At 46.7% G+C, this 72,089-nt stretch overlaps 2 protein-coding genes across 4 annotated transcripts in view; one reads left to right on the forward strand and one right to left on the reverse strand.

The window, feature by feature from the left end:
* Nucleotides 1-6,033: 6,033 nt before the first annotated feature.
* Nucleotides 6,034-15,414, reverse strand: LOC116593357 (cationic amino acid transporter 3-like). Its single transcript, XM_032347507.1, has 2 exons — nucleotides 15,307-15,414; nucleotides 6,034-8,083 (listed from the first exon to the last, which is right to left on the reverse strand). The coding sequence occupies exon 2, from the start codon at nucleotides 7,894-7,896 to the stop codon at nucleotides 6,100-6,102; it is 1,797 nt and encodes a 598-aa protein (XP_032203398.1). The 5' UTR covers nucleotides 7,897-8,083; nucleotides 15,307-15,414; the 3' UTR covers nucleotides 6,034-6,099.
* A 49,690-nt stretch (nucleotides 15,415-65,104) lies between these two features.
* The window catches only part of LOC116593358 (cationic amino acid transporter 3-like), a 20,546-nt gene continuing 13,561 nt past the window's right edge, over nucleotides 65,105-72,089 (forward strand). Inside the window, exons 1-2 of one of the 3 annotated variants that reach the window (XR_004286872.1) lie at nucleotides 65,105-65,232; nucleotides 66,771-66,877. The gene's annotated coding sequence lies outside the window, so the exon portion shown is untranslated. Of the gene's footprint in view, nucleotides 65,233-66,770; nucleotides 66,883-72,089 lie in introns of those variants that run through there. The other 2 variants (XM_032347509.1, XM_032347511.1) reach the window with 2 other exon arrangements.

Consider the following 72,089-nt stretch of genomic DNA (forward strand, 5'->3'; position numbering starts at 1 on the left):
CCATAGGCTCCTCAATTAGTATCAAGTTATCACACATTTTATTAAGGGACAGCCCAACCCTGAGCCTGTGCATGACTAATCTGACCTTCCCCCATTCCCTTTCAAGCCATCATATGAAAAGTGGTAAAATAATTGGCACCAGTCCTGACCCATGCAAAGCTGGCACCAGAGGAGCCTCTGAGTACCAGGCAGACACCAGAGTGGGCACAGTAGGAATTTTCCCCAAGTGGTCAGAGTGACAAAATCTGCCATAGTAGCTGGCATGAGAGGCCTGGAGACAGGAGGGCAGTCAGACCCCACACTTCTCCCTCTTCCCCAAATTCTACTTCCCCAGCCCAGTTCCAAAGTTTTTAGACCTTCCATAGTTCTCATCTGAGACTAGACACCTAGTGTGGATATCACTAAGGCCAGTGATTCTCAAAATTGAAAGACCATATAAATCACTTGGGAGCCATTTAAAAATGATGATTCTGATTCTTTAGGTCTGGGTTGGGGCCTGAGAATCTGCTTTTCTAACAGGCTCTCAGCTGACATCCTGGCTGCTGCTCCATAGACCACACCATGAGGAGCAGGATCTACATGGCTGTAGCAGATGCTACAGCTGTCTCCCAGGAAGAGTCTATGTGTCCACATCCTTCTATCTGTCTATCCTCCAGATGGTTGTTAATAATCATATCTCATCCCTCCTTAACTCAGGAATCTCACACAATGGCATAATATACAACACAAACCCAGCTCATAAATTCCCTTCAAATGTGCAAACACATCCCTCACAAGAGTCTCATCTTTCATGACTCTTAAAGGTCTTTCTCTTCCAAATACCTGTCCCTCTTTTATTTCTCAAATTGTTCCATAGCCACACCCCTTTAGGAATTGTCTCTTGACCAATACCTCTCTCTCAGATTCTACTCAGAGCTTCCCTTCCAGAATAATGATGTCTCAATCCCTATCCAGTTATTAAGTTCTTGTTCAGTCCATTTTTCCCCCATGTGGGATGTAAATTCTCTTTCCCCAAAGAATCTTAGATGCTCTCACAAGGTTATTGCATCAGTCCCTCAAAGAAGTAGCTAAAGGGGTAGCTAAGTATATGGGTGATCTTGCCTTTAGGTTTACCTGGATCCACCTACTTCCTGTTGGGAAGTTGAGAAATTCAGTAAGTAAGAAAGAATCATCCATCCCTCCTTCCCAGGGCATGCCCCATACATAAATAAAGTAGAAAAACCCTGGCCATTTTATGCAAGCATAAAATCCTGACATCTTCAAAGAGGTATCTGCTGTGCCCACACTGGAACCATTCTCCCTGGAATCAGGTACAGCTGGTTGGGTCTTCTATCAATTGCACTCCTTCTATTCCCTCACCACATTCCATGGGAAGAGATGGAGCATGACCGTCGGAGGACAGGTTGGACATTCTCTTGTTCCAGGGTTGTATCTTCTCTGTTGTTCTTAGAATGAACAACACTGTTCTTACTGTTGGATCTAGAGGAAATATAGAATCTACTCCTTGCCTTGAGCAAGATTCCACTGTGATAGAATGATAGGAGAGTCACTAGAACTCAGGCATAACCACACAAAGGCAAAACTACATGTGCCTGAGCACAGCTCTAGATGCAGGGTACAGACAGCTCTGGATGGAGAGAAATGCAGTTTGTCATGGAAGTTTCCCAGAAGATAGTTTTTAAGGAGTAGCAAGGTGCTAGCCTGAAGGGAAGCAGAATTTTCTATACAAAAAAAAAAAAAAAAAAAAAGTTTCAGACTCAATTCAATTTAACATGGGTTTATTTAATGCTCATTATGTGCCTGGCCTCCAGATGGATGCTCTGGGGGAGTGAACAAGATACACTCCTTACTTATGATTTATAATCAGGAAAACAACAACAACAACAAAGCAAGACAAATAGATAACTGTGGTATTCTATTTTTTTATTTCATCCTTATTGAGGTACAATTGATAAAAGAAATTGTCAGATATTTAAAGTGTACATTACGGTGATTCTATAATCATATACATTCTTAAATGATTCATTCTGATTTCCCCAGTGTACAAGGATAAATGATGGTATTTTTTAAAATCATTTTTAAATTTATTTTCAGCATAACAGTATTAATTGTTTTTGTACCACACCCAGTGCTCCATGCAATCCGTGCCCTCTCTAATACCCACCACCTGGTTCCTTCAACCTCCCACCCCCCAACCACTTCAAACCCCTCAGAATGTTTTTCAGAGTCCATAGTCTCTCATGGTTCACCTCCCCTTCCAATTTCCCCTGACTCCCTTCTCCTAACTACCCATGTCCTCCATGCTATTTGTTATGCTCCACAAATAAGTGAAACCATATGATAATTGACTCTCTCTGCTTGACTTATTTCACTCAGCATAATCTCTTCCAGTCCTGTCCATGTTGCTACAAAAGTTGGCTGTTCATCCTTTCTGATGGAGGCATAATACTCCATTGTGTATATGGACCACATCTTCCTTATCCATTCATCCGCTGAAGGGCATCTTGGTTCTTTCCAGTTTGGCAACCATGGCCATTGCTGCTATAAACATTGGGGTACAAATGGCCCTTCTTTTCACTACATCTGTATCTTTAGGGTAAATACCCAGTAGTGCAATTGCAGGGTCATAGGGAAGTTCTATTTTAATCCAAGCATTTCATTAAATGAAGGTAAGTGATCAAAGGTCACCTTTCTTTCCCTCCCTTTGTCTTTACCTGTGGGGAGCTTCCCGTGGAGCTTTGGTTTCCCAGGACCAGAAACATCAGCATCACCTGGGAACTTGTTAGAAGTTCAAGTTCTGGGCCCCACCCAGACTTCCTGAATTCCAAACACTGGGGATGAGAGCCCAGTAACCTGTGTTTTCATAAGCCCTCCAGGTGAGGTGACGCCAGCTGAAGGTTGAGCATCATCCAGCAAAGAACTATTCCTGGCCTCTATCCACCACTCCCTCTCTCACTTTCTCACTTTGACTTTGACTAATGGGTTGAAGAGATAGCACTGAACATTCCCAGTTCAGCCCCTTCCAGTTTTTGGTGATTTCCTTTTTTTTTTTTTTTTTAAATCCAGAACCAACCTGCTCATAGGACACATACAGTCCAACCTACTCTTACAGAAGAAAAGCTAATAAAAGCAGCTTTCTTTCCTGTGTTGTGAGGCAGGAGGTACTCAGCACTCCTTGTGATGAGGAAGAATTCTGTCTAATTTAGTGATGTGGGATTATCAAGACAATTGTGCTGCAGACATAAGGCTAAAGATTTAATCATCTCTCTCTATGTCATGATTATCAATTGGCCCCAAACACAGGAGGGGGAAATGGGGTGTTATTTATTGGACTTCTACAGATCCAGCAATGGGTTGTAGTGAAGGATGCAGGTTCAGATCGTGTGCACCAAAGAGACCTAGTTGAGAGAATAACAGGACAGAAAGACCAGAGGAAATCCTAGGATTTTTTTAAGGAAATGGAACTTGAGAAATGATCAGTTGTGACCTCTCCTGCTACATATAAATAATCAGAGCATAGAAGCAACTGAGTGACTTCCCCAAGGTCACACTGCTAATTAGTGGTAGAAACAAGACCAGAACCCAGGACACATGTCTCTTGTGGTATACTTTCTGAGCAGGTGGACCAGAACAGACAACAATACAGAAACATTAAAGTCCAAGAATGCAGATCTTGCCAATGCAAGAATGAACCCCAGGGATTTTCAGCATGGGCAATGGGTTCAAAGCCAAAGGGCTTTGTGCACAGGGGAAAACTCTGGCCCCAGTCCACCTGTGCATGCTCTGTTGTCCCCTTACACAGCCAAGGTTTAAGCTACATAGCCTGCTAAATATGCCCTGAAGATGGCTTCATTTTCTTGTGCTTTTCCTGGAGTTGTTCTCTCTGCCTGGACTCTCTCCCTGCTGCACATGTGTGGAAAATTCTATCCCTGAAGAGAGCCAACTCAAATGCTATTCCTACAAAGTCTTCTCTGATTTCACTAATCAACCCTTGCCTCTATGCCAGCCACAAATGATCATCCTCCACTCTGAAATCCCAAGACTCTTTATCTGTATATTAGTTATGACAACACTTTCTACTTTGTGTTACAGCTATGCTTTGCCCCTAGTATTAGAATATAAGTGTCCTTTTTTTTTTTATGTATTTGACAGACAGAGATCACAAGTAGGCAGAGAGGCAGGAAGAGAGAGAGAGGAGGAAGCAGGCTCCCTGCTGAGCAGAGAACCCGATGTGGGGTTCGATCCCAGGACCCTGAGATCATGACCTGAGTCAAAGGCAGAGTCCTAACCCACTGAGCCAGCCAGGCGCCCCTAGAATATAAGTGTCTTAAGGGCAGTGGCTATTTTTTTTTTATTTTCTTATGTTAGTTACCATACAATATATCATTAGTTTTTGTCTTAAAAAAAAAAAATTTTACTTATTCGTTAGAGAAAGGGAACACAAGGAGAAGGGAGGGTTAGAGGGAGAAGCAGACTCCCCCATGAACAGGGAGCATGATGCAGGGTTGGATCCTAGGACCCTGAGATCATGACCTGAACCAAAGGCAAATGTTTAACCAATGGAGCCACCCAGGCACCCTTTTATCTCTTTTTTTTTTTTTATCTTTTTTCTTGTTTCTTGTATTTATTTATTTTTTTCTGAAGTGTAATGAACATATCGTGCTGTTATGTTACTCTCAGGTGTACAATACAGTGTTTCAACCATTCCACACATTTCTTATCAAGATCATCAAGATCAGAGTACTTTTAATTCCTTTTCTTAAAATCATCTAGGGTCCTACCCATCTCCCCTTTGGTAACCACCAGTTTGTTCCTTATATTTAGGAGTCTGAGGCAGGTTCTTTGTTTGTCTACCTTTTTTTTTTTTTCTTTTTTTCCTTTGTTTTATTTCTTAAATTCTACATAAGAGTAAAAACATATGGCCTTTATTTTTCTCAGACTGACATATTTCTATCAGTATTATGCCCACCCCATCCATCAATGTTGTTACAAATGGCAAGATTCCATTCTTCTTTATGGCTGAGTTAATAGTCCATTGCATATACTTATAGACCACATCTTCTTTATCCATTCCTCTCCCCATGGATACTAAGGTTTCTTCCATATCTTGGCTATTGTAAATAATGCTGCAATAAACTAGGAATGCATATATCTTTTCAAATTCATGTAACTGAAATGCTTTTTCACACAAAAAAAGGAAACACAACAAAACATAAAGGCAACCTAATGAACAGGAGAAGATATTTGCAATGATATATCCAATCAGGGGTTGTTAGTACCCTAAATACATAAAGAACTTATATAACTCAACACCAGAAAAATAAATCATCAAATTAGAAGATGGGCAGAGATCTAAATAGATATTTTTACGAAGAAGACATATAGATGACCAAAAGACACATGGAAAGATAATAAGCATCACTAATCATCAAGAAAATACAAATTAAAACCACAATTAGATATCACTTTATACCTGTCAGGATGACTAAAATAAAAAAGTCAAGAAAAACAAGCGTTGGGGAATATATGGAGAAAAAGGAAGACTCATGCCTTGCTGGTGGGAATGTAAATTGGTACACACACTGTGGAAAATAGTATGGAGATTCCTCAAAAAACCTAAAATAGAACTAGCATATGATCCAGTAATTCTGTTACTGGATATTTTCACAACTAATCACTACAGCCAATGTGGAGCGCAAACTCAACAGCCTGAGATCAAGAGTCACTTGCTCCTGACTGAGCCAGGCAGGTACCCCTTTCACTAGTGGAGGTTTAACCAGATTAAAGGAAAATGATTTTTCAAGTTTCTTTTAATACTAATTTTTTTTAAGCCAGTAAGCAGCTATAGACACAATTGAAAAGTAGTCCTGTTAAAATGGGGGAGAGGGGAGCAAAGGTTCATCCTTTATCCACTCTAAGTACAAACTCAATTAGTGCTCCCCCACCAATACCTCATAGGAGTCCTAGATTGCCCTGTGCTCAGGAGTACTCCCCATTATTGTGCAGCAGAACCAGGCTGCTTCATGTGTGATGAAGTAAAATCAAATATGGACTGGCACTGCTGAATTCAAGGTCTAGAGTTTGGGCACTTAAGTGGGGTTAAGAAAACAGGCTTTTCAGGATGCCATAGCTGAAGTAGATAGTAAACCCAATCAGCATCCAGACACCAAGCCTAGCCCAGGTGATAGCTGACATCTGCATCATAAGGCAAACATTCAAAAAGATGCTCAGGAGTGGGAGAAGAGGCACAGCGGGGATCTTAAAGGGCAGGGGAGGGCAGCTCTGTGGCTGTCTCCAGATGACCCCAGTGATCCCAGTGATGACCACCAGAAGCAACACAACCACTGTGATAGAAACTGGGTCTCCAGAAAGCAGACCTGGCCAGTGGGCCAGCACCAGGCAGAGGAGAATCAGCAGAAGAGCAAGCAGTGAGGAGCAAACATGGACAATCCGGCCAGAGAGTGGAGTTGGGGTGGGGCTGCCTGGAAAAAATAGTCTCCTTAGAGTCAGCTTCTCTGCAGGTGCAGTCTCCTCCTGTACCTCTAGTTCTTTTCTCCCATTCTCTTCCTGAAGCTCTTCTTCATTTTCCTTTTTCCTCCTCTCAGGCTGATACCTGACAATAAGAACACAAAAAGCTACCAGGGAATAAGATGCCAGGGTCCCAACTGACCTCAGGTCCACAAGATCAGTGAGTTCAAAGAAGAATACCATGATTGCTAAAATAATGATAAAGATCACAGTGGACACAATGGAGATGTATGTGCCAATTTCCATCCTAGCAAGGACAGGGAACAGGAGGCCGTCCTCTGCCATCATGTATATCACCCAACGTATGGGGAACATAAAGCTCCAATAGGTGTTGACAAGAATACTAAAGAGTATTGCAAAAGTTACAACATAGTAGGCAGGGGCCCAGCCAATATGGAGAAATGCCACAGGCAAGGTGCTCCCAGGTTGAAGCTGGTAGTAAGGAACCATCAGTGTAAGCACCGCAGAGACACCAAAATATACCAAAACACAGATGAGCAGTGAAACCACAATGCCCATAGGGATAGAATGCTGGGGATTGTGTGATTCTTTGACTCTGGTAACAATAATGCTGAAACCTATAAAAGCATAGAAGCAGGTAGCTGATCCATGGAGAATCCCCTCAAGGCCAAAAGGGACAAATCCTCCAGAGCCCAGAGGGCCCAAGCGAGAGGTGTCATTGAGTCTGGCCTGTATGTAGTCTTCTTCTGTGAGTTTCCAGTTGTGTAGGTCCCCCTTCATGAAGCCAGAAATGATGACAAAACTGAGAACCAAAAGTTTTATCAATGTGACCACTTCAAAAACTCGGAAGAACCCATGAAACGCCACAAATTGAAATTCCGTTAACAGCAATAGAAAGACCACAACAAAGTAGCCTAGATTGTGTGCAAAGATTTGGGGAATATGTTGTGAGATGTTTTCTTGCAGGGTTTCAGAGATCCGGTTCCCAGTCAGGTTGTCAAAGGTTAAGGTCCAGGCCTGGATCACAATGAAGGCATCAGCAACAAGGGAGAGGATGAGGTTCCAGCCAGTGATAAAAGCCCAGAGTTCACCTACAGTGACATAGGTATAGAGATATGCCGAGCCAGAATGGGGAACCCGGGCACTAAACTCTGCATAGCACAGTCCAGCCAACAATGAAGTGAAGCCGGCCACCAAAAGGCAGATCACAATGGATGGTCCTGCCTGATTACCAGCCACCTCATTAGCCAGGAAGTACACACCTACACCCACTGTGCGGCCCACACCCAGGGCCACTAAATCCAGAGTGCTCAGTCTTCTGCCCAATTTAAACTCATATACTTCTTTCTCCAGTGGACGTCTGCTTACCAGCTTGTGACCAAATCTGTGAAGTGCCTGACACAGCATTCTAGCTGGAAGTGAGGAATATTCTAAAGATCAGAGAGCTGTAGAAACCCAGGGAGCCAGGAGTGTTGGATCTGGATCAGTGAGGCTGAGTTAAGCCAACCTGGATTGGAGCTGCCAGTGTCCTTTGCTCAGGCTTCAAAGCTGCTTCTTCATATTTCTTTGGGCACGTGCTATCCTTCCAGAATGCCTGGGAGATGATAAATATTTACTGAACAATGATGTTCAAGCAACCATCCAAAACTCAAAAGTCACATGTAACTCACTGCAGCCCAAGTATCACAGAAAGTGACACCAAAAGACATCAAAGAAAAACCAATCCTGCTTTCCCTACAGTAAAACTACCAATACCTCCCAACATTCTGCTTTTTTTTTTTTTTTTTTTTTTTCAGTAGGCTCAGTGCTCAGCATGGAGCCCTACATGGGGCCTAAACTCACAACCCTGAGATCAAGACCTCGGCTGATAAGCTGATATCAAGAGTTAGACTTCCAACTGACTGAGCCACCCAGGCAAACCAACATCCCTTTTTTTTACACATCACCTGAAACTCAAATCCCATTTGAGTTCATAAGTGATGTAGGTTCATGGACTAACTAGATAGAAGACACAACAGGACATGAAAGTATTGTGCAAGAATTCACACACGGGATGTGTGTGTGGTGCTTGAGCATGAGTTATGGCACATCGTTTTATTGACTAGAGGGACTCATTGCAACTACAGATCCATTTTGTTATATATCATCAGATATATACATCTGCTATATATGTATATATATCAGGGATATATATATAGCAAATATATATATCACCAGCCTTAAAATTCTTAGCCCCAATATCTGCTACCCAAGGTTAGAGGTCATTTGGGCCCCCTTTTTCCTCATTCTTCCTCATCCCTTTAGCTGGACAGCTGTAGAATGTATAGTCCATCCCTTCCTTTTCCCCACCTAGGCCCACAGGAGTAATGTGAAAAGAAAGGAAGAAGGAGAAAAGGGCAGGGCCTTCATACCTACCTGCAAGAAGGAGAGGACTAGGCTATCTGGGAAAGAAATACTAGAGAAATGGTGGCAGGGGCCAGGAATGCTGTTTTGTGAATTCTGACATTCATTAAACTCGTCCAAAGCAAGCAGATAAAAATTCACTTTTTTTGGTCCATAGTCATTACAGTGTGATGGGTAAGGAGAAAAGAAATAAGTCACATAGCTCAGGGGTTCACAACCTAAGCAATTCCTTCTGTCTCCTCCCTCTCTGGGATCCAGGAGAGAAGGTGAACACAATTCTGAAGACAGTCTCCTCACTGGCCACACTGTGCTTTATACACACCCTGCCCCATCTGTGATGTCAGCTTCCAGAAGCCTGGAGACTCTGCCCTGCTCTGTGAGTTTGTATCAAAACACTCGTATGTTTTAATAAGATGCTCTATATAAACCACTTGTAACTCCCTATGAATTTTTCACAAGGAGTTATTTGTAACTCACTTAAACTGTTATCTGAATGTTTTCTGAATTAAAGAATCCTGCTTGTGGTTCCTTCTTCCCCCCCCTCCCCTGCTGCTCTTCAAATGGCCCCCTCCTCAAGGGAACAAAGCTTTCAATGAGTAATTCACAGCAATGCCCAGAAGTGGATAACAAAAAAAAAAAAAAAAAAAAAAAAAATCAAAGTTTTGCAGTCCCTACTCTCTTCCCTATTCAGGCTTTGGTTTTGAGATAATTTTAGGAAATGTTGTCAGAGGTTTATAAAGACAAAAAGATCAAGTCAAAATTGAAAAGTCCTCTATATAGGTGATGGAAAAGAACCTTTGTGTTATGGGCCAGATCTTCTGTCTACAATTCCATCTAGACTCCTTATTTGCCACTCATCAGTTTCAATGCTATGATTTACCAACAAGTACAAGAGATAGATCAGGAGAGGCAATTCTTAACTCATAGAATCTGTCCACATTATTCGTGGAATCCCCAACCAACCAGGCTTCATACCCTTCTATGGTTCCTCACTGCCCTTCCTTCACAATCCTTCCTTCCTTCATAATATGACCTGTGCTTATTTGTCCAGCCTTATCCCCTGCCCAGTTCCTGCTTCAGCTACGAAATTTGACACTCACCCTGTTCCCTTGCCTTTACTGCCCCTTGAATCTTTCACTTAGCTACCCCCACTTCTCTTTCAGTTTCCAGGTTAGCATTTGCTTCCCCAGGTAGCCTCCCACAACCCTTATGCTGACCTTCCTATGTGCTCTCATAGTATCCAACGTCCGCCATGTGCCATTGATCCTAATGTGTCAGAATTCTAGGTCAGCTTCCTGTCTCCTCCATCAGACTGTGAGTTAGGTGCTCAATAAATATATTTTTAACAAATGGCCACACTGAGAAGAGAAACCTGAAAGAGGCCATGATCCAGAATTCCTATGTATTGGACATTGGGATACATCTACTGTAGCCAAACAACTTTTATAAACCTGGATCAGGTAAAGATAACACATGGTATTACCTTCCTTGTGGAAGGTGAGCAAAGTGGATACTGTGAAGGGGAAACCAACTGTGGTAAAACCTTTACTGCACATCATTCCTGGCAGGTACAACCACACATAAGTGTTAAAGAATTGTTTGCCTTTAAGGACACTTGTTTAAAAATAACAAGCAACAAACCACCCATGCCTATATAGAGAATCCCTACTTTTTTTGGAAGGCATCACGTTCAGGCCCTATATTCTAGATAGCATGTCCTGGTCAGAGGTTCTCCTTTGGGGGAGAGAAGGACGCATAATGAAGACACCTGGGGACATTTTCAAACTTCAGATCCTCTCCCTAGGAGAGTCTTGTCCACTAGCCCTGTATTTCCCAGGGCTGCTCTAAACCATACAAGTGACAAGAAATTGTCCTCAAGTTCAAGGGGAAGAGATTCTAGAAGTTTCCTTTACAGGAAGGCAACACAGTTGAGTCATTAGGAGTAAGGTTCTTCAGATAGACTGTTTAGGTTCAAATCGCACCTCAACCTCACCCAGTGATTCTGGACAAATTATCTCACCTCTTGAGGCTTTAGTTTCCACAACAGTCAAATGGGAGTAAAAGTAAGTCTCTCCTGGGGTAGTTGTGAGGAGTAAGTAAAATGATGTCTGTAAGTACATAGCTCAGTGCCTCACAAACAATATCGGCCTCATATCATCTATCTAGTACTTAATATTGAAAATGGCCCAAAGTAATCAAACACTGAAAATCAATTAGTCTTTATAAATATGCAGGCTGAAAATCATCCACTAAAACTCAAGCTTGTTAGCTAGCCTTCATGAGACAATGGAAACAGTTTTATTTCATGATTCACCATGGAATGTTAAGGACTCAAGTTGGACACCCTCATCCATGCTGCTGTTAACACATGGGGAGTCCTAGGCTTACTGAGTTGGACCAAGATCAAGAAATCCAAGGCTCGAGGGGTGCTCAGTCATTAAGGGTCTGCTTTCAGCTCTGGTCATGATACTGGAGTCCTGGGATGTAGCCCTGCATTGGGCTCCCTGCTCAGTGAGCCTGCTTCTCCTTCTCCCTCTGCTTGCTGCTACCCCTGCTTGTTCCCTCTCTCTGTCAAATGAACAAATGAAATCTTTTAAAAATGAAAGAAATACAAGGCTCAAATATAATAATAATTATTGTTATTACAATTAATAATAATCTCTGTCTACAGATGCCTCATCTGGAACAGGCAATGCTGAGTATTGTGGAGATAATAAACATATGTCAGAAATTTTGGATGTGAGCCCTGGCCCTTCAGAGTGACTTGTATGAACTCAGATAATTTGCTTAATCTCTTTATGGGTCCATCTCCTCATCCACTAGGAACATTACTCGATCTCTCTCACTGGATCAACATGAGAATTCCATAAGAAGATACAAACTAATACACACAGCTGGTGGGAGTGTCACTGGAACACCATCCTGAAGCACAATCTTAGTGGAATTCAGAATGCACAGTTAATTGGGCACTGCAGTTGTTGAACGGGTGAATGTATCTAAAACAAACATAGACCACAGACTGGAAGAGCATTTGTTAAATACACCAAAGCAACTGCCTCCAGTGAAGAGGGGGAATGAGAACAGAGATAAGGATGAAAGGCAATAATAAAATACATTGAAAAGGGGCCTAATAGGGAAAAATGGTGTGACAATGCCATGACTGAGGGAGGGACTGACTCCACTCTGTGCACTGCAGATTCAACATAGGAATTGCAGGAGATAATATTGTTAGAGGACCTGGTACAGAGCCTGATAAATGGCAGACATTCAGTTGATATAATCTGAAGGGGAACTGGAACCCTGTAATGGTCAGGATATGGAGAATACAGAGAAGGAGTACCTCCTAGAAAGAGGATGAAGAACAGGGATGATGGGACACCTGTCCTACTAGTTCCCTCTGAATGCATTTCCCTTTTCCCAATTTCTCTTTTTTCTTCAGCTCCATCAACTGTCAACTGTCAACTGTCCTGGAGGATCCTGTAGTTGGCGCTAAGGATATTTGTACCATGTTTCTCTGTCTGGGGAGCCATCTCTAACCACCCACCTCCTAACAAAGATGTAACAGTGGTCCTTACATTTGTTGAATCACACACCCCTCTGAGGTTGGTCACCTTAAAAAAATGTCATACACTTCTCTGAAGTCCATCCACGGACCCTGAGTAGGAATCTCAGAGGAGGACCATCTAATCAGAGACTAGTAATGCTTGATAATTTCTGTTTTGCTCAACTGTGTTGTGCAGGGTGGTCCATGTGCTCTTTCTGTTTTTACTGAAGACAAGGGATGGTGGGCCTACAGACAAAGTATGAAGATACCAGAGAAGTAACCCAAAGACCAAAACTCTGGAAAGTAAATAATCACATTTTACGACACAAATAAATGCAGACAGAAAAAACACATCAACAAGCAACCTTACAGAAGAGAAAGCAAACTCGTGATTGGGAACCTTGAAAAGGGCTACCACAAATCCACTGTATAAAAACATAGAAAAAAATTGGCCACTAATGCCACATTCAGAAAAGCCCCTTTTCTGTCCAATAATCTACAGTTATTTCAATGGTTTCTATTTAGTCCAGACTCTCTGCCCCAAGCAGCCATAGCCTTGTCCTAATTCTCCCCCTACACACAGGTCCATTACCTCCTTTCTTTTTTTTTTTTTTTTTTTTTCTAACTCAGCTCCTCACAGCCTGACTTACCCCTCCTGGGATGAGTCTTTGCCCTGTATAAGCACCCTTCCTGCCAGGAATGCACTTCTCACTCCTTCCTGTCCAGTCTTGACCCTCTAGCTCTTCTCAACCCTATTCTACAACCTTTACTCCCACCATGTCTAGGAAGCATTTCCTAAGCCATCCTGACTGATCCCCATCTCCAACCTTCCTCTCCTTCTTGCCAGCATTTATAGTGGCCCTATCACTTAGCTGAAATGAATTTTCCTTTTCTGTCTGCTGGAGCTCTGAGTGTGTCACTGAAATTATGTTACAGTCCAGAAGCATCCAGAGGGCAAGACCAAGATATATAATCCTCCTCCTCCTGATTTCTATACTGTCACCATCAACCCTCACTACACAGGACGAGGATCTGCTCATAATTGTAGAAAGCAACAATAGAGGCATTTAGGACAGAAAAAAAACGAATATATAAATGTACTGATTACTACATCTTGACATTCCTAGAAGTTGGTTTTTTGTTTGTTTGTTTCTTTCTTTGTTTGTTTTAAGAGAAAGGGCCAAACCTAGTTGGGAACAGGAAGCTAGAACATGTTCAGTCATCTATTTCAGGTGCATTTCCTAAGGGCATTTCCCAGTGAATTCAACCAAACATTAAGGAGAAATAATACCTATTATCCTGAAGCTTTTTCAAAAAGTAGAAACAGACGGAAAACTTCCAGACTCATTCTATGAGGCCAGCATCACCTTGATCCCCAAACCAGGCAAAGACCCAACCAAAAAGGAGAATTACTGACCAATATCCCTGAGGAATATGAATGCCAAAATTCTCCACAAGATCATCACTAATAGGATCCAGTAGTCCATTAAAAGGATTATCCATCATGACCAGGTGGGATTTATCTCTGGGATGCAAGAGTGGTTCAACATTCGGAAATCGATCAATGTGATAGGACACATAAATAAGAGAAGAGACAAGAGCCACATAGTCCTCTCAATTGATGCAGAAGAAACATTTGACAAAATACAGCATCCTTTCCTCATTAAAACTCTTCAGAGTATAAGGATAGAGGAAATATTCCTCAATTTCATTAAGAACCATCAATGAAAAGACCATAGCGAATATAATTCTTAATGGGGAAAGCTGACAGCCTTCCCATTGAGATCAGGAGCACAGCAAGGATGCTCGCTCTCACCACTATTGTTCAACATAGCACTGGAAGTCCTAGCAACAGAAGTGACTTTAAATTCAATGTCTCAAGAAATTATATCAATCCCTTTGTATCCAAGCACAGCTTCTCCAAAGTGTATAAAACTCTCTTCCTCCTTAAAATTTCCAGACAATGAAAACTGCAGAGCCAATCAAATCAGTGGTTCAAACAAGTATAATTTCTTCTTGGATACTTGAGCTTCCCCGGAGTTTCTGGATTTTTAACTTGAGCAGCCTTGCAACTCAGATAGTGGGCAGTCAGGAAGATAAGAGTAGAGGTTTTGAGTTTAGGCAAGAGCTTGAAAGAGTAGTAAGTGTGGTGCATGTGTAACCAACATGTCCATAGTAGAAATAGGTCAAATACATACGAAAAAGCAAACACAGCAAAAGCCACGATGAACAGAGGGCTCAGTCTCATGCCCAACAGTTGAAGAAATTAGTCAACAAAACAAAATGAAAAAGGGAATCTGTCCATTTTCTTTTTCTGTTTGTGCCTTCTCTAGAAGTCTGTGTCTAATCATGGTCCTTCATTTATTCATTCAATAAATACACTGGCCCCATTTATTCAGCACTGTGGATAAAGCAAAAAAAAAAAAAAAAAAACCCACAAACATGCCTCCACTCAAGTTGCTAACATTCCCACATTATGAAGCAAACAATAAACACATAAGGAATAAAAATATATATTGTGTTGGATTTGTAATCAGTGCAGCCGAGAAAAGGAAAGCAAGAAAAGGTCAGGAGGTACTCAGAGTGGGTGTCATGATTTTAACATGGGTGGTCCAAGACAGCTTCACCTTCACAGTGCTGTGCAGCGACCACCAACTATCTCCAGAACCTGTTCATCTTCCTCAGCTGAAACTCATACCCATTCTTCCCTCCTAGCAGCTCCTGTCAACCACCATTCTACGTTCTGTCTCCTAATTTGACTATTGACTATTCTAGGTCCCTCATATAACTTGCCTTCCCAGCCCGGCCATTTTCCTCTCTGGCTCTGTCTCAATTTCCTGCCAACTCTATAAACAGAAGAAATCACTTACCCATGGGCTTTTTCTGTCTCAAAGGAAAAACAATTAGGAAGAATGTGCAAGCCCAAACCAGGGACAAGGAAGGAGCTTGGCTAAGCAGAGTCAGGACTTGGAGTGGAGCTTAGCAGAGCCCTCAGGGAGTTCAGGCTCTCAGAGAGGCAGGGTGCTCAGGAGGCAGGGCCTGGGAAGGATGTGACAGTAGGACAGTAGGAAGGAGGTGGTTTAGTGGGAATGCTGGAGGAAAGCGGGAAGTGGGCAATGGAAGATAGTGGGGCCCTGCATGGGTGAGGAAGTGGACTGAGGGCTTAAATGGGGCTTTGCTGGGGACTTCTTTTTCCCAGCAAGGTGTGAACTTAGAATTAAACAAGTTCTTCAGGGTTCTGGGTATGGGGAAGGTCTAGCAGGTAGGAGGAGAGTGTGGGGAGCGTGGTAGAGCCCAGCCTGTGGTGATTTGGAGGCCAGTCCCAGATCCAGCTACGGAGCCCACTCAGCAGTCCTACAAACAATGAAAGAAGCACCTTCCCCGACCCAGCTGCCTCTCCCAGAATCTCCTAAAATTATCTCTACCACCACCATCCATCCCCATCCCCTCACCCCAGTTTCCTATCACTCCAGAAATAAAGGGATCTGGCTCAGGCTTCACCACAAGGGGTTTCCCAAGACAGACTCAGTGTTCACAGCATATTCTGACTGAATGAGCATCGAGCCTTGTGCTGGAGGAACTAAAGACATGGACCCTGCCTACAGAGCTCCCAGCTCTAGACAATCATAATGAAGGGACCCCAAGACCCTGAAACAGGAACCAAAGGAAGGTGCTTCCTTCTTCCCAGAACATTAACCTTCAAACAGGCAGGACTTCTCAGAGGTGGAGAAAGTGGGGCCTACTTAGAGACCCAGGGCTGAATGCACAGGTGATGGGCACAAGAATCTGTGCGTCTCAAGGTAAAGCAGCAGCACTGTCTCTACTTGATACTGCTGACGTGCACACCCGTCCCCTCGATTGTGCTGAAGCCCCCTGGACAGTGGGCCGGGGTGGCAGAGGACAGGAGCAGCCACTGCCTTCACCCCTCTCCTCTCTGTACCCCTGCCCTGCCCTTCCAGGTCTGTGAGCCTTCTCCAAGATGCTCCTTGCTCCCCTCCTTCCTCACCCCTCCCACTACTGTCTGCGGCTCCACCGCCCACCCCCCACCAACTACTGTTCTGGTTTCTTACCAGGTGGAGATTGGGGAGGAAGGAGGGGAATCAAAAATTCTACCCAAAGTGCGGAAGGGGTAAGATTGGAGAAGAGAGAAGCAGGAAAGACAAGGGTACAACCTTCAGAAGGTGGGGACGCTTGGGTTCAGGCTCTAAACATCATTCTACTTAAGATCCATCAGGGTAAAACAAGTCATGGGAGTAAAATAAGGAGCCACCAGAGCCAGAGGCAGGATAAGAGATGTCATTTTAAGGCACCAGGGTAACCAAGGGAACCAGTCAGGAAATCACTGGATTCCCTGGAAGTGGATGGACAAGACCCTCAGTGACCCCCATCCCTTGTTCCCCGAACTCCATCCCTGCCCCCTTCTTTTCATCCAGTTCTCACAGGAGACAAGCTGTGGCCCTGGCCATGTCCCCTTGTTCCCATGTCCCCTGCATGTTCCCTCTCTTCATCCCTCCAACTGCATGGACCTATTACAATAGCGGGTCCAGGGCTGGGGGAATGCAGAGGCTGCAGGGGTGAGGCCAGAGGCCTCTCCTGGGGGAGGGGGACAGAATGGGGGGACCTGGCCGGTGGAGCCCACCCAGGTGATGTCACAGAAGTGTCTGCACCTTGAGAAGGGGAGGAGGGAAGAGGAGAAGAGGCAGGGGTGTGAGGCAGAGACGGGGGAGAGGCTGAGAGACACAGAGATAGGAGAAGCAGGGAGAGAGATGGGAGGCCGAGCAGAGAGAGACCAGAGGTGGGGCGGGGGGCAGCACAGCACAGGACACAAACAGGAGATGCAGGGCAGACACTGATGGCTCACAGGGTGAGAATCAGACAGATGTGATGGGAAGAGAGACCCTCAGACTCTGGTGGAGGGATGCGGGGAGAGGGACAGCCAGAAGGGAGAGCTGAGGGCAGACCCAGTCCTGGGACATCTCAGACCACAGACTATCTGCAGTCAGACAGACCGACAAACAGGCCCAAAGACAGACAGATGTGCTGACAGGGGTGAAGGTGAAGGAGGCCAAGCTGGAAGGAAGCGGACAGGGCTGCAGGGAGGAGGAGGGAGGAGCAGACAGAGAGAGAGAAGGAGGCAGGGCGGGGGGGGGGCATCAGGAAGCAGGAGCCAGACAGGGAGGGGGCTGCATAGTTGCTCCAGGAGCCTCTTCCCTCTTCCCTCTCACCTGGTTCCTGATGAGCCTGGGCCCCTCTCAGGAGCTGCTCCTGATAGAAGGGTCCAGAAAGCTGAGAGGGTGGGGCTGCCTCCCAGGGTCCACCTGGGGTCTCAGAGGCCATGCATGGGTATGGACCCCGCCTAATCGCCCACCCAGTGCTGCCATGCTAAGAGGCCTGAGCTCAGCCCTCACTTCTCAGGGTTCATGCAGCCTGACACTTCTAGGGGAGTGGGGCTAAGGAGAAAGAGAAACTGAGGCAGGCAAGCAAGGGAGGCTGAGAAGCTCTGGAGAAGGTGCTGGGACAGTCTGGTTAGGGATCCCATGGAGGAGAGGGAGGAGGGTGGAGGTCTGGGACTGGGTCTGCATGGAGAGCTGAAGGACCACGCACAGTATGAGCAAATAACCTACTAGTGACTGTCCGTTAATTTGAGGTCAACAGTGTAGAAAACAGTGTAGACTGCCTTCTGAGCAGTCATCATCCATGACCTCAAGCAGCTCCTCACTAAAGGGCCCCCACAAATGCACATATGAAGTCCACAAAAGGATAAACTGAGGCAGAGTATAGTGACCTTGAGATCAGTGTATATGCTTAAGTCTAGGTTTTAAGGGACCAGTGATGGAGAAATCAGCCAAGTGCGAACACCTAAGGCTTTGCATGTGAAGCTGGACCTTGCCTTTTCCCCCAGACTTTCTTGATATTCTGCAGAGACCAGCTCCCCCAGCTCCTCTCAGGGCAGGAGAGACACTAAGAACAGTAACTCAAGCAATGTAAAAGGTATTGTTCGCCCACCTCTTCCCTGCAGCAATATTTGAAGGTCCCAGAGGCCAAATGTCTCGTGACACCTAGAGCCCAAGGAGTCTCTGTAGCAGCAGGAGGGAGGGTGCAGAGGGAACCTTCCAGAGAAGTCCTGCAGAGATGACCTGGGAGCCAATCCCACCAGTTCATCCCACTCCCACGGGCACAGAGAAGTGTAATAAAGTTCAGAATGTCCAGGGCTTCCATGTAATTAAATCCAGGAGCTGGTAATTACATTTCTTCTTCAAGTTCTACCAGTTACTCTCCTTGTCACCCATGGACACACATCTTTTATGAAACACATGGCACCAGACTCGGGACTTCAGAAACTGCCTCCACTAGGGAAATAGATTTAATTTTAGCAATAACATTTCGAACACACATTACAAAGGATTTCCTTAGAGCATGTTTGGTAAATGTTAGAACCAGAGAAATACACAGCCACACACTCTTATCACAACTGAACAGAAAAGGAAAGCCTTCACTTGACTGCTATTTCTTTGCCTGTGGGATGGGCGTCCGGATGACTTTTCCCACACCAGGAAATACTCATACAGTATCTATAACGTGGAGAAATAAATTCCCCTCTGACCCTGAGCTCTAGAGTGGAGATAACTGTTGCCCTCCCCCCGTCATGACAAACATTCTGAGGCAGCATGACACAGCCTGGAGGGAAGACCCCACATGCAAGTGTCCAGTTTGCTGTCCTGTCCCCCAAGGCCTCCCTCTCCTGGAGATCCTGCTGTATCTCCACCTCTTTGTGTCCCTCACGGTCCATCCTTGGGATCCACCTGTGAATCCAGCCCAGCAGAAGGAAAGCATCCTAAGGGAAGAGAAGACAGGGCCCTGTTCTACAGGAGGTGAGAAGAGAGAACACAAGAAACACGAAGTTAAAAAAAATAAAGGCATGCAAGTTAAGAGTTTTTAGCCAGATCCTCCAGTGCTGACTGTGGAAAGGAGGATGGGCGCAGAGATGGAGAACGTCAAGCAAGATCAGAGGGAAGGAGATGCAGATTGAGAGCCTGGGGTGCAAAGTTTGGAAGACAAGAGGCTGGTGTGCTCAGCAGGTCTGGAGAGAAGAAGCTGGGAAGACAACTGAGAGGATTAGGATGGTTAAAAATGCCCTACGCACTCCGATTTGTACATCTTTACAACTGTGCACAGTTCATTGGCATGAATCTCATTTTCTTCTCAATAACAGGCTGCAGATGCGGTATTAATGCTGCTATTTTACGGATAATGAAACTAAGGCACAGAGAGGCTAATTAACGCCCCTCAAGTCACAGAGCAGGTGAGAGGTAGAGCAGAGAACCACATGGCTGCATTGTGAGCCCTCTCTTGCAGACTCTGCCCTGGGAAGCAGCCAGGCTCAGGGCCCAGGTGGGGAAGGGAGAAGGGACTCCCCAGAGGACCAAAGACCTGCTTCTCGGGGCCCTTCTGAGCTTGTCCTGCCCAGGAGAGCTCTGCCATGTTTACACCTCAACTGGGTAGGGGGGAAAGAATATCTAACCCTCTGATATGAGAGCCTGAACCACACCATTTATGGAAGATCTTTGAGCTTTAAACACAGAATTCCGTCCATGGAAAAGATGGGGGGAGGGGAGAACATGGAGAAAGTTCTCAGAGCCCTTAGTCTACCTGCAACCCCTCCCAACCCCACTCCTATCCCCCTCTCCCTCTTCCTGTCTCCTGAACCCCAGGGCCTCCTCCCCACCTGTCCAGGCCCTGCTTGCTGACTCCCCTGGCCATGGCTCCCTAGCCTTGTGTGGTCCAGGCTTATCACCCTCACAGCCTAGCAGGAGACATCAAGACCAGCAGTCAGCCCTGTTCCCAGCGTTCTGCCCACCAGCCCAGACTCACCGTGGAGCTACAACCCTGGCACATTTTACACTGTGGCCCTGCATCCAGCAGACCCTGCCTCTCCCATTCCGTTGCCTCCCTCACATTCCCCACAAACACACACACACAGGTGTGCACGCACTCCCTCCTCACCTGTCTCCTGGGTTCACATTCCCTCCCTCAAGGTCATCTACTGTAAGAGCTCTGAATTCTCAGATTCTCTCCTCTCTCTTGCTCTCATTCTCCTTGTCTCCTAGGAAACCTTCTAGACTTCTGTGTCTTTCTCCACATTCGCGGCTGTGGTCATTGTCAGTCTCCCATCATCTGACTCATGGGGTCCGGTCCAGTTGCCATTGACACACTCAGGTCACACACATTTGCTGAGGGAGAGCCCAGAGCACTGTGTCTGTCTGTCCTGCAGTCAGCCTCCTCTTCTCCAATGTCAGGAAGCTCCCCTAGGCCAGGGCCTCTGGTCCTCCGTCTGGGTCTCCCGCGGGTGCCCAGCACACACAGAGAGGGTGCAGTGTGGGGCTCCCAGGGAGAAAGGAGGGACTTAGAAAGGAGCCCAAGCAGAGACAGCATGTGAGCCTGCACAGCCCTGGGAGCTCAGTGTCAGGGCAGCAGGGGCTGGAGGGAATCCATGTCTAGGAGGCACTGCTTTCCTTTAGAAACCACAGGGCACCTGCGTGTGTGTGTGTGTGTGTGTGTGTGTGTGTGTGTGTGTGTACCTGCCACACAGGGAGGGGAGAGGAGGCTGTGGGGCTGAGGCTCCAGGAGTGCAGGTCTTTCTGGAGGGGAGAGTCCTGGGGGACTGGGGAGTCCCAGACCCCCTGCTGCTACCAGCACACAGGGACCCATGACCACAGGGACAGAGGGCGGCCAGCGCGGATGCAGGTTGGACTTTGGGCAATGCCTCCTTCCGCTCTGGGTGTGTGTTTGCTCATTCACATGGTTTCCTGGGTCCTGCAGTTCAATCCAGGCTCATCTTCCCTTCTTGTCCACACGCACAGCATCTCCTGTGTTCAGAGCTTAGACCATAATTTAGGCTGAACTATATGGAATTCCTGATAGTTAATATTTTCTTACTCAGCCTGTTCCTTTAGTTATTGTCTTTTCTAAACATTTTATTTTACCTCCTGGCTAAGGGCCAGGGGAGCGGAGTGAGGAAGGGCAGACACGAAGAGCTCACAGTTACTGGCGCACACCGGGTGCCGTGGCTGTGGCCTTCCCACCGTAGTGCTGATGCCACCCCAGCCCCGTGAAGGATTTCCCGCAGCCCTGACAGGCATTCCCCACCTGGTACAGGTGAGTGGGTCCAGGTGAGGAGGCTACTCGGGGAGGAACAGGGCTGGGATCCAAGTCAGCCCAGACCTCCTGCTTCCCCACTACCCCCCTCCCCCCACCAGGGAAGTCCTGGCAGAGCCTGGGAACCAGAAGGCCCTGCCTACAGCTTCAGGATGGGGAGGGAGGGGAGGAAAAGGCTGCACTGGATCTCTGGGGAAGGGACAGAAGAGCCCCATGGCAGAGGTGAGCGCAAAGCCCAGGGAGCACACCTGTAACCCAGCTGGAGAAGGGCCAGTGCAAGAGAGAACCTGGACAGAAACACACAGAGGGCAGGGAGGAGGCTGAGAGGGGGCAGCAGACAAGGATAGAGCCTGGGAGAGTAGAAGGAGGATCTGCAGGGGGAGGCCAAGGCGGGTGTGGGCAGAGCAGAAGGGCAACGATGTGGAGGAACCAGGCCTGCTGCGGAGTGTCGGGTGCCAGGGAGGCAGAGATAGCAGGGGCATGGGGAGGAAAGATAAAGGCCAGGGGAAAGGATGGAAACAGGAGGGAGGGAGGGAGCCTGTGGAGGAGATGTGGGCCTGAGGCCAAAAGAGGAGCCCAGGGTCAGAGGCAGGTTACACTGAGAGGGGGAGATGGAGTCTGGCCCACAGGGGAGTGGGGTGGCAGGGCTGGGGAAGGAGTGAAGGTAGGGAGCACACACACAACAGACAAGCTCACATGCACACACACGCACACACACACACACATTCTACTCAAGTAAAAGGAGCAATTCTCCTGAGTCTCAGCCTCCCCAGCCCCATCACCACACACCCTGGCAGGCATGTGGAGGCCATGGAAGGCAGGGCCACAGGGATGAGAGGAGGGGAGGGGAGAGGGAGGTCACGAGCCAGGGAGCGTGTGTCCTTCTGTGCCTGTTAGGGCCTGTGAGGGCACCTGCTCTTCAGAGCAGCCTGTGCCTGCAGGACTCCACAGACCACTGGCCCTCAGGGCGTCCCGCTGCAGGCGTCTGCACACGGTTCACACTGATTCTGGTCTCTGTGGGGAGAGCAGATTCTCATGTTGCTGTTTGTCTCCTTGTCAGGACCTCAGCTGGGGCACAGGGAGCCAGAGCAGGGAGAGAGTCAGCGGGGGGTGCTTGGTCGGGCCCCACCCCTTCACATGGGCAAATGTGTGTACACACACACACACACACACACACACACACCTTCCACCCCATACAGCCAAATAAAATACACAAAAGCAGCCAAGACACCACTCACTCATGAGACACACAACTGCACACAGGCACTCAGACAGACCAACATGCCGTCACCCACACAGATGGACACACAACAGCCTGGGGCACAAAGCTCCCTGGGTGCGCAGCTCACTCAACTCAACACACAAACACACACACACACACACACACACACACACACACACACACACACACACACACACACACACACACACGGGACCTGCTCACTAGGGCACCCACTTCCCCAGAAGACTGTGCACACACACATCACTGCCTGACACATCTCAGGGCTCCCTCCAGTGGCCTCATTTCCAATCCCAGCAACTTCAGATCCCTCAGCCCTGCTGTGAGCATCTGCCTCCCTCCTCTCCCCTTCATGCTGGTGCCCCAGTCCAGCTGCTGATTCCCAACCAAGTCAGCTCTCTCCTGCCTGGCCTAGGGTTGGCTCATCCTGCTTCAGAAACAGCACAGAGAGCTTCTCCTCCTCTTCTCCTCCATCCCTGCCCTGCTGGGTTTCTCCTTCTACACCCCCTCCTGACTCCCCTCCTCCAGGCAGCCTTCCCTGGTGAACTCATTGGCTTTGATTCTGAAATTGTCCCGGTTCAAATGCACCTGTGGGTGTGTGCTGCGTAAGTGTCACCAGGTTACTCTGCATAGGAGTGGGCAGGGAGGGGACATCAGCTCCCCAAGGACAGGACCCCTGGACCCAGTATTTCAGGCAAATGCCAGGCGTCCCCCCCACCAGCACCAGGCTGGGGATGTTCCTGGACATTCTGCTACCTGGTTGTAACAAACCCACAGAAAAATGACACCAGGGCTTCAGCAGCCACCAGGAAGGTCCCCCTCTGTCGCAGGCTGCAAGTGTCACCTTCACAATGACCTTCAGAACCATGCAGGAGTAGGCAGGTCCTCCACTGTGCCTTCCCACACCCACCTGGTTTTCCCCTGGAAATAGTGTTTCCCAGCAGGGTCCTCACCACCTTCTCCAGCCTCTGGGCCTGCCCTAAAGGACACCCGTGTGCCCCTGGTGAGGAGGCTCAGAGCGGCCCTGCAGGCTGGGAGGGGATCCCCACAGAGGAAGCCAGCATGAGCCAGCCTCCTGCAGGGGACACTGTCAGCATCACTGGGAAGAAGGTGACAGGCAGGGGGACAGACTCACTGTACTGAACCCAGGAGAGAGGGACAAGGTCACCCGGAGAACCATGCATGACCAGCTCCCCACCTCACACCAAGGGTGTCAGCACAGCCCAGCCCTCTGGGGAGACAAGAGCCCTGCTGATCTGCTTCTCCACAGCCCTGCCACAGCCCTGCCTGCCCCCTGCCCCTGAGCTGCTTCTCCATAGTCCTGCCTCCCCCTACCCCCTCTCCCTCCTACAGTGAAAGGCACCCTCCCTCCCCCTTTCTCTCCTGCACCCCTGCCTCCAGCAGTGTCTTTCCCCACCTCTGTCCCTCTGTCCCTTTCTCTGCTCCCTTCCTCACTCTCAGCTTCTCTCCCTCTGATCTCAGTCTGGGCTCTGCCATTTCTTTCCCAGCTCAGTCTGTCTCTAACCTGCATCTTGTATCTGTCCCCAGGACCCCCTACTGCTCAGAGCAGGGCTGCAGATGCAGGAACGTGGGGGGTAGAGGACTCTGGCCTTGTGACTAGAGCTCTGAACTGCTGAGCTCCTCACATGTACACACACATACACACACACACAAAGAGCCTCTCCTCCTACCAGAGTCCCAGGTCTTGAAAGGTCAGCAGAGACCTTGACCCAGACCCTGCACCCCACCTCTGCCACCTCTGCCTGCCTAGTCTCCCTGCCACTTCTGCGGCCCCCACCTCCTCCTTTCCCTTCTCTGTCTCAGTCTCCCTCCCTCCCTGTGCACACTTCTCTGGCTGTCTGCTCACCCTGGCCCTGTGTCCACAAGCTGTCTTGGGCTCTGGGTCCATGGCTTTCTCACCACTGAGACTGGGTCACATCTCTGTCTCTGAGTCCCCGTCTGCCTCTGCTACCGTTAACCTTGCACATCTCTGCATCTGTCTTGGATCTTTTGCTCTGTTTTCTGGAGACTCCTCTCTTTCCCCTCTCCTATCTCTGTCTCTGTCTCCCAGTCTCTCCATTACAGTGGACACTGTGTCCCTCCTGGGAGCTCTGCCTCTTCATCCCACAGGAGAAGTGCCCAGACAGTCCTTGCAGCCCTCAGACAGGCACACGTGGGGCACCCAGGCCATGGAGGAGCTGTGACAGGTCTGCAGGTACAGAAAGGGGAACAGAAAGTATGTGCGTCCCTCCCATACCCTCTCACGGCACCTTGCACACAGGAAGTTCTCCATAAAGTCACTGGCTCCTATTTCTCCAGGTGTCCCAAAATAAGCCCCTAAATCAGTGGAACTCAATCCCTTTCAATATTCCTTCCCACCCCCACCCCCACCAACTCACCCTCAGCCCTTCAGTATCTGCCCCAGGACAGTGTCCCTTGCCAAGCCTTCCCAGCACCTCAGTGATCGTGGGGCCCCTGTTCAAATCCCAGTCATCCCTCCTCCCTTATTACCTGTTATCCCTCTCTCCTCCTTTCCCCACTCCTTGCCCACCCAATACAGCTGGGGCCCCCGGGGTTCTCCCCAAAGACAGGCAGTCACTAAGGAGCTCTGAGCACTAGAAAGGGGGGACCAAGTGCAGCCTTGTGGGGAGAGGGACTCCAGAGCTGGAGATAAGGAGTCTGGCCGCCCCTGTCACACAGGCCATCTCCCTCCAGCATCCCTGTCTCCTCCCCCGATGGCTCCTGCCAATCCATCTCCTCTGAGGCTAATGGACTGAGCTCAGGTACAAATTCACAGAAGCCGTGACTCATAATGCCCGGTCTGCTCCAGACCCATTCTCTCTAAGAATGGCATACCCCTGTCACTTTCCTTGAAAACTCCGGATGACCTTGTGAGCTGAGGTTGTAGATGGAGCCCAAGGGGAAGAGAAGTTGCTTTCTCTGTTCAATATCTTCATCTGAACCCACACTCCCCCAAATCACAACTTAACACTTCGGGCAATGCCAAAGAGGGTGAAATGTCAGGAAGATGTTCCCAGCCTTCAGGAGATGCTGATGCCTCCAGAAACCAGAGGAGATGGGGGTAAGATGGACTTTAGAGGCCAAAGATCTCTTTTCCTGATAAATGCAATTTCCACCAGGGGGCAAGGGACAAGGTCCTGGGGACTTGAGGGAAGCTTCTCAGCTGTGTCCTGCGAAGGGTTCAGCGGCCACAAGAGGGCGGCAGAGAACAGCACTCCGCGCAGAGCCAGCCTTGGGCCTTGAGACAGGGCTGGGCTGCCCAGGCTGGGAAGTCTGGGGCTCCTGCAAGATCCCAGGAATTTCTGAATGTGGGAATCCCCTCCTGCCACGCTTCCCACTGGCATCCCTTATTCCGTTCAGTCCCGAAAATGCCATCCCCTGCTCCAGCCCTTTTCCATTTTCTGGTCCCCAGCCCTAGGGCTGCTGGCACAGAAGGGCCACCTGGCTTTTCCTTTATGGTTGGACAGCAGGTGACATCCCACTCCCAGAGGTGATGCCTCACAGCTGCCCAGCTGAGAACTAGAGCCAGAGCTGGAGCTCACGTGTTCTTGATTCCCAGTCCAGGGTCTTCCCATGGGTGCTGACCTCGGCTCCTCAAAGAAAACATACTTTGTAGGCCCCAGTGGGAAACCAGCTCACAGCCCTGCGTTTACGCACCCATGTCAGAGCTCCCCTGTCCCCACGTGACATATGCTTACACCCAGAACTGGGACACAGAGGACTGTCAGCTACTGAGCAAACATGTAGGTCACACAATCCCTGCTCTGCATACCACCCCCCTCAGCACACCCCGCCTCTGTTCCTCAGAGCCCCACAGCCTTGCCCCTCTCCTCCGACTTCCTGAGCCGCTGGAGGAACTTGTCCTCATTGATCATCTGCTCTTTGCCCTCTGTTTCCAGAGGCTCCTTCCCTCTGCAGACCGGGAAGCCCTCTCCCCTTTCTCATCTGCTCCCTCCTACCACATCCCTGTTTCCAGTTCCCCTGGCACTGTCTGCGGTGTCAGGAGAACCAGAGGGAAAACGGGTGGTCTCTGAGCTCTCTTCTCTGAATCTGCCCTGCTGATCACCACCCTCCTGCCCAGGAAAGGTCTAACCATCTGTGACCCACCAGGCTTTACTCCACATCCTCTCAGAGTCCCTACACTCTGGCCCACTTCCCATCCAGAAGAAACCCCTTCCATGCTGGGGGTGCTGAATCAGCCTCAGCTGCTGTGACCTTCAGTGAGAATGCAAACATGGCCTCACCAGAAGCTTCCAGAAGACAAGGACTTGTTCTGCACATGTCTAGGTAGGACCGACAAGAGACAGAGGTTTTCAGTGTGACTCTGATCATTCCAGCCTCAGCAGGGGGCACACAGGGACACCTGGGGACTCTCAGTTCCTTAGGCAGAATGGCTGGGGCCTAGAGTTAGGAAAGCAGCCTGGTTACATCAACCCAATTCCTGGGGATGGGGCTGGGGGAAAGCAGGCCTGAACCCTCCACTGTCTGGCCTCCCTCCCACCCTGGCCCTGCCTTTTTATGACCTTCCCTGGCCAAAGAACGGTCTCTGAGCTCTTCCAATGCAGCCCTGAGAGTAGGCCTCGGTACGCAGTCTCCAGCCAGCCTCTGACCCAGGACCCTGATGCCATCCCCCTGTGCCTGGAAAGACAGAGACACCCACTGCTCAGGATCCCTATCCCCCACACCCAGCACTAACAGCCTTCTTCTCCTCGCCTCCCCCCACCCTCACCCTATAGGAGAGCCTGGAACCTGCTGGAAATTTCCACAAATCCAAGACATCTGCCACTATGGGTCTTCAAGCTCCCCTAGGACAGCGCACACACACACACACACACACACACACACACATTCACACTCATACATACCTAAAATCACATACTCTCAGATTATACACACATACATACTCACACATCACAAAGTTTCTCAAGTGTATGCAACACAAAGACACGTACTCACAAACTCATTAACAGACAGGCATGCACACCCAGACTTACACACTCTCACACACTCATCAAACGTACTTGCGTACACATACATGCCACTCTAGTCCTTTCTTCTAAGGATCCAGAGCCCAGTCCCCTAGAACCTAGAGATCTAGAACATCCAGGGGAAAGCAAGGAAACCCACAGGAAAGCTATTTCCAGTTTCCTGGCCCACACCGGAGCTCCTCTGCTCTATCTCCCCTCCTGCCATGAGGGTCTCCAGGACTGTGACCAACACTGTGGGAGTGCCACCTGCAAAGATAACTCAGTCCTTCGCACAACAAATACTTCAGAGTACCTACCTGCCACCCTCCTCCCCACCCACACCCCAGGCCTGCAGCTGAGGCAGACACAGAGAAGAATAAGGCCTTCTGCCCTGTGGTGTGAGGGAAAGATCAAGAGCTCAGGAGCCAAGGACCTGAGTTCAAATCCTGCCTTTGCCTCTTCATATGCTGTGTTACCTTGGGTCCTTGACATAACCTCTCTGAGCCTCAGTTCCATCACCTGTAAGGTGGGATTATTAAAATTTACCTGATATCTCTGTGAAGATTAAGACAGGTAAAGTTTCCACCAAAAACGTGTCCACTGATGGAAAGCCCCCCACTCCCTTCCCTAGGCCCTGTGGTGAGCATCTCCCCAACATTCTTCGGGGCTGCTGTCCCTGAAACAGAAACCCCATCTTCTTCAGCTTCAGTTGCACTCACCTAGGGAAACTTGATCTCTGAATTGGCAAGCTCCCTCTGACTCCCCCTCTCCTGCCCCTCACTCCTCACCACTCTTGGTCCCTAGTGCCTCTTGCTCCCTGGCAGGTAGCCTTTTCCCTAACAATTTTTAATGCAGCTGGCCACAGCGAAAAAGTTTGGGATGGAGCACTCAGCCCTCACATCAGTAGGATATAAATGGTTAATCAGATGCAAGGAGCTGTCCTGCAGAAAGTCACCCCTAATGTCCCTGAATTACAACAATTCCAAGACGTTCTTTATGGACATACAGTGTGAGACACAGTTATAGAACAGGACTTGCTGTGATAAGCAGTCAAGGGAGAGACTGTGTTGCCCACGAATACTAAACAACCCTTTGGAAGAAATCCCACTAGATTTTGTGCTCAGAGCTGGGAAGCAGCTCAGCCCACCCCCACCCAGATGGGCATCCCCTGCAGGTGCCTTGGGCCAGGGAGAGCTGGGATCTCACCCCTACCCCTGCTGCTCCGGTGGCCTCCTCAGCTCCCTGCCAGACACCGACCTCACCCTGAGCAAAAAGTGGCTCTGAGGTCTTACCTTCCTGGGACCCTCCAAGGACCCACAAAGAGCTTTGCTTTCCCTGCCACAGCCTTACTCCGTACATCTTCCAGACTCAGACTGCTGGGGAGCAGCTGCCTGTTTACCCTCCTCCCAGTGGGATCCTCCTCCAGTCCTCCTTCCAGACCACTGGCCACCCTGACCATCTCTGAGTTTCCATCTGCCATTGCCCATGCTGGTGCCTCCACCTCCTCCCACTGTCCACCTCTTCCCTCTCACCCCTCCCCTGCCCACCTCCCTCTCTGTCCCCTTCCACCTGGACAACTTCTCACCCTACCCAGCCCGCCTCCCTCCACCCCTGGCTCACCTCCCCAGACAACCCCACCTCCCAGTGGGCTCCCCCTTCCGTTACCTCCATCTCTCCACCTGGCTACATCCCACCATTCTGCCCCATATCTGGTCATTTCTACATCTGCTTTCACACCTCTCCCACCCTTCAGAATCTAGGGCATAGAGCAGGGCTCAAAGCCCAGGGGAAGGAAGGGCATTTGCCCCGTGCTTCCTCCTCCTGCCCTCTGCCTGCCCTCCCTCCTCTCTTCCTGCAGGCAGACCAAGTCCAGTCAGGTGTTAAGGAGGACTGAAGAGACATCTCTCCATCAGTAAAGTGATGGGCAGGGGTGTGCAGAGGAACAGGATAACCAGAGGAATACCTGCGGTACTTCCTTCCCACCTGAGGAAGCCCCACCCACTACAGCAAGCGCAGCTTCCTCTTGAGTGGCATGGGGTCGGGGGGGGGGGGTGACAGCCCCCCATACCTTGTCTCCATCCCAGGTCCAATGGGACTCTGGGCAGCCCTAGGGCCTCCAAATGGCCTGATGACCTGGTCACCCCAAACCCACTGTGTATCAGGAGAGGACAGAGACAAACGGTGACTGTTCCCCATCAGGTGATCCCACCACCTCGGCCTCCACTCTGGGTGGAGGCAGACTCCCCCTCACTCCCAGCGCAGGTTTGCAGAAGAGAAAGACCCTGTGCCTCTTTTCTCACAACAGATCACTGACAGCGGAGAGCCCAGCAGAGGGCGCATGGTTAGCAATGACCCTGTGTGCGCAGGGCAGGACTGGAGCTTCCACGTGGAAGCCAAAGATCCCCCCAGAGTCTCTCCTCGTTTTCTGCTCCTTTGCTCTGTGCGGTCTCCCTCCCCCGCCACATCTTGCTGACCCCCAGCACTCCTGGGGAGAAGATCTCCCTCTGTGGGTATCTTTCATGCTGTCCCTCTCTGTATCAGGCCCAGGATTCTGCCTCAGAAAACAAGCAGCGCTGTCTGCTCCCCGGAAGTTCTTCCTCTCCTCCCGCTTTAATCCTTCTTGTGCTGTAAGGTACCAAACTGTCCACAGAAACTGTGGGGCTCTTTCCCAACCTTCCCTTTCGCTCCCACTTCTTCAGCTCCCCCATGGTATGTCCCAAATACTTGGTGTCAGAGCCCAGGCTTCAGAGGGGACTTCTGGACCTGAGGGTCAACCCAGGTGCCCAGGAGTCTGAGTATCTGCCTGGCCTGCAAGGGGAAGGCAGGGCTTGGTTATCAGAGTGTGAATGGCCAGAGAACACTTTGGAGCTCTGTGCACACAGCAGGTGTGTAGTAAGTGTGAAATGGCCCACTGAGGAGCTGGGCTTAGGTTGATGAGGGAGGGTGGAGAGGAAGGAATGAGGCTGGACTAGTCTGAAATGGCTCCTCCCCATTCTCCTCCCTTCCCCTCTGGGCCACCTGGAGAGAATGTGCTCTAAGACAGGCCCTGAACCTGGAGTCCTCCCTAGGCTGAGGGGGTGTCCTCCTCTCCATCCTCCATCCAGCCCAGCTCAGGACACCAGGACACCCACCCCCAAGAGCCTATTCACTGTTCCCCCACCCCATCTACACCACACACCTTCTTTTTAGCCAAGACTCCCAGATCTCGGACCCCCCACTTTGCACACTAGCCTAAATATCCTCGTTCTGGCAGAATCTAAGTGAGCTCGTGAAGCTCCTGAGCCCCGGCAATCAACCTAGTTATCTTTAAACTTCAGCCAGCACCCTGAGCCCACATAATTACTAATCTTTCTTAGTATATCTCTAGTTTGCACACCCAAAACATGTTATCCCAACAGGAAGCAAGGTCAGGAAAGGGTTAGTGGCTGTAAAGCTGCAGGTCTCAGAGTCCTCTTACCTTTAACCCCCTACCAAGCCTTTCTGAATGGAACCCCTGCTCTGCAAGAGATCGAAAGGAGCACTTCCAACCTGTCCCTGGAGGAGTGGGAGAGGAAAGGGAAGGAAGACCCAGGTAATGAACGAGTTAGCTGAGGCTACTGGGATACTGGGGGACTGTCTGCTCCTCACAGCCTGGGTTGTCTTCAGCTTAGAGCAGGGAACCAAGGATGACTAGGGGCAGAGGGTGGGGGCCTCTAAATTCAGTCAGGGGATATCTTGCCCAATACCCAAAAGCCCAAAAGCCCTGAGCAGCTCCCCCAAGAATAGAGCCCAGAACCCACTGAGACTGTGCTGGGAGGTGAGAGGGGGTCTCTGTGACAACAGTTAGTCTCTTTGTGAACTTCTGCCTCCATCTCTTGCCCAGCTCCTCGCATCCTGGGGCATTATTTTAGAGGCCTCTACCTTGATCTGTCTCCAAGTCTCCAGCAAGACCAAACCCCTTAACCCCTGTTTTATCTGCAGACTCCTGGGCTGGAGAAGAGGGGACAGGGTCCATCCTGAGGCAAGGGGAAGGCCCTGACTTCCTGTCTTCCCAAAACAGGGGAGAGGTTGGGAGTTGGACCAAAGAAGGAACCAATCCTAAGCTTGGGTTGACAAACACACACCCTGGTGGGAAGGCTTTTATTCTCCTTTCTGATTTTTTTGTTATTATTCTTCAGATTAGAAACTGAATTAACTCATAATTATAGTAGGGTAAATATATGATAGTGACTATAAAGGACAGTCCTAGTCTCACTGTCTAAACAAAATTCCTTGTTATTCTTGTTCACGAGACCCTGTTTATTTTCTTCATGGGTTCATCACACTCTGGAATTATTTAACATTATATTTGTTTTCTAGCTTTTGTCTATATCCCTCTAGGAAAACTCTATATTTGAATGAGAGAAAGAATGAACAATGACTGGGGGGAGGAGTCAAGATGGCGGAGAAGTAGCAGGCTGAGACTACTTCAGCTAGCAGGAGATCAGCTAGATAGCTTATCTAAAATTGCAAACACCTGCAAATCCATCGGCAGATTGAAGAGAAGAAGAACAGCAATTCTGGAAACAGAAAAACAACCACTTTCTGAAAGGTAGGACTGGCGGAGACGTGAATCCAAAGCGACGGGAAGATAGACCCCGGGGGAGGGGCTGGCTCCCGGCAAGCGGCGGAAAAACGGAGCACAAAATCAGGACTTTAAAAATATGTTCCACTGAGGGCCATCGCTCCAGAGGCTAAACCGGGGCGAAGCCCACGCGGGGTCAGTGTGGCCTCAGGTCCCGCAGGGTCACAGAAGGACCAGGGGTGTCTGAGTGTCGCAGAGCTTGCGGGTATTGGAATGGGAAAACTGGCTACAGAGACAGACCCGACGGTAAGCTCGCAGCTCGGGGTTACCTTGAACCAGCCATAGGCTCGGTGAGCTCGGAGCGCGGCTGGAGGTCAGTCAGACGAGAGTAACTGGGCGCTTTTCTCTGAGGGCACACTGAGGAGTGGGGCCCGGAGTTCTCGGCTCCTCCGGGCCGGAGACCAGGAGGCCGCCATTTGTATTCCCGTCCTCCGGAACTCTACGGAAAGCGCTCAGGGAACAAAAGCTCCTGAAAGCAAACCCGAGCGGATTACTCAGCCCGGCCCGTGGTAAGGGCGGTGCAATTCCACCTGGGGTAAAGGCACTTGAGAATCACTACACCAGGCCCCTCCCCCAGAAGATCAACAAGAAATCCAGCCAAGAACAAGTTCACCTACCAAGGAGTACGGCTTCAATACGAAGGAGAACAGCAGAATTCCAGAGGAGGAGAAAGCAAAGCACAGAACTCATGGCTTTCTCCCTGTGATTTTATTTAGTCTTGCAGTTAATTTAATTTTTTTCTTTTTTCATTTTTTTTTCTCGCCTTCTGGTAAATTTTTTTTTAACTTTTACCCTTTTCTTTTTTAACTTTTTTTAACTAGTTTATCTAATATATAAATTTTTTCTTTTTTATATTTTTCTTTATTCGTTTTCTTTTTTTTAATTCTTTTCTTTTCTTTCTTTTTTTTTTCTTTCTTCCTTTTTGAACCTCTTTTTATCCCCTTTCTCCCCCCTCATGATTTGGGATATCTTCTGATTTGGTTAAAGCATATTTTCATGGGGTTGTTGCCACCCTTTTAGTATTTTACTTGCTCCTTCATATACTCTTATCTGGACAAAATGACAAGATGGAAAAATTCACCACAAAAAAAAGAACAAGAGGCACTACCGAAGGTTAGAGACCTAATCAATACAGACATTAATAATATGTCAGATCTAGAGTTCAGAATGACAATTCTCAAGGTTCTAGCCGGGCTCAAAAAATGCATGGAAGATATTAGAGAAACCCTCTCGGGAGATATAAAAGCCCTTTCTGGAGAAATAAAAGAACTAAAATCTAACCAAGTTGAATCAAAAAAGCTATTAATGAGGTGCAATCAAAAATGGAGGCTCTCACTGCTAGGATAAATGAGGCAGAAGAAAGAGTTAGTGATATAGAAGACCAAATGACAGAGAATAAAGAAGCAGAGCAAAAGAGGGGACAAACAGCTACTGGACCATGAGGGGAGAATTCGAGAGATAAGTGACACCATAAGACGAAGCAACATGAGAATAATTGGGATTCCAGAAGAAGAAGAAAGAGAGAGGGGAGCAGAAGGTATACTGGAGAGAATTATTGGGGAGAATTTCCCCAATATGGCAAAGGGAACAAGCATCAAAATTCAGGAGGTTCAGAGAACGCCCCTCAAAATCAATAAGAATAGGCCCACACCCCGTCACCTAATAGTAAAATTTACAAGTCTCAGTGACAAAGAGAAAATCCTGAAAGAAGCCCGGGAAAAGAAGTCTGTAACATACAATGGTAAAAATATTAGATTGGCAGCTGACTTATCCACAGAGACCTGGCAGGCCAGAAAGAGCTGGCATGATATTTTCAGAGCACTAAACAAGAAAAACATGCAGCCAAGAATACTATATCCAGCTAGGCTATCATTGAAAATAGAAGGAGAGATTAAAAGCTTCCAGGACAAACAAAAACTGAAAGAATTTGCAAACACCAAACCAGCTCTACAGGAAATATTGAAAGGGGTCCTCTAAGCAAAGAGAGAGCCTACAAGTGGTAGATCAGAAAGAAACAGAGACCATATACAGTAACAGTCACCTTACAGGCAATACAATGGCACTAAATTCATATGTCTCAATAGTTACCCTGAATGTTAATGGTCTAAATGCCCCTGTCAAAAGACACAGGGTATCAGAATGGATAAAAAAACAAAACCCATCTATATGTTGCCTCCAAGAAACTCATTTTAAGCCCGAAGACACCTCCAGATTTAAAGTGAGGGAGTGGAAAAGAATTTACCATGCTAATGGACATCAGAAGAAAGCAGAAGTGGCAATCCTTATATCAGATCAATTAGATTTTAAGCCAAAGACTATAATAAGAGATGAGGAAGGACACTATATCATACTCAAAGGGTCTGTCCAACAAGAAGATCTAACAATTTTAAATATCTATGCCCCCAACGTGGGAGCAGCCAACTATATAAACCAATTAATAACAAAATCAAAGAAACACATCAACAATAATACAATAATAGTAGGGGACTTTAACACTCCCCTCACTGAAATGGACAGGTCATCCAAGCAAAAGATCAGCAAGGAAATAAAGGCCTTAAACGAAACACTAGACCAGATGGACATCACAGATATATTCAGAACATTTCATCCCAAACCACCAGAATAAACATTCTTCTCTAGTGCACATGGAACATTCTCCAGAATAGATCATATCCTTGGTCCTAAATCAGGACTCAACCGGTATCAAAAGATTGGGATCATTCCCTGCATATTTTCAGACCACAATGCTCTAAAGCTAGAACTCAACCACAAAAGGAAGTTTGGAAAGAACCCAAATACATGGAGACTAAACAGCATCCTTTTAAAGAATGAATGGGTCAACCGGGAAATTAAAGAAGAATTGAAAAAAATCATAGAAACAAATGATAATGAAAATACAACGATTCAAAATCTCTGGGACACAACAAAGGCAGTCCTGAGAGGAAAATATATAGCGGTACAAGCCTTTCTCAAGAAACAAGAAAGGTCTCAGGTACACAACCTAACCCTACACCTAAAGGAGCTAGAGAAAGAACAAGAAAGAAACCCTAAGCCCAGCAGGAGAAGAGAAATCATAAAGATCAGAGCAGAAATCAATGAAATAGAAACCAAAAAAACAATAGAACAAATCAACGAAACTAGGAGCTGGTTCTTTGAAAGAATTAATAAAATTGATAAACCTCTGGCCAGACTTATCAAAAAGAAAAGAGAAAGGGCCCAAATAAATAAAATCATGAATGAAAGAGGAGAGATCACAACTAACACCAAAGAAATACAAACTATTATAAGAACATACTATGAGCAACTCTAGGCCAACAAATTTGACAATCTGGAAGAAATGGATGCATTCCTAGAAACATATTAACTACCACAACTGAACCAGGAAGAAATAGAAAGCCTGACAGACCCATAAACAGTAAGGAGATTGAAACAGTCATTAAAAATCTCCAAACAAACAAAAGCCCAGGGCCAGACAGCTTCCCGGGGGAATTCTACCAAACATTTAAAGAAGAACTAATTCCTATTCTCCTGAAACTGTTCCAAAAAATAGAAATGGAAGGGAAACTTCCAAACTCATTTTATGAGGCCAGCATCACCTTGATCCCAAAACCAGACAAGGATCCCATCAAAAAAGAGAGCTATAGACCAATATCCTTGATGAACACAGATGCGAAAATTCTCACCAAAATACTAGCCAATAGGATTCAACAGTACATTAAAAGGATTATTCACCACGACCAAGTGGGATTTATTACAGGGCTGCAAGGTTGGTTCAACATCCGCAAATCAGTCAATGTGATATCAGTCAATGTGATACAACACATCAATAAAAGAAAGAACAAGAACCACATGATACTCTCAATAGATGCTGAAAAAGCATTTGACAAAGTACAGCATCCCTTCCTGATCAAAACTCTTCAAAGTGTAGGGATAGAGGGCACATACCTCAATATCATCAAAGCCATCTATGAAAAACCCACCGCAAATATCATTCTCAATGGAGAAAAACTGAAAGCTTTTCCACTAAGGTCAGGAACACGGCAGGGATGTCCATTATCACCATGCCATTCAACATAGTACTAGAGTTCCTAGCCTCAGCAACCAGACAACAAAAGGAAATTAAAGGCATCCAAATCGGCAAAGAAGAAGTCAAATTATCACTCTTCGCAGATTATATGATACTATATGTGGAAAGCCCAGAAGACTCCACTCCAAAACTGCTAGAACTTGTACAGGAATTCAGTAAAGTGTCAGGATAGAAAATCAATGCACAGAAATCAGGTGCATTTCTCTATGCCAACAACAAGACAGAAGAAAGAGAAATTAAGGAGTCAATCCCATTTACAATTGCACCCAAAACCATAAGATACCTAGGAATAAACCTAACCAAAGAGGCATAGAATCTATACTCAGAAAACTATAAAGTACTCATGAAAGAAATTGAGGAAGACACAAAGAAATGGAAAAATGTTCCATGCTCCTGGATTGGAAGAATAAATATTGTGAAAATATCTATGCTACCTAAAGCAATCTACACATTTAATGCAATTCCTATCAAAGTACCATCCCTCTTTTTCAAAGAAATGGAACAAATAATTCTAAAATTTATATGGAACCAGAAAAGACCTCGAATAGCCAAAGGAATATTGAAAAAGAAAGCCAACGTTGGTGCCATCACAATTCCGGACTTCAAGCTCTATTACAAAGCTGTCATCATCAAGACAGCAGGGTACTGACACAAAAACAGACACATAGATCAATGGAACAGAATAGAGAGCCCAGAAATAGACCCTCAACTCTATGGTCAACTAATCTTCGACAAAGCAGGAAAGAATGTCCAATGGAAAAAAGACAGCCTCTTCAATAAATGGTGCTGGGAAAATTGGACAGCCACATGCAGAAAAATGAAATTGGACCATTTCCTTACACCACACACGAAAATAGACTCAACATGGATGAAGGACCTCAATGTGTGAAAGGAATCCATCAAAATCCTTGAGGAGAACACAGGCAGCAACCTCTTCGACCTCAGCCGCAGCAACATCTTCCTAGGAACATCGCCAAAGGCAAGGGAAGCAAGGGCAAAAATGAACTATTGTATGGACTTCATCAAGATCAAAAGCTTTTGCACAGCAAAGGAAACAGTTAACAAAATCAAAAGACAACTGACAGAATGGGAGAAGATATTTGCAAACGACATATCAGATAAAGTTCTAGTGTCCAAAATCTATAAAGAACTTAGCAAACTCAACACCCAAAGAACAAATAATCCAATCAAGAAATGGGCAGAGGACATGAACAGACATTTCTGCAAAGACGACATCCAGATGGCCAACAGACATGAAAAAGTGCTCCATATCACTCGGCATCAGGGAAATACAAATCAAAACCACAATGAGATACAACCTCACACCAGTCAGAATGGCTAAAATCAACAAGTCAGGAAATGACAGATGCTGGCGAGGATGTGGAGAAAGGGGAACCCTCCTACACTGTTGGTGGGAATGCAAGCTGGTGCAGCCACTCTGGAAAACAGCATGGAGGTTCCTCAAAATGTTGAAAATAGAACTGCCCTATGACCCAGCAATTGCACTACTGGGTATTTACCCTAAAGATACAAACGTAGAGATCCAAAGGGGCACGTGCACCCGAATGTTTATAGCAGCAATGTCCACAATAGCCAAACTATGGAAAGAACCTAGATGTCCATCAACAGATGAATGGATCAAGAAGATGTGGTATATATACACAATGGAATACTATGCAGCCATCAAAAGAAATGAAATCTTGCCATTTGCGACAACGTGGATGGAACTAGAGTGTATCATGCTTAGCGAAATAAGTCAAGCAGAGAAAGACAACTATCATATGATCTCCCTGATATGAGGAAGTGGTGATGCAACATGGGGGCTTAAGTGGGTAGAAGAAGTATCAATGAAACAAGATGGAATTGGGAGGGAGACAAACCATAAGTGACTCTTAATCTCACAAAACAAACTGAGGGTTGCTGGGGGGAGGGGGGTTGGGAGAAGGGGATGGGATTATGGACATTGGGGAGGGTATGTGCTTTGATGAGTGCTGTGAAGTGCGTAAACCTGGTGATTCACAGACCTGTACCCCTGGGGATAAAAATATATGTTTATAAAAAAAAAAACTGGTTATTAAAAATAGAGCATGATTTTCTTCCATCTCTTTGTTCTACTTTATAATGCTTTTCAAGTTAGACCAGATCAGAAGTAGAAAGAGTGTACAGATAAGTGGGAAACAAGGATTGCATAAATGAGAATAATCAGGTTTTGAAACTAATCAAGAACCTTAGTCATTGGTCATGAACATTCCAAAGGAGGTGCAGGGATGAGCTAATATGTACCAGCAGGAATATGATGGTGCTTGCTTAAGGGTGTCAGGGCAGAGAGGGACAGAACTTGAGGCTGGATTAATAAGAATTCATAGACTTGGGGGCACTTTCCCAATATAGAGCTTAACAACCTGTGAAGACCCAGAAAATAGGACAAGTTCATTGGTAGAGTGGCCCTTAAAAGCCTGGAGAGAATGATTATCCACACCAAACAAAGTGGGAATGCCTGAGTTTCCCTGGGATAGAGTTCTAGAAGGGGTCAAAATGGCTCAGAAAAGTGACTTCGCAGGAGGGAATATATTATGTGAGATCAGACCACTCAATGGAGGATTATATTCTGTAAGAATGCCCAGAGGGCACATCCACTTACCAAAGTCATCAGGAACACCACTGGTAAAAGGGGTACTGATACCATTTTGTACTGTAGAGACTTTCTTCTGTAGGCCAGAAAGACAATCACAGAGTTTGACTTTATAGCAATAGGAAAGATGGAACACCAAAGCAATAGTGAGGAGGTGGGAATTTATAACTTCCAGAAGCCAAGGGACCACTATTACTATAGTGACCTGCATATCAGAAAGATAAGCAAGGGTCTCCAACCACAGGAAGTTAAGGAGATGGTTAGTAAAGCATAGTGTCTTGGAAAGCAAAAGAGTTGGGCAGAAAACAGATTTGGATGTAGATAGCTTTTTCTTTTCCTTTTATATCACTTGTATTTGTGTATCTTCCTTTTCCTCTCCTTAGATGTGTATTTATTCTCACAATATAAACTTTTCCAAGATCTTTGACACATATTTGACAGATATGTGTATATGTTATATATTCAGCCATATCAGCATTCTCCACCAAACTGAGAGAAGTCTAAGGCTAAAACGAAATCACTGGGGCACCTGTGTGGCTCAGTGGGTTAAGCCTCTGTCTTCAACTCGGGTCATGATCTCAGGGTCCTGGGATCAAGCCCCACATCGGGTTCTCTGCCCAGAGGAGAGCCTGCTTCCCCCTCTCTTTCTGCCTTCCTCTCTACCTACTTGTGATCACTCTCTCTGTCAAACAATAAATAAATCTTTTTAAAAATTACCAGTTTCCATTTTTCTCTTTATAAATTCTAGCCTTCATTGTTTGGTGTTTCTCTCCACCATGTCTTGGCACTCAATAACCTTTTCTGCCTTTATTCATTCACTCAGCTGATGTTCACTGAGGGTATATTACATGCTAGTTTTACTGGAGACACAAAAGTGAACAAAACAAAATTTGTGACCATTTGACACTTCCATTCTCAGAGAGAGAGAGAGACAGTAGAGAAACAATCACGTGAAGTACCAGGTAGTGATTGCTTCTCTGGAAGAATTCACATGAGGTCAGTGGGATAAGGCACCAGGAGTTGGCAGGGAGGTGTGGTTTTATCGTATTCTCCTCTCTTCTCTGATAAACTGTGGTTTTAAAAGATACAGTTTTCATCTCAGTCTGCAGAGGTTGAAAAAGATTACTGAGAGATAGTAGTATCTGTGATTTTCATTCATGGTGAAATGTAAGATTTTGTCATTTTTGGGTCCAGGAAGCATTTGAAGAGATCAGACAAAAGAACCTAATTCTTCTCTTTGGACCAGCACTGAGTCCTCTGCTTCTAAATTATCCCCAACCCTTGCATCAATATCTTGAACCTTTTTATGTAAATTATAAAGATGATAAAAACAGAAATGTTCTAAACTTCATTTTAATTCTTATGTCAGAGCACCTACCACAAAAATCAAAGTTTTCTCCAAACACATAGGTTTTACTATTTCTACGATATGATTTATAGACAAACATGCAGATAAGTCAACCAGACATCTAAGCTCTAGTCTCCTGTTTTGAATTCTGTGAAGCATTTAAACATTCCCAGGGTAAAGGGGCTTTCACTGCCAGTAAAGTCTGATGTTACAGGCTGCTTTGCCCAGATGGTAGCAAGATAGTATTCACTGCCACTTTTATGATGACAGTTAAGAATCTCATATACTGTTAAATTCAGTCATCACACTAATAGCCTAGTTTAGGCAAAGCCAATGCCACACTGATCTTCTAGCTCAGAGAAGAGAGATATTGTCTCCAAAATGATCGGTAGAATCAGTGGCCTTTCTTTCTTCCTCTCTTTAGCACCAGAGATCATCTGGTCTGTTTTTCTCTTGCGGCTTGAACAACAGTGATTCTACGAGCAGATATGTGAGTCTTCATTGACATTTGCTGCCATTCTGAAGAAGACATTTGGCAGCACTCTGAAAAATTACAGTGGGGATTTTTAGAAGACCTCATGTCCCATGGCATTTTTTGGTCATGCTGCCTTTTCCTGGTAGCTGTGTAGAAGCAATAATAGGACAGGAGGCTACATAACCTCTGTGCCCTGGGATCAATTAGCTGGCCTGGGCCTCATGCTATCATCTGTAAAATGAGCCACACAGAAAAGAAATGCAGAACTGTACTAATCATATGAATTACAGAACATTCCATTTTGGCAAAATTTCATCCTGAGAGAGACATTGCAAACTGTAATTTATTTCATTTTTATTTGGAAATCAAGATTGTAATCTCAAAAAGATGGTAAACGTGGACTGGAATTAGATGAGAGATTTTGTTACTATGAGACCAATAACATGTTGGGAAGCATTATTGTTAAATCACTGGGAATGCAAAGGTGCTGAGGAAGTCAAAGTTGCTTGAAAGACATATTTCAAATTGGGTCACATGCACGTTGCTGCAGCCATTTGCAGCCAAATCTATGCTAAGTGATGGGAAAGGGAAAAAACATAATGCTGAAGTCAAATCCTTCCCTTAAATACTACATGTTGGTAGCTGTGGCCAGATTGCTTATGCTCCAACTTAAAATCAGTAAAACTCTCAGTCATTTATATACTCCCATATACAGGCTTAACCACAAAAGAGGCCAAATTTGAGTGTCCAGGATAAGAAATGAGGCTACACTTAAATAACTCTGCTTAAAGAAATCTGATTAGAGTCAAGAATGAGACTGCTGGTAAGCAAATAATAGAAAAGGAAAAGAATGGCTTCGTGTTTTGTTTTGTTTTGTTTTGCATTGCTTTATTTATTTTTAAATCTTTTTAATTTTATTTATCTTTTTAACATCTTAGCTTAATTTTACTTTTTTCAGTGTTTCAAGATTCATTATTTATGCACCACACCCAGTTCTCCATGCAGTATATGCCCTCCTTAATACCCACTGCCATTGGTCTTGTACTGTGAGAGCAGATTTTCAGCTAATAATATCTCTGCTGTCATCCTAGTAGTGCATGATATGAGTACATCTCTCTGGTTATCCCTGGTTGCTTGGCTCCTAAAAATATATTAATGTCATCAACAACAAAGGCAAGAACAAATGGGAGAAATAAAACTCTATCTACACAATCAGTATAGTGAGACTCCAAACCAGAGCAGAGAAGAGCCTTCCTCCTATTTGCAAAGGCTTCCCCTTCTTTGTCTGAATGGATCTGTCTCCTGCATATTAAACTCACTTGGAATCCCAGTGAACACTCTGCAAAGAGTTCAGCAGAAATCATTGACTATAGTGCCATTGTTGTGTGAGCTACAATTTCTTTTTCTAAATAAATGCCTAGAAAATCTCAGCTATGCGTGGATCCTTCACTGTTGTTGATGTTGTTAGTTTTCTCTGAGCAATTAAAATCTTGGGAAACATTTCTTCACAGGACAATGGAATCTGGACATGATTAGTGGATTTCCCCATTTCTCTGAATTAAAATTCACCCTAAAGCATTTCAATAAGAAATTATAATACTAAATGTTCAAAAAGGAACCAAAAGTACTAGCAATGAAATGAAGAGTTGCTAGCATATATTTATCTCTTCTGAAGCCTGAAGTAACAGTAAGTAGTGTAATGACACATGAGAAGAATCTGGAAATATTCCAAGTACTCCAACAATGTACAGTACTCACTTCTTGCCTACACAAGTACATCATTCTAGTGATGCTTCCCTCTTCCTTCTGCATATTTTATTTTTCCTACTCTACTGGTTTATCATCATCAGCAAATGCTTCCATTTCAAAGCCGTTTCTGATTTGACCTTTGCTTCAAGTCTCTGCCCATTCCTCTGTTGTCCATCTCATTGAGAGTGTTATATATAGTTTCCGCCTATACTGCCTCCTCTATTTCTCATTAACCCTCTCTAATCAGGTTTTCACACCATGATAACACTATAACTTTTTTGTCAAAGTAACCAGTCATCCTCCATGTTACTTAATTCAGTATCAGGGGTGCCTGGGTGGTTCAGTCGGTTAAGCATCTGCCTTCCACTCAGGTCATGATACCAGGGTCCAGGGATGGAGCCCTGAGTTAAGTTCCCTCGCGAGCAGGGGGTCTGCCTCTCTGTTTTCCTCTCTCTCTTCTCTGGCTTGCGTACTTGAGAACGTGCTCGTGCTCACTATCTCTCTCTCTCTCTCTCTCTTTCATGCACACATAAATAAATAAGTAAGTAAGTAAATTAATTAATTAATAGTAAATAAAAAAATATCTTTTAAAAACCCAGTATCAACTCTCCATCATAACCTTAATATGGAATTTAGGGGATATTCAGAAGATGGTTCTGAGAGTCAAGAGATAATTGCTCTTCGGCCACTGTGCATGTTGTTCCCTGATATTTAACCTTCATGAAAGCTAATGAACTTGGTGGTTTGTGAAGACTATTGTGCTTTATGAGTTTGATTATCAATCAGAACCCAAGACCACTACTGCTATTTAATTTCTGTAGATCTTACAGGCTGGCATCTTGAAGTGGAAGGATTGACTTTCGGACCTACAACTCAATATGGCAAGGGTACTTTGTGATTAGGCAAGGATGAGGGAAGAAAGAGCTCAGGTTTCAATACCAGGACAGTTGCTGACCCACTTTGGTACAAAGCAGCAAAATTTCTGTGATAGAGGTTTGTTGGTTTGTTTACTTATTATTTATGAGTGAAAAGTTTCAACTCCTATTGAGCTAGCAAAATAAATTCATAAGGAAAGGACAATTGAGAGGAGGAGACTGAGAAGGACTATAACTGGGTTAGTACTTAGTTGATTTTTAGTGTAAGTAGAATTGCTGAAAACATAAGAAAAGAATCAGTCATGTAGATAAAACAGTTGAAAAGTGTTATTGTACAAGGAAGGTTCTGCTGGGAATTGGAGAAATACTGTAGTCAGTTATGATTTTATTCAGCTATGTTCATTAGTCACTAGCCAGACTCCCAGGCATATGACACAGGAGAGGGGGGACCACAGGAGCTTGTGAATATAGTTCAAAGGAATTTGACACTTTGTTTGAAAATATTAGCCAGTCCCTGATAAATCTTCATTCTCTCAGATTTGTTAGTTAAATAATTGGGAGATTTACAATTTCATGGTAGACATAACTGAACAGAATGGACTAGTCAGGCTGAGTCCCAGCAGAATTCAACACACAGAAAATTCTCCAGAACTTAGATGTAATTGAATTAACGAATTTGGAATGAATGAAGTCATGAATTGAGCAAGTTTATGCTGAAAATTTTACCACTTGATTGTCTTGCCTTCTTTAAATAATGAAATGTACCCTGAACCCCTTAAAAATGTTACATGCACAAGCAAGGTGAGATTGGTTTTGTGATGACAAGCAATTACCTAGCCAAAATCATGTGCCTCCAAACAACCATACGCCTTGTGATACAGGCAGTTCCTTCTGCCTGAGCCACCTTATTTCAACCTCATGCTCAGAGGGCGATAAACCACATAGGAAACAACCTCTTGATACCATATCTGCCATGTGTTGCTTTAGTAATAAGAAGCCATTCTAAAGAACAAAGAAGGCTAACAGAAACATTAAAATGATAATGAGAAAAATGGGAAAAAATTGGATTAGGTGAGTCAACTGTTCAGGTGGTGGATAAAGAACAGGATGAAAATCAGAATGAAACTGGCACTGTTTTTCTTAAATACTCTTGGTACATAATCACCAGATCACAATGGTAATGAATCTCAGCTTAGCTGGCTGCCTCTTTCAAAGGCATCGTAAATCCTTCCCCATTTAACCTAAATTGGAGAAACAGAAGTCCCATGATGCTTAAGAAGAATGAAGTGGGAGGCACCCTGGTGGCCCAGCGGGTTAAGCGTGTGACTCTTGATTTTGGCTCTGGTCATGATCTCAGAGTCTTGACATGGAGCCCCGATTCAGCCTCCATACTTAGCTTGGAGTCTGTTTGGGATTCTCTCTCCCCATCTCTCCCTGATACTCTCCCCACTCGCGTGCTCTCTCTCTCTCTCTTTCTAAAATAAATACACAAATCTTTAAAAAGAGGAAAAAAAGAATGGGGAGAAGAAATGGAAATGGTGTGATACATTAATATAGGCTTTCAATTGCCAGCCTGTTCTTGGATATCAAGCAATGCTCTTCTTTGCTACCTGTAATGGTCATGCCAAAAAGAAACCTTTTTTTAAAATTTATTTTTAATTTATTTTCAGCATAACAGTATTCATTATTTTTGCACCACACCCAGTGCTCCATGCAATCCGTGCCCTCTATTATACCCATCACCTAGTACCCCAACCTCCCACCCCCTGCCCCTTCAAAACCCTCAGATTGCTTTTCAGAGTCCATAGTCTTTCATGGTTCACCTCCCCCTCCAATTTCCCTCAACTCCCTTCTCCTCTCTATCTCCCCATGTCCTCCATGCTATTTGTTATGCTCCACAAATAAGTGAAACCATATGATAATTGACTCTCTCTGCTTGACTTATTTCGCTCAGCATACTCTCTTCCAGTCCCGTCCATGTTGCTACAGAAGTTGGGTATTCGTCCTTTCTGATGGAGGCATAATACTCCATAGTGTATATGGACCACATCTTCCTTATCCATTCGTCCGTTGGGAGATTCAAATTAAAACCACATTGAGAGGGCGCCTGGGTGGCTCAGTGGGTTAAAGCCTCTGCCTTCGGCTCAGGTCATGATCCCAGGGTCCTGGGATCGAGCCCCACATCAGGCTCTCTGCCTGGCGGGGAGCCTGCTTCCTCCTCTCCCTCTCTGCCTGCCTCTCTGCCTACGTGTGATCTCTGTCTGTCAAATAAATAAATAAATAAAATATTTAAAAAAAAAAAAAAAACCACATTGAGATATTACCTTACACCAGTTAGAAAGGCCAAAATTAGCAAGACAGGAAACAACATGTGTTGGAGGGGATGTGGAGAAAGGGGAACCCTCTTACACTGTTGGTGGGAATGCAAGTTGGTGCAACCTCTTTGGAGAACAGTGTGGAGAGTCCTCAAGAAATTAAAAACAGAGGGGAGGAGTCAAGATGGCGGAGAAATAGCAGGCTGAGACTACTTCAGCTAGCAGGAGATCAGCTAGATAGCTTATCTAAAGATTGCAAACACCTACAAATCCATCAGTAGATCAAAGAAGAACAGTAATTCTAGAAACAGAAAAACAACCACTTTCTGAAAGGTAGGACTGGCGGAGAAGTGAATCCGATGCGACGGGAAGATAGACCCTGGGGGGAGGGGCTGGCTCCCGGCAAGCAGAGGAGCAATGGAGCACAAAATCAGGACTTTTAAAAGTCTGTTCCGCTGAGGGACATCTCTCCAGAGGCTAAACCGGGGTGAAGCCCATGCGGGGTCAGCGTGGCCTCAGGTTCTGCAGGGTCACAGAAGGATCAGGGGTGTCTGAGTGTCGCAGAGCTTACAGGATTAGAATGGGGAAGCCGGCTACAGAGACAGACCCGACAGTGAGCTCACAGCACAGGGTTACCTTGAACCGGTCACAGGCACGGTGAGCTCGAGGTTCGGCCAGAGGTCAGGCAGACGGGAGTTACTGGGTGCTGTTCTCTGAGGGTGCACTGAGGAGTGGGGCCCTGGGCTCTCAGGTCCTCTGAGCCGGAGACCAGGAGGCCGCCATTTTCATTCCCGTCCTCCGGAACTCTACGGAAAACGCTCAGGGAACAAAAGCTCCTGAAAGCAAACCTGAGCGGATTACTCAGCCCAGCCCCTGGTAAGGGTGGTGCAATTCTGCCTGGGGCAAAGGCACTTGAGAATTACTACAACAGGCCCCTCCCCCGGAAGATCAACAAGAAATCCAGCCAAGACCAAGTTCACCTACCAAGGAGTGCAGTTTCAATACTAAGGAGAGCAGCAGAATTCCAGAGAAGGAGAATGCAAAGGACGGAACTCATGGCTTTCTCCCTATGATTCTTTAGTCTTGCAGTTAATTTAATTTTTTTTCTTTTTCATTTTTTTTCTCTTCTTCTGCTAATTTTTTTTTTACTTTTACCCTTTTCCTTTTTAACGTTTTTTAACTAGTTTATCTAATATATATATATATATATATTTGTCTTTTTTATACTTTTCTTTATTCGTTTTCTTTTTTTAATTCTTTTCTTTTTTTTTTCTTTTCTCTTTCTTTCTTTCTGAACCTCTTTTTATCCCCTATCTCCCCCCTCACAATTTGGGATCTCTTCCGATTTGGTTAAAGCATATTTTCCTGGGGTTGTTGCCACCTTTTTAGTATTTTACATTCTCCTTCATATACACTTATCTGGACAAAATGACAAGGCGGAAAAATTCACCACAAAAAAAAGAACAAGAGGCAGTACCGAAGGCTAGGGACCTAATCAATACAGACATTGGTAATATGTCAGATCTAGAGTTCAGAATGACAATTCTCAAGGTTCTAGCCGGGTTCAAAAAAGGCATGGAAGATATTAGAGAAACCCTCTCGGGAGATATAAAAGCCCTTTCTGGAGAAATAAAAGAACTAAAATCTAACCAAGTTGAAATCATAAAAACTATTAATGCGGTACAATCAAAAATAGAGGCTCTCACTGCTAGGATAAATGAGGCAGAAGAAAGAATTAGTGATATAGAAGACCAAATGACAGAGAATAAAGAAGCTGAGCAAAAGAGGGACAAAGAGCTACTGGACTATGAGGGGAGAATTCGAGAGATAATGACACCATAAGATGAAACAACATTAGAATAATTGGGATTCCAGATGAAGAAGAAAGAGAGAGGGGAGCAGAAGATATACTGGAGATAATTATTGGGGAGAATTTCCCCAATATGGCAAAGGGAACAAGCATCAAAATTCAGGAGGTGCAGAGAACACCCCTCAAAATTAATAAGAATAGGCCCAACCCCAATTCCTAATAGTAAAATTTACAAGTCTTAGTGACGAAGAGAAAATCCTGAAAGCAGTCCGGGAAAAGAAGTCTGTAACATACAATGGTAAAAATATTAGATTGGCAGCTGACTTATCCACAGAGACCTGGCAGGCCAGAAAGAGCTGGCATGATATATTCAGAGCACTAAACGAGAAAAACATGCAGCCAAGAATACTATATCCAGCTAGGCTATCATTGAAAATAGAAGGAGAGATTAAAAGCTTCCAGGACAAACAAAAACTGAAAGAATTTGCAAACACCAAACCAGCTCTACAGGAAATTTGAAAGGGGTCCTCTAAGCAAAGAGAGGGCCTACAAGTGGTAGATCAGAAAGGAACAGAGACAATATACAGCAACAGTCACCTTACAGGCAATACAATGGCACTAAATTCATATCTCTCAATAGTTACCCTGATTGTTAATGGGCTAAATGCCCGAATAAAAAAGACACAGGGTATCAGGATGGATAAAAAAAACAAAACCCATCTATATGTTGCCTACAAGAAACTCACAGATTTAAAGTGAGGGGGTGGAAAAGAATTTACCATGCTAATTAACATCAGAAGAAAGCAGGAGTGGCAATCCTTCTATCAGATCAATTAGATTTTAAGCCAAAGACTATAATAAGAGATGAGGAAGGACACTATATCATACTCAAAGGGTCTGTCCAACAAGAAGATCTAACAATTTTAAATATCTATGCCCCCAACGTGGGAGCAGCCAACTATATAAACCAATTAATAACAAAATCAAAGAAACACATCAACAATAATACAATAATAGTAGGGGACTTTAACATTCCCCTCGCTGAAATGGACAGATCATCCAAACAAAAGATCAACAAAGAAATAAAGGCCTTAAATGACACACTGGACCAGATGGACATCACAGATATATTCAGAACATTTCATCCCAAACCACCAGAATAAACATTCTTCTCTAGTGCACATGGAACATTCTCCAGAATAGATCACATCCTTGGTCCTAAATCAGGACTCAACCGGTATCAAAAGTTTGGGATCATTCCCTGCATATTTTCAGACCCCAATGCTCTGAAGCTAGAACTTAACCACAAGAGGAAGTTTGGAAAGAACCCAAATACATGGAGACTAAACAACATCTTCTAAAGAATGAATGGGTCGACCGGGAAATTAAAGAAGAATTGAAAAAAAAATCATGGAAACAAATGATAATCAAAACACAATGGTTCAAAATCTGTGGGACACAACAAAGGCAGTCCTGAGAGGAAAATATATAGCGGTACAAGCCTTTCTCAAGAAACAAGAAAGGTCTCAGGTACACAACCTAACCCTACACCTAAAGGAGCTAGAGAAAGAACAAGAAAGAAACCCTAAGCCCAGCAGGAGAAGAGAAATCATAAAGATCAGAGCAGAATCAATGAAATAGAAACCAAAAAAACAATAGAACAAATCAACGAAACTAGGAGCTGGTTCTTTGAAAGAATTAATAAGATTGATAATCCCCTGGCCAGACTTATCAAAAAGAAAAGAGAAAGGACCCAAATAAATAAAATCATGAATGAAAGAGGAGAGATCACAACTAACACCAAAGAAATACAAACTATTATAAGAACATACTATGAGCAACTCTAGGCCAACAAATTTGACAATCTGGAAGAAATGGATGCATTCCTAGAAACATATTAACTACCACAACTGAACCAGGAAGAAATAGAAAGCCTGACAGACCCATAAACAGTAAGGAGATTGAAACAGTCATTAAAAATCTCCAAACAAACAAAAGCCCAGGGCCAGACAGCTTCCCGGGGGAATTCTACCAAACATTTAAAGAAGAACTAATTCCTATTCTCCTGAAACTGTTCCAAAAAATAGAAATGGAAGGGAAACTTCCAAACTCATTTTATGAGGCCAGCATCACCTTGATCCCAAAACCAGACAAGGATCCCATCAAAAAAGAGAGCTATAGACCAATATCCTTGATGAACACAGATGCGAAAATTCTCACCAAAATACTAGCCAATAGGATTCAACAGTACATTAAAAGGATTATTCACCACGACCAAGTGGGATTTATTCCAGGGCTGCAAGGTTGGTTCAACATCTGCAAATCAGTCAATGTGATACAACACATCAATAAAACACGGCAGGGATGTCCATTATCACCACTGCTATTCAGCATAGTACTAGAAGTCCTAGCCTCAGCAATCAGACAACAAAAGGAAATTAAAGGCATCCAAATCGGCAAAGAAGAAGTCAAATTATCACTCTTCGCAGATTATATGATACTATATGTGAAAGCCCAAAAGACTCCACTCCAAAACTGCTAGAACTTGTACAGAAATTCAGTAAAGTGTCAGGATAAAAAATCAATGCACAGAAATCAGTTGCATTTCTCTACACCAACAACAAGACAGAAGAAAGAGAAATTAAGGAGTCAATCCCATTTACAATTGCACCCAAAACCATAAGATACCTAGGAATAAACCTAACCAAAGAGGCATAGAATCTATACTCAGAAAACTATAAAGTACTCATGAAAGAAATTGAGGAAGACACAAAGAAATGGAAAAATGTTCCATGCTCCTGGATTGGAAGAATAAATATTGTGAAAATGTCTATGCTACCTAAAGCAATCTACACATTTAATGCAATTCCTATCAAAGTACCATCCCTCTTTTTCAAAGAAATGGAACAAATAATTCTAAAATTTATATGGAACCAGAAAAGACCTCGAATAGCCAAAGGAATATTGAAAAAGAAAGCCAACGTTGGTGCCATCACAATTCCGGACTTCAAGCTCTATTACAAAGCTGTCATCATCAAGACAGCAGGGTACTGACACAAAAACAGACACATAGATCAATGGAACAGAATAGAGAGCCCAGAAATAGACCCTCAACTCTATGGTCAACTAATCTTCGACAAAGCAGGAAAGAATGTCCAATGGAAAAAAGACAGCCTCTTCAATAAATGGTGCTGGGAAAATTGGACAGCCACATGCAGAAAAATGAAATTGGACCATTTCCTTACACCACACACGAAAATAGACTCAAAATGGATGAAGGACCTCAATGTGTGAAAGGAATCCATCAAAATCCTTGAGGAGAACACAGGCAGCAACCTCTTTGACCTCAGCCGCAGCAACATCTTCCTAGGAACATCGCCAAAGGCAAGGGAAGCAAGGGCAAAAATGAACTATTGTATGGACTTCATCAAGACCAAAAGCTTTTGCACAGCAAAGGAAACAGTTAACAAAATCAAAAGACAACTGACAGAATGGGAGAAGATATTTGCAAACGACATATCAGATAAAGTTCTAGTGTCCAAAATCTATAAAGAACTTAGCAAACTCAACACCCAAAGAACAAATAATCCAATCAAGAAATGGGCAGAGGACATGAACAGACATTTCTGCAAAGAAGACATCCAGATGGCCAACAGACACATGAAAAAGTGCTCCATATCACTCGGCATCAGGGAAATACAAATCAAAACCACAATGAGATACAACCTCACACCAGTCAGAATGGCTAAAATCAACAAGTCAGGAAATGACAGATGCTGGCGAGGATGCGGAGAAAGGGGAACCCTCCTACACTGTTGGTGGGAATGCAAGCTGGTGCAGCCACTCTGGAAAACAGCATGGAGGTACCTCAAAATGTTGAAAATAGAACTGCCCTATGACCCAGCAATTGCACTACTGGGTATTTACCCTAAAGATACAAACGTAGAGATCCAAAGGGGCACGTGCACCCGAATGTTTATAGCAGCAATGTCCACAATAGCCAAACTATGGAAAGAACCTAGATGTCCATCAACAGATGAATGGATCAAGAAGATGTGGTATATATACACAATGGAATACTATGCAGCCATCAAAAGAAATGAAATCTTGCCATTTGCGACGACGTGGATGAAACTAGAGCATATCATGCTCAGCGAAATAAGTCAAGCGGAGAAAGACAACTGTCATATGATCTCCCTGATATGAGGAAGTGGTGATGCAACATGGGGGCTTAAGTGGGTAGGAGAAGAATAAATGAAACAAGATGGGATTGGGAGGGAGACCAACCATAAGTGACTCTTAATCTCACTGAACAAACTGAGGGTTGCTGGGGAGAGGGGGGTTGGGAGAAGGGGGGTGGGGTTATGGACACTGGGGAGGGTATGTGCTTTGGTGAGTGCTGTGAAGTGTGTAAACCTGGTGATTCACAGACCTGTACCCCTGGGGATAAAAATATATGTTTATAAAAAATAAAAATTTAAAAAAAAAAAGAAACTTTGATTTCTGGAAAGACAAAACAATAGCAACCACAACAAAACAAAAACAAACCAAAAAAAAAAAATTCCTCGAAAAGCCTATACTCAGGAGACAAGTTTTGATTGGACAGGAAGCCTGCCACCTGGGGAGAGGGTAGACTCTTGTCCAAGGGCCAACCCTCAGGTTTCTGCCTGGTCCAGGGTCGGGGAGAGGGCTTTAAAGGACCTTAGGGCAGTTCATCAGTAAAGGGAGTCCAGTGGTCCCTAACATTTCCTGATTACATCCAGACTCCACGGTACCAGCTATAGATATTATCTCCGTTCTGGGAGGTTGTGTAAGGGGGTCTGGTTCCTTGCTACAGGGTAGTGGGTTGTGCAGGAGTCTCTGGATTCTCTTTCATTATGTGCAGGAGGACTCTGTTCTGTTCTAGGAAAGCATGCATGATCTATAGGGATACAAAGAAAGGTTAATCAGTCTTGTGGGCTCAGAGTGCTGGCTAAAGCTGAAAGACTAAGAGGCTGATTTTCTCTGACATGGCTCCCTGGGGGTGATTAGCACTCCTGTCCATCTGATGCTCAGGCTCGGGGCTCTGGTGGGAATATTTGGGCCATGGACAGCTTCATTAACTGTTACTATGGAAAACTCAGTCTACAAATGAGTGAGAGGCGTGATGGATCTGGAGGGGCAGGGATTGGTAAGGGGAGTCCTGTGGAGCCAGGCAATTAGAGATCAAGTTTCCCCACATGTGCACAGCAGAAGGGCTGAGGCTGAAGGAGACTGGGATTGTGTTTTAGGAACAGCAGGCCTGGGAGTGTGTTGGGGAGATACTCACCATGGGGGCTGTTAAATAGAAGGGGGTTACTTCCCATGGTGGATACATTGTTCATGGAAGCTTTATCTGTCTTTTAATCCTCACAGAATTATTAAGTCCATTTTTTAACATCATTTCTAGTGATGAAACTGAGGCTCAGGGAGGTTATGTCAAGGACCCAAAGTAACACAGCATATGAAGAGACAAAGGCAGGATTTGAACTCAGGTCCTTAACTTTTGAGCTCTGGTTCTTTCCACCACACCACTGGGCAGAAGTTCTTACTCTTTTTTTTTTTTTTTTTATTGGTTTCATTTATTTAGGGACACCTGCATGGCTCAATGGGTTAACCATTGCCTTCAGTTCAGGTCATGATCTCAGGGCCCTGGGATGGGGCCCACATTGGCTCCTTGCTCAGGGGTGAGTCGGCTTGCCCTCGTCCCTCTGCCTGCAGATCCACCTGCTTGTGCTCTCTCTTGCACTCTCTGTGTCAATTAAATAAATTCTTTTAAAAATAATTTTATTTATTTGAGAGAGAGAAGGAGCAAGAGAGAGCACAAGCAGAGGAAGGGAAGGGGGAGAGACCAAGAGGGAGATGCAGACTCCCCACTGAGCAGGGAACCTGATGGGGGCCTGGATTCTGAGACCATGACCTGAGCCAAAGGCAGATGCTTAACCAACTGAGGCACGAATCTGCCTTGAGTTCTTTCTCCTTCATGTGTCTGCCTCAGCTGCAGGCCTGGGGTTGGGCATGGGGTGGGGAATGGCAAGTAGGTGCTCTAAAGTGTTTGTTGTGTGAAGGACCGAGTTATCTCTGCAGGTGGCACTCCCACAGTGTGGGTCACAGCCCTAGAGACTCTGGTGGCAGGAGGAGAGATAGAGTAGAGGAGCTCCAGCGTGGGCCACGAAAATGGAAATAGCTTTCCTGAGGGTTTCCCTTCTTACCCCAGGCATTCTAGATCTCTAGGATCTCTGGATCCTTAGAAGAAAGAACTAGAGCGGTGTGTATGTGTGCACAAGTGGTCTGATGAGTGTGTGAGAGTGTGTAGGTCTGGGTGTGCATGCCTGTCTGTTAATGAGTTTGTATGTGTCTTTGTGTTGCATACTCATAAGAATGTTTGGATGCATGGGTGTGTATGTGTGTATTTTGAGGGCATGTGTCTGTGTTTGTACGAGTGTGAGTGAGTGTGTGTGTGTATGAGTGTGAGTGTACATGTGTGTGCTGTCCCAGGTGTGAGCATGTGTACGTGTGTGTGTGTGTGTGTTTATGTGTGTTTATGTGCGCTGTCCCAGGGGAGCCTGAAGACCCATAGTGGCATATGTCTTTGAGTTGTGCACATTCCCAGTAGGTTCCAGGCTGTGCTATGGGGTGGGGAGGGAGAGGAAGCCAGGAGAGGAAGGCTGTTAGTGCTGGGGTGTGGGGGATGAGGACTCTGAGCAGTGGGTGTCTCTGCCCTGCCAGCTCACAGTGGGATGGTGTCAGGGTCCTGGGTCAGAGGCTGGGTGGAGACTGGGTCCTGAGGCCTGCTCTCAGGGCTGCACTGCAAGAGCTCAGAGGTCCTGCTCTGACCAGGGAAGGTGATGTAAAGGCGGGGCCAGCGTGGGAGGGAGGCCAGACTGTGGAGTGTTTGGCCTGCATTCCCCAACTCCACCCCAGGATTCAGGAATGATATAAGCAGACTGCAGTTCCTAACTCTAGGCTCCATCCATTCTGCCCGAGGGCCTGTGAGTTCCCAGAGGTCCCTGTGTGCCCCCTTCTGAGTCTGGCGTGATCAAAGTCACACTGAAAACCTCTGTCTCTAGTCAGGACTACCCTGACAGGTCCAAAAACAAGTCCTTGTCTGCTGGAGGTGTCTGGTGAGGCCATGGGTGCATTCTTACTGAAGGTCACAGCAGCTGAGGCTCTCAGACCCCTTGTGCTAGAAAGTTCTGACTGCTTCTAACTCATTCCTTTTGTTGCAATTAGTGCCCAAGCCCAAGCTGTTTGTGAAGTTAGAGTTGCGCACCCCCTCCCCCAAGGACAGAAGTAGTTTCTTTTGGATAGGTAAGTGGGTCAGAGTATAGGTGATGTGGAAAAGAAAGACTGAAGAAAAATCATTAAACTTTCTTACTACCTATAGCCCATTGACAAGTCCTTGAAAAAGGCAAAGTAACGTTCTTTCCTCTAGAGACTCAACTGACTGCATGTTAATACATTGCTAAGGGCAAAAAGCAATCCTAGCCTGAGCTCTCCTCCACCCTAACCACCCCCCCCCCCCACCAAGTCCCGTAAGTCTACTTTATTGTATAAAAATTCCCTTGGAAATTTCCTTTATCTCTACCCTCCAAGACACATGTTAGCAGTCCTCCCCCAAGCACATGGTCTATCGATATATATCTGAAGAGTCTCATGACTAAGATTTTTTTAGATGGTAATAAATGACCTTTCCCCAACAACAGCTAGCCCCTCAAGGTCCTGGAAACCTTCCTTCCAGAATTCCTTAGGCTATTCCTAATCCCCTCCCAACTTGAAAGTATATAATGGGCCACTTCTAATGATCCCACTGGAGATCTTTCTGTACACCGGGATTGGCCCCATGCTCTAATAACAATCACCATTTTGCACCAAAGATAATTCTCAATAATTCTTCTTGGCCATCAGCTTCAAACCCTAATGTCTTCCCTACATTGCAGGGACACTGAGAGGATGTGGGGTAAAGCCTGGTGGGTCACAGATGGTCAGACCTTTCCCGGGCAGGAGGGCGGTGATCAGCAGGGCAGATTCGGAGAAGAGAGCTCGACCACCCGTTTTCCCTGTTTCCCCTGTCACCCCAGACAGTGCCTGGGAACTGGAAACAGGCGCTGTGGTAGGAGGGAACAGACGAGAAAGGGAAAAGGACTTTCCTGTCTGCAGCTGGGAGGAGACTCTGGAAACACAGGGCAAAGAGCAGATGATGAATGACTAGAAGTTATTCCAGCAGCTCAGGAAGTCGGAGGAGAGGGTCGGGGTGCCCCCCTACAGAGTATGCTTTCTTAGAGGAGCCGAGGTCAGCACCAATGGGAAGACCCTGGAATCAAGAACACGTGGGCTTCAGCTCTGGCTCTAGTTCTCACCTGGGCCCCTGTGAGGCATCACCTCTGAGAGCTCGAATGTCACTGCTGTCCAACCAATTAAGAGAAAGCCAGGTGGCCCTTCTGTGCCAGCATCCCCAGGGCCGGGGACCAGAAAAGGGAAGGGTGCTAGAGCAGGGGATGGCATTTCAGGGCCCGAACAGAATAAGGGATGCCAGTGGGAAGCGCAGTGGAAGGGGATTCCTACATTCAGAAATTCCTGGGATCTTGTGGCCCCGAGCCCTTCACAGGTCACTGCTGAGAAGCTTCCCTCAAGTCCCCAGGACCTTGTCCCTTGCCCCCTGGTGGAAATTGCATTTATCAGGAAAAGAGATCTTTGGCCTCTCAAGTCCATCTTTCCCTCATCTCCTCTGGTTTCTGGAGGCATCAGCATCTCCTGAAGGCTGGGAACGTCTTCCTGACATTTCACCCTCTTTTTTTTTTTTTTTAAGATTTTATTTATTTATTTGACAGATAGCTCACAAGCAGGCAGAGGGGCAGGCAGAGAGAGGAAGGGAAGCAGGCTTGCTGCTGAGCAGAGAGCCCGACATGAGGCTCGATCCCAGGACCCTGGGATCATGACCTGAGCCGAAGGCAGAGGCTTTAACACACTGAGCCACCCAGGCCCCCCCATTTCACCCTCTTTGCCATTGCCTGAAGTGTTAAGTTGTGATTTGGGGGATGTGCAGTGGAGATGAAGGGTTGAGATGAAGATATTGAGCCAAGAGCAATTTCTTTTCCCCTGGGGCTCCATCTACAACCTCAACTTCCAGGGTCATTGAGATTTTTTGAAGGAAAGACAGCAGGGCTACTAAAACTCCTGGAGAGAATGGGTCTGGAGCAGACCAGGCATTATGAGTCTAGGCTTCTGTGAACTTGCACCTGAGCTCAGTCCATCAACCTCAGAGGAGATGGATTGGCAGGAGCCTGGGGGAAGGAGACAGGGATGCTGGAGGGAGATGGCCTGTGTGACAGGTGCTGGCCAGACTCCTTATCTCCAGCTCTGGAACCCCCTCCCCCATCCAGGCTGCACTTGGCCCCTCCTTCTAACGCTCAGTGCTCATTAGTGACCACCTGTCGTTGGGGAGATACCCAGGGGACCAAGCTGTATTGGATGGGCAAGGAGGGGGGAGAGGGTGAGGGAGAGACAAAGGTAATGAGGGAGGAGGAGGGGTTCAGATGACTGGGATTTCAACAGGGGTCCCTTGATCACTGAGGTGTTGGGTAGGCTTGGCAGGGAACACTGTCCTGGGGGCAGATACTGAAGGGCTGAGGGTGAGTCATTGGGGGTGGGAAGGAATATTGAAAGGGATTGAGTTCCACTGATTTAAGGGCTTATTTGGGGACACCTGGTGAAATAGGAGCCAGTGACTTTATGGAGAAATTCCTGTGTGCAAGGAAGGGTTACAGGTACCGTGAGAGGGTATGGGAGGGACGCACATACTTTCTGTTCCCCTTCCTCTACTTGCAACCTGTCACAGCTCCTCCCTGGCCTGGATGTCCCACATATGCCTGCCTGAGGGGTGCAAGGACTGTCTGGGCCCTTCTCCTGTGGGATGCAGAGGCAGAGCTCCCAGGCTCTCTGTGGTGCACACAGCCTCCCTCACCCCACAGCAAGCACCTCCAGTGAGCCTAACTCCTGTCCTCACCCTCTCATAGTGCCCAAGACACAGGATAGCTGACTGAGGGGACCTGGAGTGCCCTCGCAGAATTTCCCGTGGCTCCCAGTGGATGCATTGGGGGCAGGTCAGGGCCAAGCCTCAGGGCCTGACCAGGCAGCAGAGCAGGCAGGGAGGAGACCTGCATCTGGAGTCCTGGAGAATGTTCTGTGAGGAGCAGAGTGCTGCAGTCATCTGTCAGCCATTTACATTTAACACAGAGGACTGCCAGGCATGTCCCCTCCATGCCCTTATGTGCCAGCCCACCCCTGGATCCATGGGGTGGTTAGGGATTGAGGCAGGGAAAGGGAAATCTGGACACGGTGATAGGGAAAGAAAGGCCTAGTAAATTCGTGCCAAGACTAAAGATGAGAAAAACAAGATAGAGTCGGTCCATGGACCTGGAGAGTCTAATAGACCCAGACACAGTCAACAGAGACAGACAATGGTTAGTCGAACAGAGAGGGAGACAGAGACAGAGCCAGGGGAGAGGAAATAGAGGAGCCTCCAGATAGCAGAGCTAAGGATCCACGACAGACACAGAGAGACACCCGGAGGCCAGAGATAGTAGAGACAGACTCAGAGATATGAGATGGACCCAGGCTCAGGGGTGGAAAGCCATGGATCCAGAGCCCAGAGACAGATCCATGGACACAGGGCCAAGATGAGGACAGAGCCAGAGAAATGTGCACAGAGAGGCTCCTGTGTGTGTGTGTGTGTGTGTGTGTGTGTGTGTGTGTGTGTGTGTGTGTGTCTGTGAGGAACCCAGCAGTTCAGAGCTCTAATCACATCCAGAGTCCTCTGGTGCTGAAGGGACCCCGCATTCCTGCATCTGCAGCCCTGCTCTGAGCAGTAGGAGAGAGCGGGGACAGAAACCAGATGCAGGTTAGAGACAGACTGAGCTGGGAAAGAAATGGCAGAGCCCAGACTGAGCTCAGAGAGAGAAAACTGAGAGTGAGGAAGGGAGCAGAGAAAAAGACGGAGGACACAAAAGGACAGAGGTGGAGAAGGACATGGCTGGAGGCAGGGGTGCAGGAGAGAAAGGGGAAGGGAGGGCACCACTCACTATACTAGGGAGAGGGGTAGGGGGAGACAGGGCTGTGGAGAAGCAGCTCAGGGGCAGGGTGGAGTCAGGGCTGTGGAGAAGCATATCAGGAACAGAAGGGAGGCAAGCAGGGCTCCTGTGCGTGGTTCTCAGGGTGACCTTGTCCCTCTCTCCCGGCTTCAGTACAGTGAGCCTATCCCCCTGCCTGCCACCTTCTTCCCAGTGCTGGTGACAGAGTCCCCTGCAGGAGGCTGGCTCATGCTGGCTTCCTCTGTGGGGATCCCCTCCCAGCCTGCAGGGCTGCCCTGAGACTCTTCACCAGGGGCACACGGGTGTCCTTTAGGGTGGGCCCTGTGATCTCCCAGACTGGAGAAAGTGGTGAGGACCCCATTGGGAAGCACTATTTCCAGAGAAAACCAGGGGGATGTGGGAAGACAGAGTGGAGATCATGCCTACACCTGCATAGTTCTGAAGGTCATTGTGAAGGTGACACTTGCAGCCTGCAACAGAGGGGGACTTTCCTGGGGGCTGCGGCAGCCCTGGTGTCATTTTTCTGTGTGTTTGTTACAACCAGGTAGCAGAGTTCCCAGGAACATCCCCAGCCTGGTGCTGGTGGGGGAGGGCTGGCATTTGCCTGAAATACTGGGTCCAGGGGTCCTGCCCTTGGGGAGCTCACAGTCCCCTCCCTGCCCACTCCTATGCAGAGTAATCAGGTGACACTTACCCAGCACACACCTACAGGTACCTAGGACAAGGGCAATTTCAGAATCAGAGCCAGTGAGTGCATCAGGAAAGGCTGCCTGGAGGAGGGGAGTCAGGAGGGGGTGTAGAAGGAGAAATCCAGCAGGGCAGGGATGGAGGACAAGATGAGGAGAAACTCTCTGTGTTGTTTCAGAAGCAGGATGAGCCAACCCTAGGCCAGGCAGGAGACAGCTGACTTGGTTGGGAATCAGCAGCTGGACTGGGGCACCAGCATGAAGGGGAGAGGAGGGAGGCAGATGCTCACAGCAGGGCTGAAGGATCTGAAGTTGCTGGGATTGGAAATGAGGCCACTGGAGGGAGCCCTGAGATGTGTGAGGCAGTGATGTGTGTGTGTGCACAGTCTTCTGGGGAAGTGTATGCCCGAATGAACAGGTCTCCTGTGTGTGTGTGTGTGTGTGTGTGTGTGTGTGTGTGTGTTGAGGCCAGTGAGCTGCACACACAGGGGGCTTTGGGCCCCAGGTCTCCTGTGTGTGTGTGTGTGTGTGTGTGTTGAGGCCAGTGAGCTGCACACACAGGGGGCTTTGGGCCCCAGGCTGTTGTGTGTCCATCTGTGTGGGTAATGGCATGTTGGTCTGTCTGAGTGCCTGTGTGCAGTTGTGTCTGATGCATGAGTGGTGTCTCGGCTGCTTTTGTGTATTTTATTTGGTTGCATGGGGTGGAAGACAGCGTGTGTGTGTGTGTGTGTGTGTGTGTGCACGCGCACACATTTGCCCATGTTGAGAGGTGGGACCCTCCCAAGCACCCCCCGCTGACTCTCTCCCTGCTCTGGCTCCCTGTGCCCCTGCTGATGTCCTAACAAGGAGGCAAACAACAAAATGACAAACTGCTCTACCCACAGAGAATAGAATCAGTGTGAACGCTGTGCAGACGCCCACAGAGGAAGCCTGAATGAGGAGCCTGAGGGCCAGTGGACTGTGGAGTCCTGCAGGCACAGGCTGCTCTGAAGAGCAGGTGCCCTCACAGGCACTAACAGGCACAGAAGGACACACACTCCCTGGCTCGTGACCTCCCTCTCCCCTCCCCTCCTCTCATCCCTGTGGCCCTGCCTTCCATGGCCTCCATATGTCTGCCAGGATGTGTGGTGATAGGGCTGGGGACTCAGAATTGCTCCTTTTACTTGAGTAGAATGTGTGTGTGTGTGTGTGTGTGTGTGTGCGTGCGCACGCGTGCATGAGCTTGTCTGTTGTGTGTGTGTGCTCCCTACCTTCACTCCTTCCCCAGCCCTGCCACCCCACTCCCCTGTGGGCCAGACTCCATCTCCCCCTCTCTGCGTAACTGCCTCTGACCCTGGGCTCCTCTATTGGCCTCAGGCCCACATCTCCTCCACAGGCTCCCTCCCTCCCTCCTGTTTCCATCCTTTCCCCTGGCCTTTATCTTTCCTCCCCATGCCCTGCTATCTCTGCCTCCCTGGCACCTGACACTCCGCAGCAGGCCTGGTTCCTCCACATCGTTGCCCTTCTGCTCTGCCCACACCCGCCTTGGCCTCCCCCTGCAAATCCTCCTTCTACTCTCCCAAGCTCTGTCTTTGACTGCTGCCCCCTCTCAGCCTCCTCCCTGCCCTCCGTGTGTTTCTGTCCAGGTTCTCTCTTTCAATGGCATTTCTCGAGCTGGGTTATAGGTGTGCTCCCAGGGCTTTGCGCTCACCCCAGGGATGCCCCCAGAGATACAGTGTGCCCTGTTTCCTCCCCTCCCTCCCCATCCTGAAGCTGCAGGCATGGCCTTCTGGTTCCCAGGCTCTGCCAGGACTTCCCTGGTGGGGGGCTGGGGAAATAGGAGGTCTGGACTCCTTGGATCCCAGCCCTGTTCCTCCCGCTGTAGCCTCCTCGCCTGGACCCACTCACCTGTACCAGGTGGGGAATGCCTGTCAAGGCTGCGGGAAACCCTTCACCGGGCTGCAGTGGGCATCAGCACTATGGTGGGAAGGCCACAGCCTCGGCACCCGGTGTGCGCCAGTGTCTATGAGCTCTTCGTGTCTGCCCTTCCTCACTCCACTCCCCTGGCCCTTAGCTGGGAGGAAAATAAGTGTTTAAAAGAGAGAAGAGGCATAGTAATAGACTGTAGGAGCCCAAACCAGCTGAATACCAATAATTCTATATGTTTGTATAAGGTTCTAAACTCTGAACCCAGTAAACTCCGTCCACTTCCAGGAAGGTCCTATACCAACTGGATCCTCCTGTTTACCCTAATGCCTTAAAATTCTGTCTCTCATCCCTCCCCCGGAACTAGTGGCTCCTTATTTGTCTAGAGCCTAAACGCAAACATCCCCACCTTCTCAAGGTTGTACCCTTGTCTTCCCTGCTTCTCTCTTCTCCAATCCTACCCCTTCCCCACTTTGGGTAGAATCTTTGATTCTCTTCCTTCCTGGTAAGAAACAAAAACAGTAAGGTGTGGGGGGAGCTGCAGACAGTAGTGGGAGGGGTGAGGAAGGAGGGGAGCAAGGAGCATCATGGAGAAGGCTCACAGACCTGGAAGGGCAGGGCAGGGGTACAGAGAGGAGAGGGGTGAAGGCAGTGGCTGCTCTTGTCCTCTGTCACCCCTGCCCACTGTCCAGGGGGCTTCAGCACTACTGGGAGGACAGGTGTGTGGGGTCAGGTCTGCCTGGCCCCTGTCACCACTGCTGTCCTAGGACAGAGCTCAGGGGTACATTTGCTGCACAGCTCACAGAGAGCGTGATGTCCACACCTGCATGTGGTCGGAAACAGAAGCCGAGCTTCGCATCTTGCCACACATGTGACACTGCACCTTCTCCCCGTGTGGTACCATGTGTCCTACAGTAGATCTTTCATAGCAAAAGCTGTCACACATGTGACATGTGAAGTCCATCTGTGGAGTTCACTGTGGAGCGTGACTGCTGAAGGGATCCTGTGGGGGAAGATCTGGCCATAGTGGGAGCGGCCGTAGGACTTGTGCACTGCAGTTCCTGTCCTGTGCACACGCGGTAGCTCATGGGGTCCTCGTGCTTGTGGTGCCGCGGGCACACCGGGCACGGGCAGGGCTCCTAGACACAGCTCCACAGCTCCCATGGATTCAGATGGAAGACACCGAGGAATGCCTTGTTGCACCTCTCACAGGTGTGCTACCCCACGTGTGCCCTCCTGAGATGGTCCCTGTCACCTCCCACCCGCCACCTGTGGCCCCTGCTCCTCTGTGGCCTCTCCGCAGCCCACAACCCCATCTGCCCCTCCCCCAATGGCTCCACTCAGCTGAGGACATTCAGGAGGCTTGGGGGCACCATGGTGGGCATCTCCATAGCATGCAGGGGAGCCGGCCAGCTTTGCTCCTGTGTAGATGGTCTCTGCCTCCTGAATTTGTAGCTGTTCTGGAACTCCTTGATGCACAGGGCACACGTGTAAGGCCCTTGGTCTTCGTCTTCTTCTCCCAGACGGATGAGACCCGGTCATGGCCACCATTGAGGTTGTGGCTACTAAGGCAACAGTGGTGGCTGCAGGGATGGTGGTGGCAGAGATGGACGCGACCTATACAATGGGTGACACCACCAGTGGGGGCGGCAGAGGGCACTTCAGAGCTGCTGTGTCCACTGTTCGTGTGGCTGGGTGGGGCACAGCAGCAAGGGCAGCAGAGGTGGCAGTGGACTCTTGGGGGACGACTGGAAGAGGGAGCAAGTGCATCTGGATGGGCAGTGTCTGGGGGCTGGGGCACGGCTAGGGGTGCTGGCACCAGAAGAAATGGACACTGAGGGTAGCCATGGGGAGCAAAGAAGGGGAATGGAGCTCAGGTCCACCTTGCACGGGGTCTGGGCCTGACCTGGAAGTGGTGAGAAGTTCAGGAGGCTGCCCTTTCCACCGGCAAGTAGGGTGGACAGTAGCATGCAAGGGAACAGAGGGAACATAGCCTCGTCCACGATGGGGTCTCTGGAGACAACAGGGACTAGAGGCATGAGGCCTGCAGTGGCCAGACTCGAGGTACCACCCCTGAACCGCTGGGCTGGGCCATACCTAATGCAAGGCCCCAGGACCTCGGGCTGCCAGCCCACAGCAGCTGGCCAGAGATAGATAGGGAAAGAAGGGCCTGTGCCAGTTCTCTTCATTACCTGGTGACTGGAGTCCCTGGGATTCCTCCTAGTCTCCCACCTCTACCCAGCAGGCAGCGAATAGCACAGGGTAAAAGGGGAAGAGATTGCTCTGGGGACCAGATGTACAGATAGACAGACCCTCCCCTGCACCTGCCCTTCTTGTCCTCAAGCAGGTGACCATCTGGGGAAATCCCCGCTGAGGCAGGGAAAGACAACCTAGGACTGTTGCAACAGACACAGATCAAACACCCAGATGCCCTTTCCCTACTGTTCTGTCATGACAGCCACCCTTCCAGTCCTGCCTGCCCACTTTGCCTCAAAAAATTCTGGCTCTGTAGTCTTGGTTGGCCCACTCCTCCCCTACCCAGCACAGCACCTGGAATACAGGAGGTGCTCAGTTAGTGCCCTTGGCTCATGCCTCCTGTAGATGTGTCAGTATGATTTGTAGGAGGTTCTTATGAAATCTGTAACAACTCTTTCTCCTCCAAGTTCAGTGCTCTCAGTATAGTTAGTATAGACTCTGTCTCTTTAGGGACCTGCTGTTACCCTCCTCTCCCCTCCCTCCACCTCCATCCCAAGTCTTTAGGGCACATAATTGACAGTTTAGAGGTATGTCAGCAGTATCAAGGAGAGGCAGTGGTTTCCCTTTTCCCTGAGACCCATGGCTTGTGGGCCCTTCACTTGGGCATTCAGCCCTGGGTCTCTAAGTAGGCCCCACCCCACCATCCATCTCTGAGAAATCCTGCCTCTGTTTGAAGATTAATGTTCGGGGAGGAGGAAGCACCTTCCTCTGGTCACTGTTTCAGGGTCTTGGAGTCCCTTCATTATGACTGTCTAGAGCAGGAAGCTCTGCAGGCAGGGACCATGTCTTTATTTCCTCCAGCACAAGGCTCAATGCTCATTCAGTCAGAATATGCTGTGAACGCTGAGTGACTGTCTTGGGAAATCCTTCGGGGGAAAGCTTGAGCCAGTATTTAGTAATACGAAAGTATTACTCCTGGAGTAAATGTGGCTGAGGCAAGGATGGGTGGCAATGGTGGAGGAACCAGTAGGAGATTCTGGGAGAAGCACCTGGGTTGGGGGAGGTGCTTCTATCCTTGATTACAGGACTGCTGCGTGGGCTCTGTAACTGGATCTGGGATTTGCCTCTAATCACCACAGGCCGGGCTACTCCAGGCTTCCCACACACCCCCCTCTTGCCAACCAGGACCTCTTCTATACCCAGACCCTGGAAAGTTTGTTTACTTCTAAATTCACATCTACTGCCAACATAGTCCCCAGCAAAGTCTCATTTAAACCCTCAGTCACCTCCTCACCCATTTAGGGCCTCACTAGTCTTCCATTGCCCACCTTTAGCCTTTATCCAGGATTCCAGCTAAACCACCTTCTTCCTACTTACACATCCTTCCCAGGCCCCTTCTGCCCTTTGGCCCCAGCTCCCTGAGGCCCAGCCTCCTCAGAGCTCACACTCTTGAGGCCCCTCCTCTGTGAAGGCCCCGCCTCTCTAGAGCCTCAACTCCTCTAGGGCACCCTGTGAGCTCCACTCCTAGTCCTGACTCTTCTTGGCCAAACTTCTTCTTCTTCCTGGGTTTGGCTTGCACTTTCTTCCCAAGCGTTTCTCCTCTGAGGCAGAAGAAGCCCAGAGGTAAGTGATTTCTCCTGCTTATAGAGTTGGCAGGAAAGTTGAGACAGAGCCAGGGAGGAAGAAGTCTGGGCTTGGTGTGCCTCTGGCTGTCTAGCCCTGTGGGGTTTGAATAGAGGGTATTTCATGGCACCTGAATTAGACTTTGGTTTGGTGGGGGGGGGGGGTTGCGGAGGGGGAGATAGATCAGTACCTTATGAGTTTGGGAAGGGTAGGCAGGTTTACTGGGGTCAGAGTGATACACAGGCCTACACTCTGTTCTCTTCCAGCCCAGAAAGGTTCTCAGCTCTGATGAGAAAATGTGAGTTAAGGGAAGTTATTCCTTGGTGTTTCTCCTCCAGTGTTCTTCCCACCTCTTTGCCCTGCCCTATTCCCAGTCTTTCCTTTCTGACCTGGTGCAGAGCTTGCTTTCTTCATCTTTGTCTCTCCCAGAAGGCCCAGCACATAGTAAGGTTATACATGTTTTCTTAATGAATGGAAAATTTTCCATCTGGCTCTGCTGCCTCCTTCACGTTTCACCTCATTTCTCACTGGAGCATTTGGAAGTCTCTGTGTCCTATCTTCTGGGAGAGGACATCGGTATGCACTTTGCAGAATAGCAGGTCCAGTGTGATAAGGGGGTCCCCCATCACCAGAGAGGATTTGAGGGTCTTCTTCCTCCAGGCTCAAGGAGCTAGGTATCTATTTTTACAGCTGCTCAAGGTATCTCCCTGCCTTTCTTATCTAATTTTAAATGTTATGGTGGGGGATTGATTATGAGCCAGGTCAGTCTAGAGGCGGAAAGATTTCCCAGGTCCCCTGGGGTGTGGCTGCCTCGTGGTCTTTAAAAACTGGGTCACCAAGAGGCAGTTTGCTGTTATCACAAAACATATTTGCAACTCTTTCATTTCAAAGGCCTTTGGAGTATTAAACTCTTCTCTACCCTCCCCGCCTCCCTACTGCCCTGTATGCTGTGGGCAGCACCCCAACACCAGAAGCCCAGACAACACTTATCCATGCGTGACACCTGTTTTCTTGGTTATATGTGGTGAATGTTGATTTCTCTTACCCTCTAGTAGTTCTTGGGCTACTTCTCTCCATTATCAATTGATAAATGTTATATGCTTCCAGAAGGCAGATTCATTTCAACCTTACTTAAAGCAAAATCATGTGGAAAGACCAATTTCTTCAGCAAGTATATTCCAAATTGATCAGTAGGATTTTTGGATGATATTCACTTGGTTTATCCTTGTCCCTTTTTTCTTTAATTATCACAGAAATCACAAAGCAGAGTGGGGATGAGAAAGAACTAGGAAGAGGTATAAAGAGTTGCCCTTAAAAAGTGGTGGCAGAAAAAAAAAAAAAGTGGTGGCAGAAGCTGGTTGTTGTAGATTATGTTGCCTGAGCTGGTGTGAGTCAGGTGGTTCTTGGTGGAGAAGTCATCTGGATCTCTATTTAGAGAAGAGCTCAGGACTTTGAGCCAGGATACAACTTTCATATGACTCCGATGATCTGGTATCTTTCCAACAACAAACCAGAACAAAAGCAATTAACTTTCCAAGGGAGCAAGTGGTGAAACAACTACCTAGAGTTTTGAAAGGACAAAGCACAGTTGATGAGAGAGGACAGAGACAGCCAAATCCTCACATGCGAGGACAGAAGGACACATTAAAGGTATGAAGGAAGATAACCAGAGAGACAGTTGGCCTTTTCTAAGCCATGTTGTATGCAGTGTATTACTGAGAGTGTCTATTGGGAGAAGGTACATGGAAGAAGGCACCATGGGCTCTGACCATTCACAACTGCTAGTCTAACAGTAGAGACAGAGTATAGTGATGGATGGAAACACTGGGTGAATTTCTAGATTCTGTGCTTACAAGGAAAGGAAAAATTTGAGGGAGGAAAGCAAAGGAGTTTATCGAGGCTTCTTAGAAAAAATGACTTGAGGTCAGTGCTCATTGTAGACAAAGGCCTTCCTATATTACAATTGTAGTTAGGAAATGAAGTGGGTAGGCAGATGGGTTTCCTTCTACTGGTTTCTCTTGAGGACTTTTATTAGAAATTCTGTGTTGACAACATCCAGGGTAGAGAAAAGTGTGTAGAGACTCATGGGGAAGTAGAGAAGAAATTGATTTTCACTGTTGACATCAATGTCAATCCCTTAATTTCATACCCTTCCTGGCTAAAAGGCTAGTCTCTTCCTAATTCTTTTATAGAAAATCTAATTCTCTTTCTTCCTGGTAGCCCATATATTTTCTGAAGAACTGCAGAAACATTTGTCAAGTAGTTCACTTTGTTTTGGCATGATAGAAATGTTAAGAATTTCCAACACCTGGGTGGCTCAGACATTAAGCATTAGCCTTCGGCTCAGGTCATGATCTCAGGGTCCCAGGATCGAGCCCTGCTTCAGGCTCCCTGCTTGGCAGAAAGCCTGCTTCTCCCTCTCTCACTACCCCTCTTGTGTTCCCTCTCTCACTATGTATCTCTCTGTTAAATAAATAAATAAAATCTTGGGGGAAAAAAAAGAATTTCCAACACTGGATTCTAACTGAAACTAAACCTGTATGTGCCAAATCATGAATGAGGAACATTGCATTCTTCAGTTATTCCAAAGGGACTAAGAAAAGGTACATGTTCACAACCATCCCAGAATGATACTAAGTAATTTGGAGTATATACAGCCCCTAGAAAAGCCCTGGCTATCTGATCATTTACCCAAATATGGTACAAGGACACTATATTATGCCTACATGTAGAATGGACTCCATAGGTTATGGGAAGGAAGCACATATGTTTTGGTCTACATCTGCATAGATTTTGGGCTACATTTGGGTGGATGGATTTGGTCAACATACAGTTGGTCTGCTGTGTTATTCTGCATCAGGATGGGTTTCACTGACTTGGAATTCAATCTCTACTTGACTGGGAGGGGATTTCAGAGGTGTAATACTGGGGGTGGTAGGGTAGGAGGCGGAGTTGGAGGAGGTAGCTGTGTTTCCTCTGGGTCTAATAAGCAGATAGTTTGAGGGGTTCCGTGTTTCCAAGTTCAAGTCTTAGTTGCATGCAATAATATTTATTTGCAGAACTAGGGTTTCTAGTCTCTTTGAAAGAAAATGAAGCAAGTTGTATCCCAAGGAGTTTTTATTTTAGAAAGGGAGACGAAAGCTTCTTCAAAGTAACATGCAAACAGAATATAATACAAAGTAAGATCACAGGTGGGAGGATAACTGGAAAGTGATCCATTTGGTGAGGTTTTTCTCAGAAAACTCCTGGGAGATAAGTTTGGATATTTATTTCCTTTAGACTGAGCTGAATTTGGTTACTTCAACTTTCTTTCTGACTTTTCAGGGAAGCCTTACTTCTCATTCCTCAGGGGAGAGTTTATATTTTATTACTACTTCAATGGTTTCTCTCTCTTTTTCTTTCCTGCATAGACCAAAACTGAGATGATGAGGATGATGATGACGATGATGATGATGATGATGAATTAGTATTGTATCTTGGTATATAGATCTGTAGCAAATATTTAACTGGATCTGTCTGGTTGGGCAATTAGATTTACTGGTTCAAGATGTGGTGGCATTTGCTTTGTGTTTCTGGTGGGGACATGGAAGGAAGGCCTGAAAGAGGCTCTCTTTATTGGATCATGGCCCAACCTGAAGATATAGCTTGAACAGGTGTCTTCCTGGGAAGTAGTTACTCACAATGCCACGATGGGATAATTCCCCCTCTTCCATGCCGCCTTCTCAAGTTGACCCATGGTGTACAGAAGATACTCTCTAGTTTCTCCAATAGTAGAAAATCTGATCCTTAGTACTCTTACCTTCCATTACCAAGGAAGCCATCTAGGATCTTGACATACTCTTACCATGACTGTTCATTTATTATTGAGGAATACCCTTCTTGGTCGTAGCTGATATATCTTTTACTTATTTTGGCAGGTGGGGAGGTTCATGAAATGCCCTTAATTGTAAGTTCCCAGAGAGGGAAATTCTTTGTTTTCCACTATTCTCTTTTACTGTGTGTAACTGAACATATGATGTGGGTAATGGTGGTAGAGTTGATAATTTAGGGTGAATAAAAATGTTGTTTTTCCTCTAAGTCTTTTGAACAAAGGATTAGTGTGGTACCTGAATTTTCTCATGTGGAATTTGCCTTTGTATCCCTTTATACTTAGTTGAAATCTTATTTCTTTAATGACTATATTTATTTATTTGAGAGAGAGAGAGAGAGAGAGCACAGGCCAGTGCATGAGTGGGGGAAGAAGCAGAGGGAGAAACAGACTCCCTGCCTGGGAGGGAGCCCCAATGGGAGCCTGATCCCAGGATCTCAACCTGAGCCAAAGGCTGATACTTAACTTATGGAGCCACCCAGGAGCCCCAAAATCTGATCTCTAATAGACTAAATCCAGTCTTTCTCACTTAGAAACTTTTTTGGCTTCTACTTGAGGGACCATCCAGCTTCTCACTTTAGCTCCAACCCAAAGTACAGAGAACCCATCTGTGTGGTTATTTATAAACAGTGCAGGCAAAAGGTAGCAAATCCAGAAATACCTTTTCTCTGGGAACTTACACTGTAAGGTTACTTCCCTATCCTCCTGACAAGTGAAATCCTATTCTACACCCATTCAATCCTTTGACTATTGTCCTACTCTCCCTTCTGCAGACGAGACTTACTTGTAGTTATTGCAGCTTGAGTATCATGTCACATTACCTAATGTCAGAGCATTAGGTGACTTGTTTTCCAAACAAGTAAAGCAGTGGGAGTAATAAAACTCTGTGTCATCTGTCTGTTCAGTTGTCACACATTGAGGGGAAGACACTGCGGTGAATCATAAATGTCACAGATAACACACTTTGTCTAGGCTGCCTTGGGTTACTTCCCTTCTACTTTTGCTTTGTTGTGGTGAAAGAGACTTGGACCTCAGTTCTTGTGTCATATCTCTGACATCCAAATTGGTCTGTGGAGCTTGGGGTCCTTCCTTGGCTGTGGCCAGTTAACTGTTCATCTGGGAAGGAAAAGGCAAGCTAGAAGCATCCTCAGGCAGAAGCTCTGCTCTTGGGCTCCACTTCACCACCTACTACTCCTAACCTTCTCTCTAACGGTATGTTCTCCCCAAGCAAAAGTCTAAGCCAGTGACTTATGACATTGGACATTGAAGAGGGGAGAGTAGAGGGCAAGGAGAACATACTGGAGAGATCAGATATCTATCTATAGGTGTGGCCAGAGAAACTTTGGGAAGGAAGGAGGATCTTGCTGAACAGGGTTGGGAAAGAGGCTGTTCTAGGCAGAGGGATGATCTGTGTGAGAGCTGATGATAATGCCAGCAAGATGTGCATGTGTGGTGAAATATTTGTCCTGTTTAAGTAGGAGCCACAGAAATGGTTAATACTAGGAATAATTGGTAGAACAACAATGAGAAGAAAGACTTAGAAAAATAATCTTAGAAGTTTTGACTTAATGGAGAGTAGGAAACTCTGGGTCTAGGGGTGTGTGTGTGTGTGTGTGTGTGTGTGTGTGTGTGTGTGTGTGTATGCATGAGTCTTTTTAAGACTTGAGGAAAAGTGTCATTTTCCAGAAGGAGGATAGAGAGCACTCACACTTCAGTTATCTGAAGCAATGCAGTTGTCAGGAAGAATGTGATTGAGAGCTTTATCCTATTTCAAGGGCAGCACTCTCTGACAGCTGTTGGGTGCATCTGAGTGAGAGCTGAGAGGATCTCATTGCTTAAAGTTACCAATATTATGGACCAGGAGGGTGGACAGGGAGTATGGCAGGAAGCTGGTCCTGGATATGCAGTATTTGCAAACTGTAGGAACCTACTAGATAGAGGTCTCATGTGGATAATGTGCTAAATGTCTAAGTGATTTCATGTTAGCTGAATTGAATTGAGGTCTAGGTTGGTGGTCCTCAACAAACGAGTTCAATTGTAGTTTCCGAGATTTATTCTAAATTTTTATGCAATTTACCTGAATAAAGTCAGGCTCCAAAGGCCTGTCAATCCTGTTTCTGAACATATGTGGCATTTTTTTCCTTTTGAAACTAAAACAGAAAGGCAATCCGTTACTTTCTCTGTTGATCTTCCCACAATAATAGCATATTCAAAATATCTATTTTTCCTTATCTTATGGCCATACTCCTTAGTAACTTTAACAAAAGAGAAAGAGTTCTGTACTGATGCTTAATGTCCATTGGTCTTTGTGCTTATTTCCGTGGATGATTAATAAATACTAACAATGCTCTAAGTGCTGTGAGCTCAGAGCTGGTCACAGACATGGGTCATAATGGGAAACACAAATGCCCATTTTTTAATAGTCTAATAGGTCAGGTTTCTGGTTGTCAACAATGACCAAGCCAGAAATATCAATCTGATATAGCTAAAATATTCTTTCCAGCATCACTCTGTCATCTTAGCTATGGAAAGACATTAATCATGTTTTGAAGCAACTGATGAGCTGATATTTTTCTGGATCTGGCTCTTCTGGGTTAAGGATAAAGAGGACAATGCCATTTTGGCAAACGTTCAACCTGTGAGGAAGTGATGTTGGCTGTGAAAAGCAAGGAGAGTCAGAAGATTAGTCAAAGCAGAAGGATCTGCATGAGTGCAAAGGCTCATTTTCAGGAATTGAAATGTGGCCAGTGAAAATGGTGTTGAGGGGACCATGTGGCCTGTGGAGGTAAGGATGGGAGAGAGATCAAGAGCAGCCCTCTAGTGTGTGAGGAAAGCATGAAAACTGTAATGGTGGAGAAGCGCAAAGGAAAGTCAAAGGATTTTTAAGCTGGAGAGTGACATACTCTCATCTATGTTTTGAAAAATTTCCTCCAGCTTTTTTAAAAGATTTTATTTATTCATTTGAGAGAGAGAGAGAGCAAGAGACAGA

Source organism: Mustela erminea, chromosome 6 (genome assembly GCF_009829155.1).
Source record: "Mustela erminea isolate mMusErm1 chromosome 6, mMusErm1.Pri, whole genome shotgun sequence".
Lineage (NCBI taxonomy): Eukaryota > Metazoa > Chordata > Mammalia > Carnivora > Mustelidae > Mustela > Mustela erminea.

Coding starts and splice junctions, on each gene's coding strand:
- LOC116593357 (XM_032347507.1), bottom strand. CDS start 7,896: ATGCTGTGTCAGGCACTTCACAGATTTGGTCACAAGCTGGTAAGCAGA.